The 69,122-nt window shown below is 58.6% G+C and overlaps 1 protein-coding gene across 2 annotated transcripts; it reads left to right on the top strand.

Moving 5' to 3' along the window:
• The first annotated feature begins 37,120 nt into the window (after positions 1-37,120).
• On the top strand, positions 37,121-63,581 carry PRR5 (proline rich 5). 2 transcript variants are annotated; one of them, XM_065887212.1, is made up of 9 exons: positions 37,121-37,152; positions 38,065-38,190; positions 48,024-48,104; positions 50,608-50,656; positions 52,157-52,214; positions 56,861-56,952; positions 57,354-57,494; positions 60,949-61,084; positions 62,616-63,581. In XM_065887212.1, the coding sequence occupies exons 2-9, from the start codon at positions 38,087-38,089 to the stop codon at positions 63,089-63,091; spliced, it is 1,137 nt and encodes a 378-aa protein (XP_065743284.1). In that variant the 5' UTR covers positions 37,121-37,152; positions 38,065-38,086; the 3' UTR covers positions 63,092-63,581. The 2 variants fall into 2 exon arrangements, with proteins under 2 accessions (XP_065743284.1, XP_065743283.1); XM_065887211.1 differs by lacking the exon at positions 37,121-37,152 and having other exon boundaries at positions 37,808-38,190.
• The last annotated feature ends 5,541 nt before the right edge of the window (positions 63,582-69,122 follow it).

The following is a 69,122-nucleotide window of genomic DNA, read 5'->3' as shown; positions in this document are numbered from 1 at the left end:
CGCCCAAGTTGGGGGGATTGTTACCCCATTCTACAGCTGAGAAAAGTGAGGCATCAGTTTTTCATCTTCGGCATTGAATGTTTGTCAAAGCATTTCACACCCAATAACCAGTCAGGGACCAACAACAGCTATATGGAGTCAGTAAGGAAGCAAGTGGGCGGCTTTGGGCAAGGGCTGGCTCCACAGTAGGCAGTCATTCCTGTCCCCAGGAGATCTTTTGCTCAAAACTCAGAACATCAGAATCAGACAGAGGCTATTGGGTCCAAATAATACCCCCTGGAGCTCTGGGGGTCCCAAAGGTGGAGGAAGCACTCAGGGGGTTCTTGGGTTCCTCTTATAGTAAAACAGCTCCTCTGGGCCACGTCACATGTAAGCCAGAGGCCAGCTCTTCCCAGGTCCTCCAGCTTTTGGGGGCTCACCCTATGCTCACGTCCACCTGGAAGCAGATTCTAGCCCCATCTCAGGCTCACTGCCCTCCCTTCCCCCCCACCCCAACCCACTCTGTCCACCTGCGTGCTAACACTAGTGAGGGTGAGAGCTTGACTGAGACTTGGGGGGTGCCAGCAGGGGCTTTGCATTGCCTGCCACTCAGCTACGGGGCTGCCTCCTTGGGCACCTGGCCCCCCAGGCCTTCCTGGGCAGATCTTCACAGGGGCATCCTCTCCTCCTTTTTTCTCCTCCCAGGCCTCGCCTTGCTGCATCATCTACTCTCTTCCTTGATTCTCACCGCACGATTTGCACACCCCCTTCCTCTGTATTATGCTGAGCCATTCACTCAGCTGGAAGTTCCACCCCGTCAGGAACTGGGACAGTTGGAGATTTACCCTACTTGCAAGCTGACAAGTGAGCCGCCACAGTTCCATGGAGGCTGGAAAAGACGTGAGATGCCTAGATCAGAAGCAAAGGATGGTTTGCGACTCACGGCAGCAGCCGGAGCCAGCTATCAGCATTGTCATGGGCCAGTTCCCCAAGCTCCGAACCCCACAGAGGGTCAGACGGCACCTGCGTACTCAGTGGTTGTGTTACAGGAGAGGAACCCTGACCTCAGGGACCCTGAATCTTTCCTGGGAGGCAGTAAGCATGCCTGCCCTTCGCTCTGGAGGGAGAAAGGAGCTCTATATTTCCAGGCTGCTCACTTACACTATGTTGAATAGCATCTTTCCAGAATTCATGTCCATCAGGAAACTGTGAACCTGTTCTTATTTGGAAATAGGGTCTTTGCAGATGAAATCAAGTTACCATGAGATCATACTGGACTAGGGTGGGGCCTTAATCCAATATGATTGGTGTCCTTGTAAGAAGAAGGAAGTTTGGACATAGACACAGAGAGGGAAGGCAGCCATGTGAAGACGGAGGCAGAAATTGGAGGGATGCTGCCACAAACCAAGGAGTACCAAGGACTGCTAGCCATCACCAGAAGCTGGAAGAGGCCAGGAGGATTCTTCTCTAGAGCTTTCAGAAGGAATGTGGCCTTGCTGTCACCTTGATTTGGGACTTCTGGCTTCCAGAACTCTGAAAGAATAAATTTCTGTTGTTTTTAATCCACCCAGTTTGTGGTAATTTATTACAGGAACCATGGGAACAAATACATCACTACCCAAAAGCCTTGAAAAGATGGTCAGGAACAAAGGGCAGTGGTGTCTTGATCACAACATACACAGAACCATGGGGAACCCACGGAGGGTCGTCTCTAAGGCCCGTGATGCTTTTGATCATCAGAACTGAAGACCCACCCACCTTTTCTTGCCCTTGACGGGGGTCTCACCTCTGTCCCAACTGTTCACCGTAGCATTTCCCCCCTCCTTGTAAAGGAAATTTTTTACCAGCTAATAAGAAAGATTTTAAATGCTTATATCATATCATTGCTACATATGGGATTTCCACCGAAGATTGTTTGAAGAAAAGCTTCTGTGGATTTCAAAATTTTTAAAGCTGGGAAGACTGGGCCCAGCCCTCTCAGCTGGCAGCTCAGAGAAGGGCAGGGGCTCCCCCAAGGCCAAGAGTGAGTCAGAAGCAGGGTTAGTCAGTTTGCCGAACTGCAGCCCTAGGCACGGCCTCCGGAGTTCGTCCCCAGTTTCCGCTGATCAAAGAGAGGTCAGAGCAGAAGAGAGAGATGTTGGGCAGAGCAGGAAACGTGGACGTTGCTGGGGCCCAGAGGGGTCTGGCAGGGCTCACGCCCCTGCTGCCGGGGACAAAAAGCGTGTTTTTCACAAGCAGCATCCTTCGACCATCTCCTCCCGTTGTCTCCTGTCTGACGGCGGAAAACTCAGCCACATTTGTAACACCGTCCCTCCTATCCACACCACTTCCCTCAAGATCTCCACCATCGTCTTAAGAGCTGTCGGGCCAACATGTTACCCAAAAAAATCCTGTTGAAAAGGGGCCACCTCTTCGGTGGGAAGGCAGGGATCTCATCCGTCTTGCTCCCCAGGCTGGCAGGTACAACACAGTATGTGTGTGTGACCGGCTGTGCTGGTGCCGGGGACCACCAGCTCCACTCAGCCAACCCACCCACTCGTCCCACACGCTCGGGGCCCTCACCAGGTGCCAGACACACTGCACCAAAGGCTCTGCAGCTGGGATCTGGCTTAATCCCCATGACAAGGTGACATCTGCCTGTTTTGCACGTAAGGAGCCAGAGGTTGAGAGAGGCAGATCTACAGTTCGAAAGCAGCCAAGCAGGTAAAATGGGGGTGGTATCAGGGCGGGGTGGGGGGAGTGGGAGGTGGGCAAAAAGGAAGGGAGGGAGGGAATCACTAGATGCCCTTTCAAGAGACGGCTAGGTATATTCTAAGCACACTAGCTAATCCTATAAGCGTCTGTATCTTTCATTTCTTGGAGCAAGTTCACAACTCTGTAAGTTGTAAAAAACTGATAGTAACGCCAAGATTTTTATCCATAAAGATGCAAATGAATTTCATCAGGTGGAGGGATGCTGGGTCCCCTACCCCAGGGAAGTAGCCAGTTTTGCATCTGTTAGCAAATTCAATTCCGCCTTTCTGATTTCCTACACATGTGTCTGCTCTTGGCTTTTTCCTCTGAATTGATTGTAACATCTTACTGGTCTCCTCACTAATTAATGAGCTAAATACAATCTTTGGTGCATGTTCATTTAATATTTGTATGAGAGTCGTGTGTTTACCCTTCAACCCAGGGGCCCCCTATCTAGCTCCATGCACCACCTCAAACTGAAAGTGTGCCTTGGAATCACCTGAAGGGAGGGCCCCTTACCACCCAGACTGTGGCCCTACCGGACACTTCTGATTCAGAAAGCTGGGTGGGCCTGAGAGTCTGCATTTTTTTTTTTTTTTTTTTTTTTTTTTGGCCGCACTACACGGCATGTGGAATCTTAGTTCCCTGACCAGGGGTCGAACCCGTGCCCCCTGCAGTGGAAGCACGGAGGCCTAACCACTGGACCGCCAGGAAAGGCCCAAGAGTCTGCATTTCTAACAAGGTCCCGGGACTGGGGCTGCAGACTTTGAGGACCACACCTCTCCCTTGAGCTCACCCTGCTTCCTCCATCTGACCCACCCTGTCCTGCCCTCTCCTCTGGGGTAAACCCCTCAGCCCTCTGGCAGAGAGGATTCTGAGTCCTGTCGTCCCCACCCTCCCCGCAGAGGCCCTCTGGGATAGATAGACAGAGCCCCAAGCCTGGTGTTGGTTCTCACATCCAGGGGCTCACTCTGTCTTGGGGTTGGGGTGTGGCTCAGAGGCAGGGCTCCTGTCTAGGGATGGGAGACCAGCAGAGGTGGCCCAGGAGGAGGGCCAGGCAAGCAGAGCCAGGTCGTGAAGGACAGGAGCCTCACCCGACCTCCCTGCAGCTGTTCCCATGGCCCCAGGATGGCAGCGCTAACCCTCCTGAGCTCCCTGAGCCTTCAAACCTGACTCCCAGGACTGGCTTGGAGGGGCCAGCCCCGCCCCCTGCCCATCTAGGTAGGGGTCGGGGCCCCGGAACTCAAGCTGCATTGCCCTCTTAAAATTCTCCCGATTGGCTTCTGCTGGTGGCTACGAGGATGTTCCCACCTGAGTCTACTTTTCCAGCTCCTGTGCACCAGGGAAGGACACGGGGGGCCCCAACGTCCAGCCCCTGCAGGCTGAGTCTGGGTGGCTCAGTGGGAGTCTCTGCCCGGGGTCTGGCTCTCCGCCCAGTTCTCCCAGGTTCCTCCCATCCCACAGGCAGGGAGATCCCCTCCTCGAGAGGCAAGCGACTTGCCCCTGGCCACACTGAGGAATTCTGGCAGAGGCGAAACGGGTGCCCACTAGTCCCCTGACTTCTCCTTCTGGACTTGACTACACCGCCTGGGCTTTCTTGGTAGATAACCAGGCGTGTGTGAGAGGGGTTGCCAGGAGCTGCAGTGACACATGCCAGCAGACAGATGGGCACAATGAATGTGCAAAGCCTCTGACAGCCCAGGCACAGAGCACCCCGATAAAGCTGCTGGGCTCACCCCTCCCTTCTCCAGGAGAGCTCGTGTCCATTGCTTGGGGACAGGAGCTGGGCCAGGAGGACGGTGGAGAGACTGGAGCCAGGAAAAAATGGAGGCAGAGAAGGAAGGTCCCTGGAGAGAAACGCTGCCCACATAAAGCCACATAAAGTCTTTCAAGTGCTAAATAAGAAGATGCCTGTTATTTGAATTAGAAATAGAATATGTAAACCTCTACTCAGGCGTTAAAAATACAGTAACACTAAATAAAATAACCTAAGATAAAGTGAGGAAAGCATTAGAAGTGCCGCTGGCTGGTTCTCCATACAGGCATTTTTATCCACCTTGAATAAACTCAAGCCCCTCCCCATCCACTATGGACATCTAAGAAAATGGGACTCTGAGGGTGGGCATATCAGAAAAGACCCCGGACTCCAGCTCTGGCAGCTGGCACTCACACCACACCAGGCCCACACCCGGGTGCAAAAAAAGAGACACTTCACGATGCCTCTGTGTCTCACAGATTATTTTCTGCATTTCAGGTAAGTGTATTAGGGCCCTGATATCCATCAGAAAGGGTGGAAGATTCATCTAAGGAAACGATTCTTGTCTAGGGTTTGATTTAGGGGTTTTGGTAGGTTGTTGATGTCTTTTTGGTTTTGCACTCATTTATACTTTTTACAAAAGTATTTTAACAAGTTAGAATTACCCTGATAACAAAACTTGTCAAGGACCTTATAAGAAAATTACAGACCAGTATCACTTATGAACATATATGCAAAATCCTCAGCACAAGTTTAGCAAATCGAATCTAGCAACATATACAAAGGATGATGAATGTGACAAAGTGGGCTTTTCTTCACAAATGCAAGGTTCGTTCAATATTCAAAATCAATGGGGGCTTCCCTGGTGGCGCAGTGGTTAAGAATCCGCCTGCCAGTGCAGGGGACGCGGGTTCGAGCCCTGGTCCGGGAAGATCCCACATGCCGCGGAGCAACAAAGCCCGTGCGCCACAACTACTGAGCCTGCGCTCTAGAGCCCACGAGCCACAGCTTCTGAGCCTGTGTGCCACAACTACTAAAGCTGCGTGCCTAGAGCCCGTGCTCCGCAACAAGAGAAGCCACCACAATAAGAAGCCTGCGTACTGCAACGAAGAGTAGCCCCCGCTCGCCTCAACCAGAGAAGAGCCCGCGCACAGCAACGAAGACCCAACACAGTCAAAAATAAAATAAATTAAAAAAAAAAAATCAATGGGCTTCCCTGGTGGTGCAGTGGTTAAGAATCCGCCTGCCAGTGCAGGGGACGCGGGTTCGAGCCCTGGTCCGGGAAGATCCCACATGCCGCGGAGCAACTAAGCCTGTGCGCCACAACTACTGAGCCTGTGCTCTAGAGCCTGCGAGCCCCAACTACTGAGCCCACGTCTCACAACTACTGAAGCCCATGTGCCACAACTACTGAAGCCCGCGTGCCTAGAGCCCGTGCTCCACAACGAGAGAAGCCACCTCGATGAGAAGCCCACGCACCGCAACAAAGAGTAGCCCCCGCTCGCCCCAACTAGAGGAAGCCCACGCGCAGCAACGAAGACCCAACGCAGCCACAAATAAATAAATAAATAATGATTCACATAATTAACAGAATAAAGGATTTAAAACATCATATGATTTCGATAGATGCAAAAATCACATGATCAAACTCATTCATGCTAAAAAGATGTTTTTAATTTTCATCAATACAGGAATAGGAGGGAACTTCACCAACCAGATCAAGAAACTGCAAGAAAACCTACAGCTAACATCACAGGGGAAGCGGGGGAGACTGAGGCTCTTCTCAAAAGACCAGGAGAGAGACAGGATGTCCACTGTCCCCACTTCCATCCAGCTTGGCCCATGGTCACAGCCCACCTCTGTGTGCCAGCAACATGGTAGTCCACACTGAAAACCCTGCAGAATCCACAAAAGGCCCCCAAGGCCTCTCCCCGGTGAGGGAGGTCCGGTCCTTGCATTGCGTTGGGGGAACCCAGGAAGACTGAACCTGGGGAGGGGGCTGCAGGCGCCTTTTCTGCTGAGTTATTTCAAGGCAAATTGGGCCTGTGTTTCCTGCGGAGGCCAGGCTTGCTCTCTGGGAAATCCGAAAGCAGCAGTTGAAGACAGATTCTTGGCGGGCCTGCGGGGTTGCACTAATTCTGCTCGCCAGCCCCGGGTGCTTCGGCCGAGCGCAGGGGGCTGGCTGCCAGCTTCTCAGAGTGCGCATTGGAGGAGTGGGGTTTTGGCGGCTGGCTGCGTGTGAAAGGCCTCAGCCCAGACCCTTTCATCGGCAAGTTATCCCCGCCAGGGGAGGGAGTGTCAGTTGTGTGGTCAGAGCTGTTCCCAGAGGGAGGGTGAGAGAGAGGGTCTCTGGAGGAGGAATCTGGCCCACAGGGCTGGCAGGCTGGGTCCTCCGAGCCCACCCTCTCAGGCACCCCTGGCTTGCCTCAGCACCTGGACCTGAGCCCTAGACCGTCACAGGCAGGCACCAGGCCTGTGGGGTGTTCCAGGTGGCAGCCTGCAGGATGCATATTCATCCCAGAGTCCCGAGCCGGGCTCTGCCCTTGGTGGGTGGGAAGCTTCCACTCAACTCCCAGGAGGGGGTGCGGGAGGTACCTCCAGTTCCAGCTCCCAAGACCCTTTCTGGGCTTCCAGTACTACAGTCCTCGGCCACCACCTGGCAGAATTGGTTTCTGGCTCTGGTTCCCCTGCCTCCACCTCGGAGCTCCCCAGGGCTCCCATGTACATCCAGGCCCAAACACAGGGCCTAGCACGGATGAGACACGTGGAAACACTCCTTGAACTGAACCAGACTCGGGGCACGAACCCGCGTCCCCAGTATCAGCAGGTGGACTCTCAACCACTGCTCCACCAGGGAAGCCCCGGAAGCCTCGTTTTTGATCAGCTCTGTCTGGTGTTCTGTGCAAATGTTTATGTTCCATGGGAGCACACACTGTTTGTTCTGGAGAGGGAGGGCTCCCCAGGGAAGGGGGAGGGCTGTGTGGAGCAAGGCCCCTTAAATGTTCAGGAAAATTCCTGAAGGCACCTCATGCTGGGGTGGGAGGGCTCAGGTGTAGGTGAGGCAGAGGGGCCAAGCCCTGCACTGATGTCTCCCAGGGCCCCTGGATCTCCTGTAGGGCTCGGGGGCCAGGCAAAGGGACTGCCAGGCAGTGTAGCAGCCGCCTGGAAGTCCCAGGGACCCTGGGTGGACAGGCCAAGAGGCAGGACTGGGCATTCCCAAGCTGAGAAGTTCGAGGTTCGGTCACTAGGAAATAGCCTCTTGACACAAGCTTGCCAGGGTGGGTTCCATTCGGACCATGACCCCTGGGATGCAGCTGGCACTTCCAGAGTCCAAAGGAAGAGTCTGGAACCTTCTAAGAGAGACACAGTCAAGCGTGAAGCCTGGGCTGGGGAGAAGAGTGTCAGGTCCTCAGGCCTGACTGAGTCTGGGTCCTTCCTACTTGCCAGCCTGTGCCTGGTACACAGGTGTGATGCCCAGATGTAGGGCCCAGGTGAGGTATGCATTTACCAAAACGTCTCCTGGGTGCCGACCTTGCCCCGCTCTCTGCAAGGTACGGCCATCATTTGCCATTCACTGAGCACCTATGATGGGCCAAGCCCTGCACTGCACGCTAGGGACCCAGAGTTGAAGGCCAAGCTCCCTGCTTTCCAAGACTTTCCAGTCCAGGGAAGAGGAGGAGGTAAGGAAGGGACCCCAACAGTTACTCCTGTTTATCAAGGCTGCTCGGCCACGCCAGCTCCTTAGTGAACAGGCGTCTACCTAGGGGACAGGAGGATCCACGTGCTCCCGCAGTGCCATCAAACGCAAGACCCAAGACAAAAGGTCAAGTCTGAGAAGCTAAAATGCAACGTGAGGGCTTCCCTGGTGGCGCAATGGTTGAGAGTCCGCCTGCCGATGCAGGGGATGAGGGTTCGTGCCCCGGTCCGGGAAGATCTCACAGGCCGCGGAGCGGCTGGGCCCGTGAGCCATGGCCGCTGGGCCTGGGTGTCCAGAGCCTGTGCTCCGCAGCGGGAGAGGCCACAACGGTGAGAGGCCCATGTACTGCAAAAAAAAAAAAAAAAAAAAAATTCCTTTTGCCATGAAAGGTAATATCCACAGGCTCCGGGGCTTAGGACGTGGACATCTCTGGGGAGCCATTACAAGCCTGGCACACAGGGTGACCTGAGGCAAGTCACTGCACATTGCTGGCCTCCATCTCCCTGTGGGCAGTCACTGGGTAGATGTCTCCAAGGGTCTTCCCCATGGAGCAGAGGCTCAGCAAGCCCTTGGAATCTTTGGGCTATTACCCCATCCCACAAGGGCACCAGAGCCCCTCTTGGCCAAGTGGGGTGTAGGAGATCCCAGAAGGGACCCCAGATCCACAGGGGCAGTGTTAGAAATAGGCAGACTCACCCATCAGAGAACTGAGCTTTGCCCAGGGCTTTAGCTAGATTTGCAAAGCGCTTTTCTTACATGCCGGGCAACGAGCAAAAGCTCACTAAATAATGTTCAGTGACTCAACCAATGAATAAATAAATAAACGAACAAACTTGTGAAATTGGCAGGTATGACCATCCCCACTGTACGGACAAGGAGCCTAAGGCTCAGAATGGATGGGTCACTCGACAAGCGACTCAGCCTCGGTCTGCTAGCTGCAGAGCCTGTGCCCTTCCGCGCTGGGACAGTCCTGGCACACAGTGGGGCTGGCCTCCACCAGGGCGCAGGGAAGGAAATAGGAAGTTGGCTGCCACTGCGGGGCTGGGGCCTCACCTGAACCTCCCACCGTTTCCCACAGTCTCTCGTGACCCGCAGAGCAGCTCGGAGGTGACACATGTGCGTGCTGGGGTTTCCTGCCAGGCCCGGGGACACACTCAGTTCTCACCCTTGGAGGAGGTGGATGGGGCTCTGGGGTTCAGTTGCCTCTGCATCCCCTTCATCCCCTTCACGTTTACCCCACAGTCCTGGGCCCCTCAGAGGAGAAGAGCTCAAAATCCCCCAAAAGCCAGATGTAGACTTTGAACCAGGGGTCTTGGGTTGGGACACTGGCTCTGTTGTTCCTCACTGTGTGGTCCTGGACATTTTTTTAAGACTTTATGTTTTTGGAAGAGTTTTAGGTTTCCAGCAAAATTAAGAGGGAGGTGCAGAAATTTCCCATATACACCCTCCCCCCACTACAGTGCATAGCCCCCACCCCACTATCAATATCAGATGCCTCCTCGTGGCACATTTGTTACAACTGGTGAACCTACACTGATACGTAGTTGACATTAGGGTTCACTCTTGGTGTTGGACATTCTATGGGTTTGGATTAAGGTATAACGACATGTATCTACTATTACAATATCATAGAGAAGTTTCACGACCCTAAAAATCCCGTCTCCACCTATTCATCCCTCCCTCCCCCCACCCCAACCCTTGGCAATCTCTGATCTTACTGACCCCATAGTTTTGCCTTTTCCAAAATGCCATAGAGTTGGAATCATACAATGTGTAGCCTTTTCAGACTGGCTTCTTTCACTTAGTAACCTGCATTTACTTTCCTCTGTCTTGGTGGCTTAATAGCTCACTTCTCTTTAGCACTGAATAATATTCCATTGTATGGCTATACCACAGTTTTTCCACTCACTTACTGAGGGACACCTTTGCTGCTTCCAAATTTTGGCAAATATGAATAAAGCTGCTATAAACATTTGTATGCAGGATTTGCATGGAAATAAGTTTCAACTCCCTTGGGTAAATACCAAGGAGAGTGATTGCTGGATCGTACATATGGTAAGAGTATGTTTAGTTTTGTAAGAAACTGCTAAGCTGTCTTCCGAAGTGGCGGCATCCTTCTCATTCCCGCCTGCCGTGAAGGAGAGTTCCTGTTGCTCCACATCCTCGCCAGCATTTGGTGATGTCAGTGTTCTGGATTTCGGCCATTCTAACAGGTGTATAATAGTATCGCGTTGTTGTTTTAACTTGCATTTCCCCAATAACATTAGATGCAAGGTATCTTTTCATATGCTTCTTTGCCATTTGTATATCTTCTTTGGTGAGGTGTCTATTAAGATCTCTGGCTGGGCATGTTTTATAACCTCTCCATGCCTCAGTTTCCAATTCTGTAAAGTGTCAAAAATCATATCTATCTGTTTCAGTCACGGTCCCAGCAGAAGACAGAATTTACCCCAGGTGGTCCAAATAAGGCACGTGACCAAAGGGACTGCTTACAGAGGTGTGGGCAGGTTCAGGAGCACCCAGAGACTGGCAATGGCGGGAAGATGCTACCATCCCTGGGGCTGGAGGAACAAGCAGAGGAGATGATGCTTCCAGCAGAAGCTGGTGGGAGCTAGAGTCACAGAGGGCCTCCCGGCAGAAGCTGTGGTCATAGAGAGGTGAAGCTGCATCCAACCTCTGTCCCTGGACACCGAATTAAATCTCAGAGACAGAGTTTGGGGTGAAGTAGAAAAGAACAGCTTTATTGCTTTGCCAGGCAAAGGGGGTCACAGCGGGCTAACGCCCTCAAAACTGTGTGTCCCACCTTGGAGAGGGTAGTGAGAAGTTTTATAGTAATGGTTCAAAGAGGGTGTGATCCGCCTGTGGACATTCTTCTGATTGGTTGGTGGTGAGGTAAGTAGGAGTCAGCATCATCAACCTTCAGGTTCCAACTGGTCTGGGGTCTACGTGCTTGTGGGCAGCATACCTTGGTCAATTGTTCACTTTTCCCACCTGGAAGGGGTTTCAGGATCCGCAAAACAGCTCAAAGATATTGTATGTATATGTTGATGGGGACCCAGGACCTTGCCCCAAGGCTGCCCTATTGTTTTTCTTGACCGTTTGTTTCTCCCTAGTCTCCCATCCCTTCCCTTTGGCTCCCGTCGGGAAATGGAACCAGGGTCTCTTGCACGACAGGTGGGAGCCCTCTTTGAACCATTACTATAAAACTTCTCACTACCCTCTCCAAGGTGGGACACACAGTGTTGAGGGCAGGAGCCCGCTTGGCCCCCTTTGCCTGGCAAAGCAATAAAGCTGTTCTTTTCTACTTCACCCAAAACTCGTCTCTGAGATTTAATTCGGTGTCGGGGGGCAGAGGCTGGATTCGGCTTCAGGGGCACCGACAGTGTCAGTGTACAGCACATGGCAGTGGGAGGAAATGCCCCATCCTCTCTCCCTCTGATCTCCAGCTGTTGCCCCCATTGGCCAGACCCAACCAGGCACCAGTGGGGGACGCAGCCCACCAGGGTCGGCACAGAGCCAGCAGCGGATGGATCTGGGGGGCAGGGGATGCCACAAGTGAAAAGTGACCAGCGCTGCTCACGATGGGGCCATTCATCCACGTGTTCTTTCAACAGACAAACACTGTCTTAACCACTGGGGACCCTCTGGGGGAAGAAAAGCGACAAATCACCCCCCCTCAGGGAATTTACATCCTACTATGGGCGTGGGGCATGGGGTGTGGGCTATTTCCACCAGAGCAGAACTTCTCAAACTTCACAGGAGCTTGGGAATCACCAGGAGGGCTTGTTAAAACCTAGATTCCCAGGCCCCATCCCCAGTTTCTGTAGGTCTGGGGAGGCCCGAAAATTTCCATCCTACCAAGTTCCAGGGTGCTGCCCATGGAGCAGTCGCGCCACCCTTTGACAGCCATGGCCCTGGGATATTTAGATGCTGGAAGCGTTTGTTTGTCCCATCCCTGACCCCTCGGCCTCCCTCAAGACCACAAGCCCCAGGGCAGGGACTGAATCTGAGTGTCTGATTTTTCCTCCGGGCTACCGGCGACCCCCACAGGATGGGGCTTGGGGAAGGGGCGCTCCGTGGGCGTTAGAGGGCCGCGGAGGAATGCTTACTGGCCGGAGAGCCGATCTGGGCCGCCAGGGTGGCCGGGGACACCCCCTTCCCCGGCGGGCACCGCCCACAGCCTGCGCAGCACACCCGGGTGGGGGGATCCCGGGAGGGCGCCCCCGGCCCCCGGCTCCCAGCTCGGGCGGGCCCCGGTGGGTGGGCGTACCCGCGACCCAGGTGGCTACCTGCCGCGCGTCTCCAGCAGCCCAGGAGTCCGGTGGCTCCGGCCGCGTCGGGCGCCCTACGCGGGCCCGGGGGGCGGGGCGGGGCGGGGCCTCCGCGGCCCCCTCCCCCGGGCCTGGGCTCCGGCTCTGCGCGGTGGCAGCGGCGGCGGAGGTGGCGCGGGGACCAAGGTGAGTGGCGGGGACGGGTCCCGGAGGCCCCGTCGGAGGAGGGGTCCGGGTGGGCAGGGGGCGGCACGCGTGCCCCTCGGAGGGCGGGGGCCCGGGCGGCGCCGGCGGAGTGGCGTGTGTGCGCGCGCGCGTGTCCCCGCCGAGTGCGGGGACATGGGTTGGGCGGGGGTCGGGCCTTCCCCTTGGTTGGGGGTCCAGCCCCTCCCACCCCCGTCTCCTGGGACCTCCGGAGCGCATCCTCTCTCTCAGTCTCTCTCTCGCCCACGCCCCGCCCCCCCTTCTCTTCTCTGTCTCTGAGTTTCTCTCTGTCTCCGTGGGTGGGTCTCTGCGTGTCCGTCCGGCCGCTCGTCCAGCTGCCTTGTTTCCTGATCTTCCCCTCCCCCGACACTGCCCCTCCCCATCGCAGCTCCCCCCTGTCTTTCCACTGCCCCCCCCTTAATAGAGCAAACAAAGATGGTCAGAAGGGAGACACCTCCTTTCTGAGCCCTGTCCTGGCTCGGCGTGCGGCCCCACCCCTCTGGCCTCTGGCCTGGGCCGCCCGCCACCTTCCTGCAGGGAGCTGGCCCTGCAGAGCTGTGCGGGTGCGTTTGGGGCAGCAGGCACAGCTGAGGGCAGAGGCAGAGCCTGTAGAGGTTCGTGCCCTCAACCTGGTGAGCCCCCTCCCGTCCCTTGAGAGGTGGCACACGGGGCAGGTCTGCCCGGTCCGGGGTGTGGGCCTCTGGCAAAACCTCATCATGCAGAGAGCCCGTTCACATGAGCAGCGCCTGACGCTTTCTAAGGTTTTCTCCGATGGAGCCAAGGTAGGGGAGAACTTGCTGCGCTGGGGGAGGGTCCCTGGCCCGAAGGTCACAGGGTGTGGTCTCAGCCCTGCTCGGCCAGGCCACTTCCTGAGGGCGAGCTCCATTTCCCCATCCGTGGCTCAGGGCAGCCCTGAGAGCTGTGTGCAGCTGCTGTGAGAACCCAGCGTGTCCAGGTGATTAGCGATGCTCTTGGCTAGAGCGTGGCTGTGCCTGAGTTCCCAGGGATCCCAAAGGCTGGTCCCTGGACTGCATCTGGAGGGGGAAGGCGAGCTCTCTGTCGCCTCTCAGACCTGCTGCACCAGGCCCAACCCAAGACCCTCCCTAGAGGAGTAAGCTGGGGGCTCTGGGGCAAGAGCCAGGGACCACCAGACTGTCCTCTTTAATGACAAGGCTTGATATAACGCGGATTCCTGGACTCCTATCCTGACCGCTGATGGGGCACCAGGAATATACATTTTACCACTCCTCCCCCCTCTTCTGGTGCGCGTTCAGGTGTGAGTGCCGCTGGCTGGTGGCCTTGGGTGATCGGACAAGGTCATATTAGCTCCCTCTGGCTGGCAGGCAGTGGAGCGGACCCAAGAGGAGTCCATCCTGGGGGCATGGCCTTGCTGTGTCCCTGGGCAAGCCACTTGCCCTCTCTGAGCCCACGTCCCCGTCAGTCAGAGGAGATTAGGGCCTCCCTAGGGTCTCTCCTGCCAAACGGTCTGGCATTCTGAGCCATTTGTTTAAATGGTGGTAAGGGGTGGGTGAGGGCTAGAGAATCAAGCTGACCTGGGTTAGCACCTGGGTCAGCATCCACCACTGGCTGGCTGTGTGGCCCTGGGCAAGTCACTGCTTCTCTGGGCCTCAGTTTCCTTATCTGAAAACTGGGAACCTTAAAATTACGAACTCCTTGTGGGTAGTCAGGATGCAAAGAGGCACAACGCCCGACATATCACAAGCTCACCGCAAACTGGCGGTGGGGGTGGGTACCCGTTTTGAGAGTGGCTGGCACTCCGTGTGTCTCGACTGTTTTAACTCTCTGGTGATGGGGACAGTCACATGAACTTAATTTCTCATCAGCAGGGCGAGTGGTCTGTGCAGAAACATTTGTTAGCTGATGGATTTTTTGTTTCTAATGGGTGGCTTAAAAGGCCTGAGGACGGGCACGTGGAATTGCCTCGCAGCCTCAGGCAGCATTTTTATGGCATCCGGCTGTGCGCCGGTGCCAGCTCTCTTGCTCATGGCAGGCACTGGGAGACAACACCCTTGTCCCCCGGCGACTCCCGGCAGATTCTGGAGAGGCTGGGATGGGAGAAGGAAGGCGAAAGCCCCGGGCCCTCACCAGTTTCCCCAAATTGTGGACATTCATGGACGTGAACAAAATCATCTTCTGGGACATCTGTAAGGAGAGCAGAGCTCTCGTGACACCCAGAGAGGAACAGGAAAAGTCATTCATTCATTCATTCGTTCTCGTTCGCCTGGAGGATGGCAAGCGTCCCCAGGGAGGCAGAGGGACCCATGCAGAAAGGGGGAGGCCACAGAAGCAACCTGGATGGGGAGCTGTTGGGTCACACGTGCTGTCAGTGGTCCTCTAGGTCAAAAGCGGAGTCAGGACGTCCTGCTGCGGGACTCACCCCATAGCCCAGGGTGGCCCTCAGGGGTACGGATGCTGAGGAGGACCAGAGTTAGGGTCGGGAGGTATGAATTAGGACCATGGGCTGTGATGAAGACGTGGGAGAGTGAGACAAGGAGGTGACTTCCTGGTGACAGTATAACCTTCTTTTTTTTTTTCTTTTAACCACATCCCTCTTTTATGTCTCAAAATCGAACCTCAGTGGGGGAGCACCTGGAGGCACAGGGACTTTGAAACTCTGTGTGAGCAGAGTTCTAGTGACTCAGGAATCCAGATGTCTCAGGGGAGCAGCCCGGGTGCCGCTGCGTAGAGGACTTGGCTCTAACCTCAGACCCTGGACTCTGGGTGGCCTGGAAGGGGAGCCAGCAGGGGCCAGGGAGGGGCCGCAAAGGCTGGAGACCCCAGAGTCAGGTCCACCTGCTGAGCTTCCGTGCTCTCATTTGTATAGAGTGGATTGGAAAACACACTTAGGTGATTAAGACCTGGGTTCTGGAGCCCCAGGCTATTAGGGTTCGAATTTCAGCCCCACCTCTCACCAGCTATGTGATGTTGGCAAGTCACCAAACGTCTGTGTGCACCTTGGTTTCTTCATCTATGACGTGGTGATTATCGTAGCACCTACCACATAGGGTGCTTGTGAGGACAGCATGGCTTCATGGGAGGTTTCCAGGACAGTGCCCTGTGTTGGTGTGGTAGAGTGGTCGTGCAGTGACAGCGGCTTGCGGTCAGGCTGACCTGGCACCGGCCCTGGAGTTCTTATCAGTATTAGTGTTAATGTTGTTGTTGGAAACTCACTTGTGGGGTCACGTGATGACTGGGTGAAGCCATGTACAGGGTCCCTCGGTGCACAAGGAAGCCCTCAGGTGATGCTGGCGCCCATCTGTACCCTCTAGGGAGAGCAGAGAGGACAGAGGTGACATTTGCTACTGCATTACCACGTACTACACCCAGGCGCAAGTGGGGAGGGGCCAGGGCCAGCTCCTTTCTGAAAAGATTTTCAGGAAAATCTATGTAGCTCATTGCACCTGGGAGTATTGCTCTCCTCAGTTCTGACTCCAAAGCCTGGGTTTACCTCTGGAAGGAAGCAGGGGACAGCCATTCCCTGAGCACCTACTGTGTGCCAGGCCCTGTGTGAAGTCTTCCCCAGGCACCGTCCCACTTACTCCTCCCAGCAGCCCAGAAGGTGATCATGGCCATGCCCAGTTAACAGATGGGCAAACTGAGGCCTGGAGAGGCCAAGGGCTGCCCGGAGACACAGGGCAGCAAGGAGCAGGGTTGGGGCTCAAACACCAGGGTCTCTGGCATGAGGTGTGCGTGCCCACTTTCCACAATGCTACGTGCCTTAAGGTGAGGGAATGTCACCAAGATGCCTCACTGTCAGGAGCTGCCACCGTGGGCTCCTCTGACCCCAGCAGAAGTCCTGCTCACTTTCTGGAAGGTTCTTAAGGTTTTGCTTTCTGTGCCATCAGCTGGGCTGGCTAAAGGCCTTCTTTGTGTTGCCAAAGCAGTTTCTCCAGCAAAAACAATCAGCTTGGAGTCACTTACCTCCCTTTGAGTCTGAGGGGGGTTACTCTCTGTGCTTCAGTTTTCAAATCTGTGAAATAGGAATTTTTATTTCTGTCCCACTTAGCTCCCGCAAGTAGGTAGGTAAAGCTGTGAAGTTATAATAGTCCTGGACAGGCACCTGGAAGGCATCTTACATATTTGCTCTCAGTTAACCCTCTGAGGCCTTGTGAGGTCATTGTATGATCCCATTGTACAGATGAGGAGGGCAAGGCACAGAGAGGTCAGTATCTTGTCCAGTGTCACACAGCTGGTAAGACTTTGGGTCTCATTAAGATGGACTGAAAGACAGCCATTGAGGCCACGTCTTGGTGGAGAGACATGACGCTCCTTGCTTGGTTATTCCCATGACAGGGAGCTCACTACCTCGTGAGCCCCTGTGATTGTTAGTCTAGGACCTGAGTAGGTGGTGGTGGTGGTGATCCCTGGTACAGTTGACTTAACGTGGGAGAACATCCTGAGCGTGGCTTTGGCTGTGCTGGGTTTGAGCTGCTGACAGGCCCAATCATGGAGAGATGGGGAGGGTGGCCCCAAGTTCTTTGTTACTTACAGTGGTGTCCATCTCATTCCTCCCACTGACTAAATCTGAGAGAGGAGGAAACTCTCAGCAAGGGAGGGCAAACACTAGGTGCTCAATAAATCCTTGTGGTGGACCAATCCTACTTTTTTTTTTTAATTTATTTATTTTATTTATTTTTATTTTTGGCTGTGTTGTATCTTCCTTGCTGCACGTAGGCTTTCTCTAGTTGCAGCGAGCGGGGGCGACTCTTCGTTGCGGTGTGCGGGCTTCTCCTTGCGGTGGCTTCTCTTGTTGCGGAGCACGGGCTCTAGGTGCACAGGCTTCAGTAGTTGTGGCTCACAGGCTCTAGAGTGCACAGCAGGCTCTAGCTGGGCCTCATGGCCTTAGTTGCTCCGTGGCATGTGGGATCTTCCCAGACCAGGGCTTGAACCCGTGTCCCCCGCATTGGCAGGCGGATTCTTAACCACCGCGCCACCAGGGAAGCCCCCCAATCCTATTTCTAAGGAAAATTTCAAATTATAAAACCAACATAGCCACGTTGTACAAAGTCTGGAAAATAGGCTCCGATTTTACCCGTAACCTCAGCCTCTGAACATTATCATCTTGTGTATCATTTCCAGTCTTTTTTGAATCAGTACATCTTGATGTAGAACTGTTTTCACAGGATGTCATCACACCACACGCAGTTCCGTATCCTCTTCCTTTTCACTTGCTGTAATTTCACTTGCTAGCATTTCCCCTGTTCCCTCAGTAGTCCACTAGCTCCTGAAGAGCAGTGACGATTTTTTACTGGCTGCGCCGTATCCTGAGCATCTTCATCATTTGACTTGGACCATCCCCCTCTCAGTGGAGCCCCCACGTGGACAAGGATGTGAAAAGCAGGTGTTGACCCCGAGGGCACGCCCCAGAGGTCCAGCAGGACAGCTGGTCAGCCCCCCCAAGCTGTGTGACCTCAGGCGGGGTCCTGCCCCTCTCTGAGTCTCAGGTTCCTGCCGTGCTGTGAAATGAGGGTGGGAACCTCATATCACAGGGCTGCTGGGAGGAGTAGACAAGGGGATGTGATGTCAATTATCTGGCAGTAGTGGGGGCTTGAAATGTGGTAGCTGTTATTACTGTTGCTGTTATTATTATTATTACTATTATTATTATTATTTAGGTCCTATCTCCACAGTTAAATTGTGGAGCCCTGCAAGCAGGAGCCAGGCCCTATACGTTCCTGTGTCCCACCCTATGCCCTATGATATTTATTGATTTGATTCCAAATATTCAGGTCCCTCCAAAAAGAATGAATCCATGTGGGCAAGGAGCTGGGAGATCCTTTGTTTATACAGTCTCATCTGGTCCACCATGAGTGGGGACCACCAGCCCCATTTTAGAAACAGGCTCAGAGAGTGTGATGGGCCTGCCCAAGGTCACACAGTGGGAAGAAAAAAGCCAGGAATACTTCCTGGAGGAGGTGGCAGTGCTCTGGGCCAACAGGAATGGGTGTCTGACCAGGCCAAGGTGCAGAGTGCTGGTGTTCTGGGGGCAGTGCAGAGGAGCCTGGGAGCTGTCCAGGGCAGAGTGGAACCCAGCACCCACACAGTGCAAGGCAGATTGTGGCTGAGGCTCAGGGGCGTTTGCTGGGCTGAGCTGACCTGAAGTGACAGCAGGGCAGGAATGAGCTAGCTATCTGGGCTCCTGACCCCACCGGCACCCCACCCAGCCACTTCCTTCTGTCCAGGCAGGAAGGGGTGCCCTGTGGGATCAGAGGCTGCAGGCACCTTCCTGGGGCCTGCCTGCTCTGTGAGCCGTGATAAAATATTTATCAGAGATGCCGGCAGCCGGGCTTCCCTGCACAGCGTACAGCTGGGGGCACCTCCCACCCCAGACCTGCAGCCTTGACGAGTCCCGCTGAGTCACGCGCGAGCCCGAGCCCTCCTCAGCCCCTCTGCCCTTTGGCCACGTGGATGCCTCATAATATGTAAGCCATTCGGGTGCACACAGGGCCAGGACATCCAGCTTGGTTAGTGCTGAGGGTTTCAGAGCTCATTCGGCGGCCAAGGTCATAGGCAGAGGAGGCCAGAGGGACGGGATCTCCCCTGTACCCACCCCTGCGGGGTCCCAGCTCCTTAGTCCTCACTGCACCCACCCAGCAGGGTAGGTCCTCAGCACCTCCGTTTGGTGACGGAGACACCGAGGCTCAGAGCAGGGGCGCGACGGGTCCAATCTCACGCTGTTAGTGGCCGAGTGGAGATTTGGTCCTCAGCTGTCTGACCCCTCCGCCGAGGTGCTGGACTCTGTTCTAGTCCGGGGTCAGGGGCTGGGGGTCCTGCCCGCCCCGAAGTGACACAGCTGTGAATTCAGGTTTGTGCGTTTGATTTTCAAAGTGACAGCAACAACAAAACACAGTAGCAGATGGCTCCTTCCTGCTGCTGGAGGTGTGGGTGGAAGGACAGGGCTTTTGGATTCTTTCGTTCACTCATTCATAAAATACATTCTGGGTGCACTGGCCAGGGCCAGCGTTCCAGGCCCTGGGGACCAATGGGGGACACTTAGGCCGTGGTTGGGGGCGCCCTCGGAGCCAGAGAGGGCTGGCTTCTGTGCCCGAGCCCACTTACTGCTTGCTTCCGTGCTCTGTGATCTCTGGTGGGTTGGTCTCCAGTTTGTGAATGGGGGGGTAGAATCAATCACACCTGCGTCCTTGTTCTCCGTCACATCTTCACGTTGGCCTGATGGACATCGATTGGCCTTTGGGACAGGTCTGGTTTCCAGAGAGATCCCGGCAGGCCTTGAGGTTGGCCCTCCCAGGAAATAACCCGGAACCACTGCCCCAGGAGCCTTGCAGGTCTGATGGTTGAAGGTGGAAGTTTTTGCCAAGCTTGGTTCTGAAGGGAACTGGCCTCTGGAGCCACACTCGCTGCCCACAGCTGTGAGAGGGAGCCCTGTGGGTGGCCCGGGTCATCTCCCCGCTCAATGCCTGCAGGTCATCTCATATTCCTGCTTGCTGTCCGCCTTTCCCTCCTCTGGACCCTCCTCCTGCCATTCCTCTATCTGGAATTCTTTTCTTCCCTTCTTCACTGGGGGCTTTTGTTGGTTCTTCAAGCCCCCGCTGGAAGATACCCTCCTCTTCCAGGAAGCCCTCCTGGCTGCCCTGCGTCCACCCCAGGCAGGGTGGGTAGGCGCCTCTCCCGTGCCCTTTACCCTGGAATCTTTGCTCATATCTTTGATCCAGCACTGGATCAGCTACCCGGTCTCCTCCCCTCCAGCCTGGGGCTCCAAGGGCGGAATTCTGCTCGATTCATCTCTGGGTCCCAGGGCTCAGCTCGGGGTTGGCACAGAGTGGAGCCCCAAGATTGTCTGAGGAACGAGAGAGAATGTCGGACATGAGGGCGGGGCTGGGGTTTTAGGAACGTGTGGTAAGGGGCAGCCGCAAACCTGTAAGGTATGCTCCACGTGTGAACTCCCTGTGTTTCTGTGAGGGACCCCTGTTTTCTTGGTCTTCACAGACGATGGACGTTCAGCTAGACAGCGGGAAATAAGGGCTTCTGGGGCTGAGACTCTTGTGGGGCAGCGGGCGCTGAGTCCTGGGGGTCGGGAGGGCTGGGCCCCTCCTTTTGGAACTGCATGACCCCAAGCGACTCAGCCCCTCTGTCAGGCCTCACTCCCATTCTGCAAACCCAGCATTAATTTGTGGAAGAGAAGCGGACAGGCGGCAGGCTTGCGTTCCTGGGGTGCTCACGGGGATGTCCGACAGACACTCACAACCGGCACAGAAGAAAGGCTGGAGGGAAAAATGCACCAAGATGGTAGCAAGAACTTTCTCTGGTGGTTTGTTTCCTCTTCCAACTGTTTTGTGTTTTTCCAATATTCTCAAGTTCATTCAGTGACTTTGCATGGGTGTTGAGAGCCTTGCGCTGAACCCTATGAGGCAACAGAGCCCGTGCTGCTGGAACGCTCAGTCTGATAGAGAGGTAACCCCTCTCCAACAGACTGACCCTACATGGTCTGATGGACCCATGGTGTGATGGAGCTGTCATGGTGGGAAGCCCGGAGGAGGCCCCTGGCCCAGCTTGCAGGCTTGTGAAGTTGGGACCTTGCTGGGGAGTGGGGGAGGGCGGGGAGGTGTGCAGGGGGTGGGTTGCTAGGGAGGCCGGTGTGCTGGGACTGGGGAGTGGTCTTCGGCTGGAGACCTGGATGACGGTGAGGTGAGGATGGTGAGAGACCCTGCAAGGAGAGGGTCTGGACCAGATCCTGAGGGATGGGGGGAGGGGTGCTTCTGTTAGAATCACAATGGCTGCATCCCCTGAGGGTCCACCCACCAGCCTTTGGGGGGTGGGGGGAGGCACTGTGCGCTAAGGAGCCCAGGCGACCCCTACCCCTATAGGGACCCTATGGGACTGGCACTGCTGTGTCCCCACTTTACAGAATGGGGAAACTGAGGCCAAGTACAGTGAGCGACCAAGCTGCACTTCAGATCCAGGTGTGTTTGTCCCCAGAGCCCAACCGGGACCATCTGGCCTCTCCTGCAGCCCTTGCTTGTCCCTGAGCCTTGGGGCCTCTGTTTTGTCATCCGTAGAGTGGGGATTAGAACCTGACATCTTAGACCAAATGAGCACCCTTCCTATAACTGTCAGGTCCACCCCTTGAATATTTGCTGAGTTCATGATTTCTGTCATCTATGGTTAGAGCATTGCCCAGGGTGGCAGGTTAGGGGGACGAGACACAAGCACAGGAGGCACCTTGGGGACGGGGCTCTGAGGAGAACCCACAGAAATGGGAGATGAGTTTGATTTCACAAGACCAACCGGAAAGAACTTCAGGCAGCCAAAAGGAGGTCGACGTGGACAGTCCCAGGACCAGACCCGGGGGAGTGTGGGCCGCGGGCCCCCGGGGGTGGCAGAAACAAAGCAGGCCGGTGGCTAGGGAGCCGGTTCAGAATGCTCTGGGCCGGGCCAGCTGAGGACTCAGAGGCAGGTGGGGAACACAGCTGCCCACCGAGCCACAGAGGGGGCAGCCCCCGTGCAGGTGAGGTGTCCTCTGCTTTACCTGAAGCTGCAGAGAAGAACCAGCCAACGAAGGGAAAAGGCCTCCGTGCTGATGGTCAAGGTCACCGGCCATCACCTTGGTCTGTGGGCTGCAGGCCTTGGTGCTGGGCAAGGTGTAGGGGGGATGTCGCCGAGCTCAGATGGGTTTCCTCCCTGCATGTATACTAATACAGCGGGCTCTGACGGGTGCTGTAGGCAGTAGGTGGGCGAGAGGGGAGGAGGGGGGAGGGGGAGGGAGAAGTCCGCCCAGGCCCCAGCCAGGGCCCACCATTCTCTTCCCTTTGCTTCACCAGCAGAGGGTGAGGGGCCCCTGCTCTCTGTGGCTTTCAGCTGGGTGGGCAAGGTGGGCAGAGAAGGCAATGTGCGGTGGCCCCCCCAGGGGCCTGGACGTGTGCCCAGTGTAGGCCTCTGTCCCCTGCTGGAAAAATGAGGACAGCCCCCTCCCTCCCCCACATTCTAGCTTGCTCCCAGAGCAGTTATGAGGCCAGACAGACACTGAGGCTGCCACAGGGTAGAAGATTTGGCCAAGGTCAGGTTCAAATCCAGCGCTTAGCTCAGGGCCTGGTACATATTAGATTCGCATGAAATACTTCCTGGAGAGAAAGTGCACATGGCCTTTGGCAAATTGTGTGGCCCTCTGAGTCCCTGTGTCCTCAGGGAAGGGGGCTGCCGAGGCCCACCCCACCCAGGAATGTTGTGCAGACAGGCCTGGTGCGGAGGGGAGTACTAAGCTGCTAGCCAGGTTAGGACCACAGGAGCCAGCTAAGGAAAGAGGCAGGAGCATGTCCTTAATAGTGAGGGATCTCACTCTCTGAGCTTCCTGGGGGAAAGTGCCACACTGCAGCAGGTGGCCTGGGCAGTACTGTCCTCCAAATGCACGGGTATGTGTGGTCGGGTGGGGCTTGTGGAGAAGGCTTAGGTGGGTGACGTCACCCTGAGCAGGGTTTTGCAGGATGAATAGGAGTTGGCCAAGCAGCCCAGGCTTAGGGAAAGGTTATCCCAGACAGTGGGACAAGGGCAAGCATGTGGACGTGAGCTGGGCCTGGCCTCCAAGGACTGCACCTTCCACCAAGAAGCTGACTTCTGCTTTCATTTGTTTGGGAGGCTTCAGGAAGGCTATTGGCTCCCTTTCGTCTCCCTTCAGACAACCCATGAGCTGACGGCCTCCCTGTAAGGGGCTGGGAGCTTGTGACTGACTGCTTACCCTCTATCTCATCCCTGCAGCAAAGCCCAGGAGACCCCGCTCCTGTCACCTGCCCCCGAGTCTGGGGAAATCCCGTGGGCCCGGCCAGTGCAGGAGGCACCATGCAGCTTTACAGTGGAGCTGGCGGCCTCAGCTCCCAGGCAGACTTCTCACCTCAGTCCCCCCACCGCATCTGCCACCCACACCAGGAACCACAGAGAAAGAGCCCAGGCCTCCATGACTCAAAAACAGAAACTGCTGAGCCCTGAGCCGCTTGGGGGTCAGGCCGGGGGCTGGGCAGGGCCGCACTCCCACGCCCAGCACCCCAGAGGGGGGCTCCAGGGAGAATAGGTGCCAGGACGCTGTGTCCCCATGCCAGCTCCTGGCCCTGGCCCTGTCACTTGGGTGACTTATGGGCCCGCGGGGAGTCCCTTCCCTGAGCCCATCCAGCCACGCCCCAGGACCCCTGAAGGCACAGTTTCAATACACTCACACAAAGAAAGCAAAGTCACAAGAGTCACTACTTACACATCCCAGAAATGGGGCTGGGGGAGCATAATGAGGGGGGAAGGGCAGCCCGTCCCAGGTCACCAGCAAGAAGGACACATAGAGAGCAGGGCGGCAGCCTCCGTGACTTAGAAGGCGTCTGGGGCGGAGGCCACTGGCTTTTCTCAGCCTCAACTCTAAGTGCGCCCGGGGAAAGCAGAGCCCCTGGAAAAGCAAAGCGCGGAATCCTAAGCTCACGCCCTTCCTCGTCTAACTGTCCGATCTCGGCGTGAACCGGGTGGTCACGCTGTAAAATCCCTGGGCGGCAACTCAGACTCATCACGGGGTCTTCCTGAAACCTTTCCCCCCAAACCCCCTCATGCACCCCGAGGTGGCATCGTGGCACCCACTGTCCTCCCAGCCTTTGGGGCCCCGGGCTGCATCTCCTGCCTCTGCTCTGTGTTTGCTCTGCCCTGCCTCTGTGATGCCCTCCCCTTCGGCCTGAGAGAGACCTGGCCCATCTGAGCACCAGCCATGGCCCATCCCCAGATGCCCCCCACCCAGATGCCCCGGGCAGGTCTGGGGCCTGCAGCTGCAGGGGGCTGAGGAGTGCTGAGGAGAGAAGGGGAGGCCAGAGGGCCACCTCCTGCCTTTGCCCTGACCGTCCCCTCCAGAGCCCAGAGTCTCTCCCGGGGACCGCTGAGTGCAGGGCCTGTCCTCTATTGATGGCTCAGCCCGTGTCCTCATCGATGCCGCGGTCCGTCCAATTCCTGCCACCAGGTCTGCAGCCCGCCCCGGCCCTGCTGGGCAAGGCCATCCTTCCAGGCTTGTTTGAAATGTCACTGCCTCTGGAGGCACTTTGGAGCTCCCCAGGGCAGTTGGTGTCCTCGGGGTTCTCATAACCCTCCACCCATTGCCTCCTCTGTTCCTGGCCTCCTGCGACTCCAGGGAAGAGGAAACGTGGCCTCCTCTGGGGACAGGTTCCGGCCTGCAGTAGGTGCTCACAATCACTAATGACTTGATGGGGGCAGAGGGGGTCCCCCAGAGTGACAGCGTGTAGTGCGGGCCCTCCAGGTCAGAGCTGGGCTCGATCTCAGCACTTCCACTTACCTGCCGTGCAACAGGGTAGGTCAGTTCCCTCAGAACCTCAGTTTCCTCCTGAGAAAAATGTGGGTGGAAATTCTGACCTGGCTGCCCCAGGAGGGAGGGAGTGGAGGGCCCAGCACCCAGTAGGACCTCAGTATTTGCTCTTTTCGCCATACGTTAGGACAGTCCTGCTCTGTGTGTGACCCTGAATGTCCCACCCCTGCTCCCGGCCTCCGTCTTTCTGTCTGTAAAATGGACAGCTGAGCTACATGAACTCCGGGAGCCTTTGGACCTAGCCTCCTGTGGGAGAGAGTGGGGTGCAGAGGGCCTGGGAAGCAGCGTCAGACACAGGTCATCCCCTTCTCTTACTTCCCCCTGCGTTTATTGTATTGACCGGCCTTTCTTGTAGGAAAGGAGGGCCAGGTGGATTTTGTTAAATGCTGTTTCTTAGCTGCTTGTGTCAGTTACCAAACTTAAACCACATTCACGGCCAAGAAAGTGTAGGAACTGCAGACTCAGGTGTGTGAGGAGGGGAGAGTAACAGAGGGCTGGAGGGTCCGGGACTCCAGGGTCCTGGGTCCCTTCCCTCCAGACACCTCTAGGAGTGGAATCCTCCCAGTCTCCTATTCCCCCCACCCCCCGTCCACCCCTGCCCCCAGCCCCTCCTGAGACAGCAGAGCCTCGTTGCTGCTGCTACCCTGCTATGCAGGCTGCCAGGGGAAATGCCCTGTCTGAGGCTCCACTGCTCTGATCTCACCCTCCAGGTGCCGCGGGAACATCACCGCCCCTCCTGCAGCTTCATTAGCCCTGTCTGCAGAAGCGGGAATGGCGATACCCGTGTGAGAGGGTATTGGGACTGTATGATCATATGGTACACCCTTCAGGCCTGTGCTTGGCTATTAGAAAATGCTTATAATGTAATAACTATGGTTGTGTTATTGCTATAATCATTATCAAGATGTTCCTGGATTTAAAAAAACAAAAACAAAACATGCTAGGAGATCTAGTACATGTGTGAGATATGGACTGATTTTTTTACTCTGAGCTTCCTGGCAACAAAAGCAAAGAGGGAAAGTGGATCACTCACTAGATTCATAATGCCCTTAAGATGAAAACGCAGCCTTTCCTGGGAATGAAATCCAAGGGATGATCCTCCTAGGTGCCCTCCTAAAGGGCTCCCTGTGTGATGTGAACAACACCCTGGCTTGATCCAAGGAGCTAGTATCTGGGGCAGGACCCTCAGGCTTTCCTAACTGCAGGGAAGATGGAGAGGGGCATCCTCAGGTGGTCTGCAAGGGGGACCCAGTGAGGCCCATAACCTTGAGATGACTGAAGCTTCATGTGTTATCTTCAAAATCCATGAGGATTTCACCTCAGTCTATAATTAAGGCATCTGTATTAACTCTAAAAATAACGTTTTCCCTCCTCTACTCAAAATCTTTGGGTACCACAGACATTCCCTACAGATGGGCCATGCTCATTCCTTGGCTTTGCCGTAAGGTGGGGTCCCAAGCCCTTTTAGAGAAGCCCATGAAAGCCACACTCCTCTCCCCGACAAAAGGCACACTCACATTCGGGAGTTATGCAGACAATTTCAGGGTTTCACAGATCCTGAAAAACTCCCGGGCCTCCAGGACCCTGAGTTGACGGGCTCTGATCTGGGGTGACAGGGGTAAGTGCATATCTTCTGAACCAAGCTCATGAGAATTTTTTCTCCCCGGTGGGCTTCTGTTAGACATGGAGCAGCTCCAATTGATGTTGAGGCTGTGTACTCTGTACAGAGCCAGATGTTTTTACTGTGGCCCAAACAGGAGTAGACCTGGTGCCTGACAGCCTCCTGGACACGCCAGGCACTTGAGTCAGTGAGGACTTTTACACTGACTGCAGAACACCAGGGAAGGACGGGGAAATCAACGCAGAGACCGCGTACGACGCTCCCTTGTCCTGGGTCCCATCCCCTTTTTTTTTTCTTTTTTTCTTTTTTTTTTTTTTTTTTTTGCGGTACGCGGGCCTCTCACTGTCGTGGCCTCTCCCGTTGCGGAGCACAGGCTCCGGACGCACAGGCTTAGCGGCCATGGCTCACGGGCCCAGCCGCTCCGCGGCACGTGGGATCTTCCCGGACCGGGGCACGAATCCGCGTCCCCTGCATCGGCAGGCGGACTCTCAACCACTGCGCCACCAGGGAAGCCCCCCATCCCCTTTTACACCTGGTGGGTGCCCAGTAAGCTGGTACCTGGCTTTTATAACATCTTGTTATATTCATGCTTTCTTTTCTCTTTGATTATGTTAAGCAAATTCATTTTACAGTCTCTTTCCAATAGTTTCGTGGCTGAAGTTTTAGGAATTTCATCCTGACATTTGTAGCGTTTGCTCTCCTTTCCCGCATAGCGGCTGTTTCTCCGTGTGTCGCATAATTTGAGATCATGAGTTTATTTCCAGCCAGGCTTTATCTGTGGAAACCCCAGGAGGCCTGGCTTGTGCGCTTACCCCTCCAGAGCATCTCTGTGGTCGCTCTGCTTGGCAGCCTAGGGCTGTCACAGCCTGGGGCCACATCTATGTTAATCAGTTTACGCTCTCTCCACCGTAACCCAGCAGCGTGTGAAGGTGGGCTCTTGGCTACAGATTATCAGGAGCCCTGCATGCTTTTTCCTACCTCGAGTTCAGGTGGTCAGAGACAAGTTTTCTTGTCATCTCCGTCAATGGGGAGATCTTTCTCCCGGCTACCCATTTATTAGGGGTGCAGCCCCTCGAGACCCCTGGCTTTCTGTGAAGAGCTCAGTTGCATCTCCCATCGTCCTGCTTGCTGGTGTCTTATCTCCTGACTGCTGGGTTTAACCTCTGTCTCAATATCCCTCTCCCTACCCTACAAGGCACCTTCATTTAACGTCTGGGTTTTTAGTTCACAGTATTTTCCTGTGACTTAAATGTTATGCTAATTAGAGTACAGCTAGAAGAGTGTAATAGTTAAGAATACAGACTCTGGAGCTGGACTGCCTGGGCTTGAATCCCAGCTCCACCAGCATGAGATGTGCTCAGTTTCTTCATCTGTGACATGGGAATAGCAGTAGTTGGGGTTGCTGCAAGCGCTAGAGGGCGTTGACGGAAAACAGTAAAACACCTGTTATTTTACCAGCAAAAATGGGTTTATTCAGGAACGGCAAAGAATTGCAATTCAGGATGCACAACCTATGGTGACACAGGCGAGTCCAGGGTACCATTCTTTTATAAGAGAGAAGGGGAGCTGGGAGGGGCTGTTATAAACAAAGAGTCCATTGGAGGAAACTGGGAGTTTGAAGTGTAATGGCTTTTCATTGGCTGAATTGTACCAGTCTCTCATTGGCTGGGCTGTTGCCAGGCGAGGAGAAATTCTTCCTTCCTCCTGCTGGCAAGTAAGTAGTAACCTTCCTGTTGGAGATGCAAAGGTACGTCTCTTCCTGTTGGGTCTGTGGTTGACCAGAAGTGATGGGGTGTGAGAGCTCCCCCTTCTGGCCTCCCACATCCATTTTAAATGAGGTTTCTGTTTATTAATTTTCACAAGGGCTTGATACATTAAGACACTTGAGAACATCGCTCCTTATTGAATTATTGCATATTGCAAGCATTATACTGGCCTTCAGTAAAATTAATATTAAATATGATATAAGTATACTGATAAGATTATCTTAATGATAATCCTAATATTATTCTGGCCCCTGGTGATCATCCTCATTTTCTTACTAGCTCAGTGATGCATTGAGATGTGTGTAATTTTTTTATCCAGCATTTCTAGGTGCTATGTAGGAAAGAGCTGTCAGGTTGTGTAGTTCTCTAAATTGACCTTTCAGTGGTTAATGCAAAATAATGATCATACTCTGCAGGTATTACTACTTCTGACCAAGCACTTTCAGAGCCTGTAGATACCTGTCTCTAATTCTCCTAGTAAGTTGCAGGCCACCTTTGGAGTCCGGCGGAATCCAGCTCAGCCGCATACCTGCCAGCTCTGTGACACATCTGTGACACATCTTGCGGTCTGTGCAAATCTTGCATCCTTTATCCGACTGACACCCCCAGGGCCAGATGTGACTTTGGAATTCCTACTGTTTTTGAATGATAATACAGTCTGTTGCTGCCCTCTAGAAGGGGTCAGGGAGGCATCCTGGGGAAAGTTTTGCACAGGATCTCCACTAAGTAGGGTAGACAGAGCTCTAAATAACTTCACTTCTGGTCAGGTCAGGTTTTGTGGCCGAATGAGACCTGAAAAATCTGAGTTTTCAGAGCTCTTTGCAATTCTGAATCACAGATGGAGTCTTGCAGTCGGGGCGGGTGATTGGACTTGACTCTCACTCCAACAAGGAGAAGTGGGGATTTATAGCCAAGGAGCAGGGCGGGGGGTCAGTGGATGGGAAAGTAGGAAGAGGAAACATCTGGGGAAGGAGGATTCTTGCTGACCCACTTAGCCGAATCCTTGCTCAAGGCCAGCCAGGGTGGTGAGACGGCGGGGGGGGGGGGGGGGCAGGACGAGGGGGGTCTGACAGTGGCGAGTAGAGGATTTTCCCTAAACTGACAGGATTCTCGCTCACAGTGGATCCTACAAGGACAGAGAGGGAAGCCCACGGTCAGGCCTCGTCCAGCAGAGGCTCCAAGGAGACTGGTAACAGTTAGGTCAAGAAGAAAGTTTTTGTCCGTGTCCGCTGGGCGTTTGCCCCTCACCTCAGCTTGCAGAAGTCTCGGCCTCCGAGAGCATCTGATGGAGAAGGTAGGCCCGTCCCGAGATCCTAACGCAAGACAGAGGGAGGACGACGGCCTGGGGGTTGTCGGCTGAGGGGAGAAATGTCTGCATCACTGGGGTGGGGACCCAGTGCCCAGGGGAAGCCAGAGGACTGGGAGTGGAGAGCGGGAGGCCAGCTGGTGGTAATGGCTAAGGCTGCTGAGGACCTACTGGGTGCTAGGCCCGTCCTAAGCATTGGACGTCTGTGAATACATTTACAGCCTTGAGATCTCCCAGGGAGGAAGATGTTATTCTGACTCTCATCTTACAGATGAGGAAACTGAGGCACAGTTCAACAGAAGTACTCAGCCCCAGGTGGTCAGCTGTCAACTAGCGAAGCCACGTTCCAGCCCAGGCCATCTGGCTCCAGAGCCCATGCCCCGAATCACAATTCTTTACTGCCTTTTACTATTAATATAATCCCTGAAAAAGAAACTAGTTGGAGGGAAGGGAGGAAAGGCACCCAGGCAGAGGGCAGAGGCTGGGTAAAGGCCCGGAGGTGGGAAGCAGGCAGAAGGGCTGTAGGACAGTGGTTGCTTTGTCTCCTCGGGGGCTGGGGGTGGCAGGACGGGGCCTAGAGGGGCTTCGTGGGAGACACAGCAGAGATGGGAGGATGAGTGCCACGCCCAGACTGTGGAGGTCTTGGACACCTTGCCGGAAACGTGGAGTTCATCCTGCAGGCTAGGGGCCTCGGCTGAAGCCGCTGAGCAGACGGACAGGTCACACCTGGGGGGCAGAGTGAGTGTGCCAGCAGCAGGGTGGAGTCCCGTAGGCTGTGAGGCCAGGAGGCCGTGTCTGGGGCAGGGGAGGTGGTGAAGTCTGGAGCCTTCGAGGCCCAGAGGTGGGCAGGCTCCAGGGACAGGGACGGGGCCTACGCTAGCTGGCCCTGCAGGGGCTGGGGGACAGCAAGGGGGTGCTACCCGTCCAGGCTTCGGGCGGGGATGGTCCCAGTCTCCTCCAGGAGCAGGCCTGGGTTCTGTCCACGGCCCACCATGGAAGAAGCCGGGGACTGGAATAGGGACCCCTGCATCTATGCTGGCCCTGCCTCTCTCAGCCTGTGTGACCTGGTAGGTGACACAGGATCTGTGGCCTCAACGTCCATCTGCAGTGGAGGAAGAGGCAACCCAGCTGGCAGGGTTGCCATGGGGACCGTGGGCCAGGCTGGCCGGGGTGAGCCCTCAGTAAGGGGTACCTCTCACCCCTAGGAGGAGACGCTCCCCCACCAAAACCTTACAGCAAATCTCCGCAACCGTTTCTCCTGCATTAAATGCATCCCTTCGTGGACTGTGAACTTCGGCCTTGGAGAAGCGGGAGGATGGCGAGAGGAGCACCGTCCTGGGGGGATGCCCCTCCCCTGGGAGCGAAGCCTTAGACTTGGCAGAGCCCAGCTGACCCCGCATCACCTCCCCTCTGGGCTCTTTGGGCTTTGTTTACAAAGTCAAGAACATAGCCGCCACCACCCCCACCCCCACTGGAGCTAGTCATTCCTGCCTCACGGGGCTGTTTGGAAGAATACGTGAAAAGGCGCTTCCAAAGCTCCCATGGCCACCAACCTGGTCCACGATCTCAGGCTCCTTCTCCTGGGGCTTTTCATTATCAGTGTGAGTTCTGATGTCCTGAGCGGTACTTGTTCTTTCCGATTCTTCTAAGAAAAGGCTGCTGGCCAGGAAAGTGCCTGGGGAGGATATAAAGCTGGACATCAAGCCCAGTCCGCCCAGCTCTGCCCTGTGTGCCCTCAGTCCACCTATCTGCACAGTGGGGACGGTGGCAGGGCCGCCTTGCAGGGCAGCTGCATTTATCCAGGTCAGGAATGGCAGATGCGGACCCGGCTCTGTTATCCTTCAGGGGCCACACCACGATGCCTTCGCCAGAAGTAACCTGTCACCACCCGTCTCCCGGAGTTTGTGTGCTCCTGTTAAAGAAGTCGGGAGTAGGGAGATGAGGGTGCCTCCAGTTTGCTGAGCTTTGGGGCCTGACCTTTCCACGTTTGGATGTGGGAGTTTTCTGGACATGGAGGTCAAAGCCAGAGTCTGGGGGAGTGCAGGCCCTGTCTGGGGAAAGGCAGTATACTGGTGTCTTAGGGCTGCTTTCACCAGTTGCCACAAACTGGGTGGCTTAAAACAGAAGTTGATTTTCTCACAGTTCTGGAGGCTGGAAGTCTGAAATCAAGGTGTCAGCAGGTCAAGGATCGCTCCTCGTCTCTTCCAGCCTCTGCTGGTAGCTGCCACCACATCGCTGTCTTCCCTCTGTGCCTGGATCTCTGTGTCTTCAGGTGGCCTTCTCATAAGGACAACAGTCACTGGCTGCAGGGCCCACCCGACTCCGGTATGATCTTGTCTCAGTTTGAGCACAGCTGCAGAGACCTACACCCAGATGAGTTCACAGGCACCAGGGGTTAGGACTCCAGCGTGTCTTTTGGGAGCAACAACAACGGGTGAGCAGTCTGGGTGCCCCAGGACTCAGCCCAGCGGGCAGATTGCTTCTCCTGTCTTCAAGTTGGTCGTGCAGAGCTGGACGGGGCAGGTGGGGTCCTTTTCCGAACAGGAGGCACCTGGGTGGTGGTGGCCCCCCTGCGTCAGTGTTGCCTCTTCTCGTGACATCGCTGAAAGGAAGGAAGTAGTGGCTGCTGCTTTTTCGGGGCCTGCTCCGCGCTGGGTCCCGGGCAGACATGCACATCCTCATTAGTGTAGGAGGTCACTGAGCAAACGTCCAGACGCCGAAGCCAGCTGGTTTGAATCCCTGGCCGGGCCGCGTGACCTTGGACCCATCGCTTTTTCCAGGGGCGCCCCTGGCTCACCTGTAAACTGGGTTGATGAGAGCAGCTCCCTCCCGGTGGAACTGCTATGGAAATTGAAGGGTGGGTGCCGCTCACGCTGGGAGGGACATTCTGCAGAGGAGTCCAAGGCTCAGGGGGCTGAGGAGCTTGCAGGGGAGGTGGCCGAGCAGGGAGCAGACCCGGTTCGGGGGGCCGTGGAGCCTGGCATCTCTGCTGTGCCGTGCTTCTGCTCTACTCCCCTCACTGCGCCACGGCGCACCTATTTATAGACCAGAATCAGGGTTACACAACACCCGCCCGGGAGGGGCCTTGAGGACTGATTGCTTGAGACCTCGTTTACAGATGGGAAACTGAGGCTTGGAAAGAGTCTCCCGTGGATGCCCTGTGGGCTCTAAGAACAGGGACCTCTGCTGATCCGAGCCCCCTGACCCACCCCAGGAGTGGGATCCAGAGTGAAAGGAAAGGGGAGTGTTCTGAGAGCAGAGGACGGAGACCACTGGTGTGGGGAAGGGGCTCCAGGAGGGGTCCTGGTGGCCGTGGGGTGGGAGTCGGGGCTCAGCTGGTAGAGAGAAGACTTGAGGGGACCATGAACATGTCAGGAGGTGTCGGATGACAGAGCTAGGATGGGATGGCGAGCTCACCCCATGACGGCAGAGACCCTGTCTTTCCTGTCCCCTGCTGTATTCCCAACACCAAGAACAGTGCCAGGCATGTAGTAGGTGCTCAGCGTTTATTAAAGCACTGGGGAGGTGGGCTTCGTCCCCCGGGAGCACAGTGTCCCCGCTCCCACGCTTTCTAGCTGACAGCTTGAGCAGGTAGCTTAACCCCACTCGGCTTCACTGTCCCCATCTCTGAAGTCGGGGTGATAACGGTTGGCACTGGCTCGGAAGCCACTGGAAGGGACTTTTCCTCCGGAGCACCGTGAGGGCAGGACCCACCCACCTTTGGTGTTGGTGTCCCCAACCCAGGCTTGGCACGGGGAGCATCTGTAAGTCCCCCCATTCATGAAATGCCACACATGTTGCTTCTGGTGGGCCGATGCCCATCCAGCCTTGGAGGAGGACCGGCCGTCCAGCCTTGGGACAGAACCGGCGCGTTGCAAAGCGCTCGGAGATGACCAGGCTGGAGTCACCGAGGGTGACGTGGGCTTAGCCCTGACTCAGGAATCTTCTTTCTGCAGTGCGACCGTCACAGCCGGCAGTAAGCAAGCCCTTGGCATGCACCCCACGACTACGTGAATGGTCTCGTCCCACCTCAGCCCGTCGTGGGGCAGGTGTGTCCCCATCCCCGTCCATCCCAGAGAAGGGACGGATGGGCCGAGCACTCCCCGCATGGCTCCCTGCGCCCGGCACATTGCCAAGCCCCTGCCTGGGTGTCCAGGCCCTGGGGGTCCCCAACCAGCAGGAGGGACTTTCCCAGGCAGCTGTGGGGAGCACCAGCCTTCGCCACCAGGGGGCGCACGTGCCCCTCAGAGTGGGCAGGCCTGGGGCGGGCAGGGAGCGGCCGGCTGAAGTCAGCGCCCGAGAGAGGGACAAGAGGGTGACAGAGCTGGTGGCTGTCTCTTCCCCGCTCGTGTCCTCACCCCGGTGGCCTAGAGGTTTGAAGGCCTGGATTCCAGAGCTGCACGGACTTACGGCAGTCCTGTCCCCAGGCGTCAGGCTGTCCATCCGTGACGTGAGGGGCTGAGCCAGGCTCGGGGGTTTGCAGACCCCAGGGAATCACGCAAGAGTCCCCGAGATGCTCCTGAGCGATCCCAGGTCCCACTCCCAAAGATCCTGACTGGGGTTTGAACCAGCCCCAGGGGACTTCCTGATGCAAAGAAAGTCCCAGTGCCTTGAGCCCATCCTAAAGGTCATTGCCAGTCCTAGCGCGGTGCCCATGAAGACAAAACCTCTGGCCAGCTCCCCAGCACAGTCATACCTCAGACCAAAGACACCTAGGTCACCATCTCCTGCCACATCTACGGGGAGCACATGGCCTCTGAAAGGCTTTATGGGGTCTCATTTCCCCTGTCCCTCAACTCTCTACCCCATGCATCTTACAGACGGGCAGACCGAGGCCCTAGAGGTCATTTGACTTGGTGGCAGGGCCAGTGGACCCCAGTTCTGGTCCCCCAACCGAGGGCTCCCTCTCCCAACAGAAGGAAGAGCCCTGCGGGGGGCGGTCCCCCTTAGTGACCAGGGTCCTGTACCAGCTCCTGACACCCCACTGGTCGGGGAGGGGTTGGAATGAAGTTTGGATCCTGAAGGAGAGGACATGGCTGATGCCGTCAGGCCTGGCACGGCTCTTGGAGCAGGGTTACTCTGGCAGCTTTGGGGGTGCATGATGGGTACCCCCGTCTCCCAGTCCCTTGAATGGAGGGCATTTCCCATCCCTGAGTGCCAGACACACATGGGCCCAGCGCAGCATCCCCCTCCCCCCATACGGTTGCTCAATCCCCAACCCCTTATCTGGCCTGGAAGGCTCTGTGAGTGGAGGGCCCGTGCCTGCCTGCGGGGCAGCAGCTCAGCCAGAGCTGTCACGTGGGGCCTCAGGCCCCGGAGGCCCGGTCATCTGATGCTTCCCAGGAAGCCAGAAATCAGGGTTTCTATGTCAGCCTCTCCATTGTAAAACCTTGGCTGCATGCAGTTGGGGTTTTTTGTTTTCTTTCCCCGCACTGCCAACTGTGTGGAACACGTTTAAGGGCTGGACTTGGCCATCGGCCATCCAGTTGCCCCCTGCTTTGAGGGGTGGGAGGGTTTGTCTCCTTCTGGCCTTGGCCTCAGATTCTGGCCCTGGGGGCTGGCTGCTCCTCTGGCTGTCCAGCCCCCCCCCCTCCCCGCCCCGTGCCCCTCCCTGCCTGTCGCCAGCCCAAACACAGGGCAGTGGCACTTTTGCCTGGGTCTCCACTACACCCCCAGTACTGGGCTGTTGGGTGTAGACGGATCTTACAGAAGTCTGCAGCTGGCTTCAGGGGGCAGCTAAAGCTAATTCCTTAACACTGAGTGTGCATGGCTTTTAAATCCCTCAGCCATCCCCACCTCTGGCATTTCTTGCTTGCCTCTTCTCCCAGCCCCTCCTCTTCTTGTCTTTTCCTGCCCTCCCACCGTGGGCTGCCCTTACCACGCACCTCCATTTTTCCCTTGATTCCCCATCCAGAGCAGTCCAGCCTCCCTCCGCTCTCAGCTGGCTGCTTTGGCCAGCCAGGCCCTCCCGGTGGTTGAGTGTTTCGCACCCGAGGGTGCCAAGCAAACGAAGCCAGCCCCTCCCCCGAGAGTCTGCCTCCAGTTCGGGAAACCATCCTTTATCCCGTCCACCCGGGGTCTGAGCCAATCCCGGGGGTTCTCTGCTGCATTTACACCAGCAGCAGTAACAGTGGTTCTATCTCTGTCCAGTGTGGCACCTTTTACAAAGCATTGAATCCCTTCCTGCCTGTGAGACAGATGCTTATCCATCCATTTAACCAAATATTTACTGCGTGTCTACTGCATGCTGGGCTCAGGAATGTACTGGTGAACCAGTTAGTACAGTCCCAGCCCTCCTGGCTTATGGCATCGCATGGAAAACTCACCAGATGACCAGAGGGCAACCCCTGAGCCTAACCCAGGGTGAAGGCAGTCAGATGGGGGAGCCAGGAGAGGCAGGGAAGGCCCTCCAAGCTCTGGCTCTGGACTCCAGGCTCTGGACCTGATTCTCGGGGCAGTGGGAACACACAGGAGCTCTAAGCACAGGGGCGTGTGAGTGTACCAAAGACCACTCCAGCCACCACCCAGAGGATGGGCTTGTCCGGTGACCTGTGTGGCCCCGGGGAGAGAGGTCAGGGAGTGTCTGTTGTCCTGGCCTGGGAAGGTGACAGTGGAAGTGGAAGGAGTAGACGGGGTCCACAGAAGTTTCTAAAAGGGCGAGAAACCACCAGGGGCTTCACTGAGAGTTCAGTCCTTCCTGGTCTGTCACTCACACCGAGTCACGCAGGTCTCGGCCTTGGGGATTATGGGTTCTGGGGGAGTCAAAGGTCTCTGTTCCCTCGATTTGGAGCTCAGGGTCGGGGTTTGCCAGGCATGACTCTGCCCCCCTAGGATGAGGGTAATGTCTGGCACGCAGTAGGTGCTCGGAAAATGCTGGTTGATTTCACTGGACGTCTCCTCATCAGGGTCTCATACACCTTATATGAGGTTCTCCTGGTTCCTGGAGCCACAAAAGAGGCTCATTGGCTGCTCGGCCTGGCCTTGGCAACCCACCCTGCCTGGGGCATTCAGCAGAAAGAGCCCCGGCCTGGGGGGCTGAGCCAGGCCCCCTGCACCACCTCCTCCACACCGAGGAGCAGATCTCTGTCTCCGAGTGGGGACGATAACATCGACCTATGCTGTGTCAGACTGAATTAGCAAGCCCCACAAGGCCCGGGGGGCAGGTGCTTTGATTCTGCCCTTGGGGAGGAGCATCTCATGCACACACCCTGGCATAGAGGACACCGGGAACCCAGTGGCCTCTGGGCCTCCGTTCCCTCTTCTGTACAGCATGGTTGGGGGGCCTCAGAGCACACTTCCCATGCTGAGGTTCTAGGATTGGCCCCTCCTCTCCCCCTCTGATTCACGCAGGAAGCATTTATAGGAAGACACGAGGCCCGTGCTCTGGTGACACAGGCATTGCTTCAGGAAAGAAATGAAGGAAGTAGGGGAGGGCGGCAACACTGCCTTGCTCTGTCTGATGGAGGGGGCAGGGAGCCCCACGGGGACCCCGGAGCCGGAGGGGTGTCCTGCCGTGTGCTCAGGAGGTCTGAGTTAGGTCCAGCCTTGCCATTTGTGGATTGCATGACGTTGGGCAAGTTCTTTCACCCTCTGAGCTTCAGTTTCCTCAACTGGAAAATGGGCTGAAGACCTCGACCCAGTCTTCGTGATAACCACGGAGGAGTCTGTGTCCACGTGGCGGGGTCCTGAGGGATCTGTGTGGGCACAGCCTTTGTGGGGAGGGATGGCAAGAAGGGGAAAGATAACCACTGCACTAGGGGTCTGGGAGCGGGCACGAAGCTGAGCGGCGTGTGGGTGTGGCCGCAGGAGCCGGCGCTGGGTGGGTGCTTGGGGTTGGATTGTGCGGTCGTCCGTGTTGGTTTCCTGTGGGCACTGGTGGCCCTCGGAAGGACAGAGGGGGCCAGAGTGCGACCCCAGGAGGGCGGACTCGGGTTGCCTGGGGGAGGGGCGGGGCGAGTGGGATGCGGCGGCCGAGGCCGCGGAGGCCCCGGCCCCGCCCCCAGCTCGTGGCCCCGCCCAGCTTGGTCCCGCCTCTGCGCACGCCCTCTTTCTTGAGGCCCCGCCTTGGCTCCGCCCCTCTCCTGCTCCGCCCCCGGGGCCTGCCGTGCTCCGCCTCCGGCCCTGAACCCCGCCCCCGGGCCCGTTTAGCGCCGAGTCCGCGCTACCAGCTGCGCTCTGGGAGCTCCACGCTGCGGCCGCTCCGAGCAATGATTAACCTGGCGGGGCGGCCGGCGCGGGGCCCGGGGCGGAGGTGTGGGGCCGGGGCGGGACCCTGGAGGGCCGCTCGGCTTCCTGCTTTTGCCCAAGTCTCCTCGTAGAGGGCGCCGCAACGGCCGGGGCCCGCGGCGCGGCGTGGCGCAGGGCGGGGTGCCGGGCGCGCGTGGGCGCGGAGCCTGTCGCCGGGGTCACCATGAGGACTCTCCGCAGGTTGAAGTTCATGAGTTCGCCCAGCCTCAGTGACCTGGGCAAGAGAGAGCCGGCCGCCGCGGACGAGCGGGGCACGCAGCAGCGCCGGGCCTGCGCCAACGCCACCTGGAACAGGTAAGGCCGCGCCCTCCCGGCCGGCCCGCGGGCCGCTGGCCCCGGGTGCCAGAGCCAGGGGAGGGCGAGCCCTGGAGCAGGTCCGCGGGCGAGGGCCTGCCCCCTGCGAGGAACTGTGCTGGGGGGCAGCGCGGCACTTTACAGTTAGTAGAGAACTTGCTCCGCCGGAGTTGTGCGGACGGGAAGGGAAGTTTAGTGCAACGTGTTTCTAGAACGGAGGGACGAGACCGCGGACCCGGGGCTGGTCCCAACGCGCCCAGCGGGTGGGTGGTGGGGTGGGCCTGGATCCTGCGAGCCAGCCTCCCCCGCCCTCCCCCCGGGGTCTTCCCACGTCTTCGCTCCAGTGCTCATGGCAACCTGGGAGGTAAATAGAGCAGGAAGTATTTATCCCATTTCGCAGATAAGCCTCGAGGGCGCAGTCGGTGGGTTGCCGCTGCGCTTCCTGTTCTGCGTTTAGGTCCCTTTGGTCGGCAGTGGGCGGGTGGCTTTCCCTTGAGCGGCCCCCTGCCCTCCCAGCTGTCAGCAGGGGTGCAGCAGCTGCCCGGCATTCTTTAGACGACCTTCCCCCCGCGGGCCCTTCCCAGACAAGCAGGGGCGTGGGAAGTCCCACCACCCCCTCCCACTTGGTTTGAAGAGCAAGGCTGGGATCTCCGGAAAAGAGACGATTTATTTCGTGGGATTCCCCACCGTGTTTGCTCATGAGCTCTTTTCAGCAATAGATATTTCCACCAAAAGGAAAATGGGAGGGCAGGAGAAGAGAGTAGGGCAGGCTATCCAGGGGGCTGTGGATGCTGCCCCCGTCACCGCACGCACCCGGCAGTACCCTGCCAGATGCTCCACCGTCTGTGCTCTTGGCCATCGGAAAACCAGCTGTCAGTGTGGACACTCATTTATTCTGTCCATCAGTCGTTTCATGAGCGTCATGGTGGGCACAGGGCTGCCCGCCTGAGACCCTCCTCTGTGCACTAGGCAGGACGCCGTCGTCCAGTCGCGTGCTTGTCTTCTGCCCCCTGCCAAGTTGCGAACTGCTTGAGCGCTGGGACGAGGCTGCCTCAGTTTCCCTATCGGTCAGCGGGCGTGCACATTCCTTCTTACAGGACCGGTGTGGGGACAGAGATGGAAGGACTCTCGCTGGGTAACATCAGCCCGGTGACTGCACACTGCCTTCGGAGGCGTTTCCTCCTCTCGCAGAATTGCGGAGAGAAGCGATCTCCCTCCTCATTTCTCTGCCGTGGTTTAGAGCAAGGAGCCAAACAGACTTAGTTCAAATCCCAGCTCTGCCTCTTCCCTGCTGCGTGGCCTTGAGCAAGCTGTTTAGCCTCCCTGGTCCTTAATTTCCTTTTCTGTAAAATGGGCCATTGTGGGGATTAAATGTGAAGATCTCTACTGAAGTCCTCAGCACGTGCCTGGCGGTAGGGCCTTCGTAACGTATATTTCAAGCTCAAACTCGTGCTGGGGACAAACTCGTGTCAGGGAGGGCCTGTAGGGACAGGGTTTGGGGGGGGGCCCTCAGGTGTCTGCTGGTCCCTGAGCTTTCACCACCAGCAGCTTTCTCCTGCTGAGGGGTTCTCCAGGCAGAGGTGGGGGCACCCTGGGGTAGGCTCGGAGTCTTCTGGAGCTCAGGGAGGTGCCTGTAGGGAGAGGCCACCTGGGTCCCCCCCACTGCTTCTCACTTAAAGGAACTTTCAAACTTCAGTGCCATCCTGTGCCTTGCCGGGCAGACTGCAGGGCCTTGGCCGGGCAGACTGCAGGGCAGCGGCCTGGCCCACAGCCAGCGTCTCTAAGGCTCTGAGCCGCCCAGCCCTTGGACCCACGTCAGCCCCACTTGCCATGCTGCACTCCTGTGTGCCGGGCCCCTTCACGGCCCTTGGTGCCCTTCGTAGCCCAGGGAGGGAGTTATGACTACCACGCCCCATATAGAGGTGCAGAGGGGGACGCAGAGAGGACCAGGAAGCCTGTCCGTGTGGACGCCGCAGAGCGGAGCCACCGCTCTCCCTGGGCAGAGGGGGCCCTGAGCCAGGGAGGGGCAGTGCCTTCCCTGCCAGCGTTCCGCAGGTACCATGGGGAGGTCGGGGCCTCTTCTGGTCGCTGCCTAGCTGCCCAGCCCCGATCCTCGCAGTACTCCCTGCCAGGGCCCCCCAGGACACAGCCTTGGGGGGCGGGACAGTACAGGTCCTGCCTTGCTAGGTTGTAGACTCCTTATTTTGAGTCCAAGATGAACCCCCTTTTTCCACGTGACCACGTTAGTCTCCCAGGGCAACCGTAACAAATTGCGGCAAACTTGTGGCTTCAAACCACAGAGGTTCGTCCTCCCACAGCGCTGGAGGCCGGAAGCCCCACATCAGGGCGTCGCCAGGGCCTCGCTCCCTCTGGAGGTTCCAGGGAAGGCGCCTTCCTGCCTCTTCCAGCTCCCAGTGGCTCCTTGGCCTGTGGCTGCATCACCCCGTTCTCCGATTCGCTCTTCATCTGGCCACCTTGTCTGTGTCCAAACCTCCCTCTCCTTTCTCTTAGAAAGTCATTGGGCCACCTAATGTAGGGCCCACCCCAAATCCAGGATGACTTGGTCTCAAGGTTCTTAACTAATTACATCTGCAAAGACCCTGTTTCCACATAAGCTCTGGGGTAGCAGGTGGACATGAATTTCTAGGGGACACTGTTCAACCCACTACAGTGGACCCTGGGTCCATCCCCTAAATGCCTCATTCATCTGTTCCCTCATCTGGACACAGGGCAAAACACATAGCTTGCTCCTGTGATAGTGGAATCCGCGCACTCACCTAGCCACTCGTTCATTCGTTCATTCGTTCACTCTCCGGCACTGGTCCGAGCGGGTGGTGTTGAGCGCTGAGAGGAGGATAAACCGGGGGAGCGCGGGTGCTGAGCACACACAGAGGGGGCCCGGGCTCCCTTCTGCACGTGCGCAGGGCAGGTGTGAGTGCTGGGTGCCGGGCTGCCGGCCGGCTGGGCCACGCTCACAAACCGGAAACTAGAACAGAACCGTCAGAAGCTGTTTCCTAAGCCCCTGCTGCTGCTTTACGGGGCGGGTTTGTCCCCTGTGCCCGGCCCAGTGCCGGCACTGCAGAGGGGAGGACACAGGGCTGGCTTAGAAGGCTCACCTGTCACTCCCACCTGGAGCCCCTGATCCCCTCCCTCCCGAATGGCCCAGGCATGGCATGTCGTGTCCCTGTCTGTCCCTGTGTTGGCCCCAGTTAGCTCCTCGCCGGGTGTGCACCCCACGCGTGTGCCAGGGCTCCAGCTGCACGAAGGTCATGTACTTGAGCTGAGGGGCCCGCTGGGGGGCGGGCAGGAGTCCCCTGTACCTGCGTTTGGGCCAGAGGGTGTAGACCATTATGGAGCCCTACTCCTTGCCAGGCCTGGATCTGCCCGAATGCCTGGGGCTTGGTGAGCCTGGCGCCCACCCGCCTTCTGGCTGTGAGAGCAGAGGCCCCGCGCAGGTGGAGCGCGCGCCCTCTCGTTCCCACGGGACCACCTCCGAGGCCGGGCAGATGGTCCTTAGCATCCAGATAGAGAAACTGAGGCCAGAGAAGGAGAGGGACTTGACCAAGAGCCCCTGTTCACGTTGAGCCTGAACCCTGGCCTGACTTGAAGCCGCTGCCCAGGGACACGTGTGAGTTGGTGTCTGCTGGGGCCGGGCGGGGCGGGGGTCGGTGGTGAGAGCCCGAGGTGCAGCCCTCCCTCCTCGTCTGCTCGTCCCTGGTCCTGGACGGGGCCACTGCTGGCCAAAGCCCACAGGGCGTCCTGCACCTAGATATCCTCCGGGCCTGTGATTGCTCTATCCCCTGGACGGCGGTGCCCACCGACCCTGACCTTTGCCGGGCCCTGTCCCAACCCCAGGCGTGGAGGAGCTGCTTTCATCCCCGCAACGGCCTTCAAGGTGGGACTTGCTACCCCCATCTTGCAGATGGGGATACTGAGGTCCAGAGGTGTGGGCACTGCCCAGGTCTAAGTCCAGAGCTTCTGCCACCGCCTCATGGGGTCTCAGGGGCCGGAGGAGGTTGGCTGAAGCCCTCAGGGTGACCAGTTGGTTGGGAGTTGGGGGGTGGAGGCCAGTGGGGGGCCGGTGCTTGGCTTCCCGGCCAGCCCTCACGAACAACCTGCTCTGAGTCGGGCCTGGGTCCTGAACCCCCTGCCGCTCTGAGGCGGTCTGGGAGTGGTCAGCAGAGTCACGGCCCTCAAAGATGTCTGGGGATCTGCGAATACATTCCCTTACGCGGCAAGAGAGACTTTTCAGATGTTAAGTAAATGATCCTCAGATGGGGAGATGGTCCAGGTGGGCCCAGTGTCACCACAAGGGTGCTAATGGGAGGGAGGCCCAGGGGTCAGAGTTCAAGAAGGAGACGTGAGGATGGGAACCGAGAGGTTGAGGACACCTCACTGCTGGCTCTAAGGATGGAGGGGGGAGTCCTGACCAAGCTGGAAAAGGCCAGGAAACAGACTCTCCCCCGGAGCCTTGAAGGAGCCGCACCTTGATTCTAGCCCTGTGACACTGACACAGCTTCCGGCTTCAGAGCTGTAAAAAGCCAACTTTTGGCTGCCTTGCAGCCGCTGTGTGTGGGCTTTGGTTACAGCAGCCAGAGGACACTCGTATGCTGGGCTTCCCTCCCTCCCCGCCCTGCGCCTTGGGCCTCACTTCTCCCAGCAGTCGGGGCTCAGGGCCATCCGCTCTCCACCTCCCGGCCCCCAGCCCAGCGTCCAGAACCTGCCCTCCAGCAGGACGGGTGGGACTGTGTGGCCAGGCAGCCATGGGGGCGGCGTGGGCACCCAGCTGTCCCCCTGCAGCCTGTCGGGACGGGGGGGTCAGCGCAGTCAGGCGTCTGCCTTGCTGGGCAGGTGGGGCTCTGGAGAAAAGCTCTGAGTTCTTGCCTGGAGCCCAGGGAGGAGCAAGGGTGGGAATTGGGGGGCGTGTAAGCCAGGGCCAGGGCACTGAAAGCAGGGTGAGCATGGGAACGGCCCGCAGGCCTGAGAGTGGTGCCCTCAGGTACCCACATCTGCCAGAGGGTCACCTTGAGGCCAGGCAGGGGGTCGGATTGGGTTCCGAGTCGCCTGCCTCCCCTGTGCCTTCACCTGGGCGTGAAGAGGACGCCCGTGGATGCTTCCCCCAGGGCGACCGGAGCAGAGCGAAGCAGGGCTTCATCTCTCAGGGCTGGCCGTGGGCCCCTGGGTTAATGATGAGGATGCTGGAGGCCCCGGGCCCGAGTTGCACTTCTGTCTGGGGGGATAAGTCACATGAGGGCCTCTCCTCTGCCCACCCCACCTCCTCTCTCTCCAGTGGCTCACAGCAGGGCTTTGTTATCGACCCAAGGGTTGATCACCCTTGGATGGACAGGGCAGAGGGGGGACTAGAGCCTGGGCTGTCCGGGGTGGGAGCCCAGGCGGGCACACCGGTGGAGCCCAGTGCCTCCGCCCACCCTCGCCCACCCGCGCCCACAGGCCAGCTCCTGAGAAAGAGCCAGGCCTCGACACCAGGGCGACGGGCTCGAGGAAGTGCCAGCCCCTCTCGGGGTCCGGGTCGCCCTTCTGGGGACACCAAGTAAGAGGGTGAGGAGGGCACCTGGCGGAGGCCTGCCCCCCTCTCTGATTTCTGAGGCTTCAGAGGCAGCTCCAGAGCAGGGTAGGGCCTGAGAAAGGGCAGAGCTCCACCTCTAGGCCTCTCCGCCTCTCCGAGGGTTCCTGGAGGTGTCTTGTCTGTCCCCCCAGAGGCCAGGCTTTGGGGTCCCCCACGCACTGTCTGCCGGACCTTCTTGCGTGGGCAGGTGGGCAACACTGAGACCGGCAACGGGGCCAGGGACCCGCCCCGCTGGGGTCCCACCTGCTTGCAGCGCCACACCGGCCCCAGCCGAGCCAGGGCTGCTACAGGCGGGTCCCCCCAGAGGCCTCACCATCAGCCCTTCCTCCCCAAGCCTGACCACAGGGCCCCCGGCCAGCCCTGGTGGCAGCAGGCCTTGGCACTGTCCTGCATGCCATGGATCCCCACTAAGGGTCCTGGGCATCTCCCCTCACCCCGTGCTCAGGTGACAGATGCTGAGACTTGTCGCTGCCCTCCTGTCTCCCTACATGGGGCAGAGCGACAGGCCCGGAGAGAGGAGGTGATGGGTCAGCTGCTGCTCGGCCCTCACCCAGAAGTGCCCCGGGGCGCCTGCCGTTTCCAGGGGGCCGCTCCCAGTGCCCCCGGCTGGGCCTCGGTGTGGGAGGCCCCGGGCCGGAGTTTCACTTCTGTTTGGGGGGATAAGTCACATGAGGGCCTCTCCTCTCCCCACCCCTCCTCCTCTCTCTCCCATGGCTCACAGCAGGGCTTTGTTATTGACCCAACTTGGACTTTGGAAAGAAGGCTGCAGAGAAACGGGAAGGAGCGGAGCCTTGCCTGTCCACCAATCCCAGGTTGAGCAGCTGTTGGGGGCGGGAGGACTGTGGGCCCCGGGCTCCCTTCTGGCCCTGCCAGGCATCGAGCTGTGTGACTCTGGGCCGTCCGCTGGCTTCTCTGAGCCTCAGTGTTTCCTTCTGCAGCCTGGGCTGTCACAGTCCCCACCTCATGGTGTGGTTAGAAGGAGATGGAGAAACCCCGGGGCAGATGGTTGAGCCGTGGTGGATGCTTCCGGGGGCACATATCCTGCCCCCCACCCACAGTCACTGCTGCTGATGCCATGGCACACGTAACCCCACAAGGGCTGTGATTGAGTCCCATTGTATGGAGGGGGAAGCTGAGGCACTCACGGTCCGGTCTCCAGAGGCGGGCAGCAGGGAAGCCCAGAGCTGGGATTCAACCCCAGGCCCGCACCTGAACGAGCCTCGGGGCTGGAGGTGGGAAGGGCAGGGGCAGGGTCCACCAGGGTGGAGGCCGGGCTGGGTGGGGGTGTGGATAGGAGAACTCAAGGGTGACCCTAGGGCTGGCCGGGGCGCGGCTCAGATACACGTAGGGTGGTGCGAGACCCGTGCCCTAAGTGGTAAACCAAATAGACCTCCCCTCCCCCGAAAGGAGCTGAGATCAAATGCTCTCTGCACACAGGTGTGAGCGGGGAGGGACCTGACGTCACAGTGAGCCTCAGGGAGAGGGAACAGCAAGGATGATGGCCCTGAGGCAGGAGGAGGCCAGCACTGCTCAGACCCAGGGGCAGGGCAGTTCAAGTGACACAGATGGTGATGGACGACCCCTGAGGGCCTCGGGGAAAGACTTGTCCAAAGAGCCCGTCTTCCCATCCAAAACTGTGGGTTAAGGTGCCTCTGGGCCGGGGACCAGAGTGGGCTGCCCTCCCTCTGGAAGGCTTACTGGAGGAGGAGGGAGGAGGGACTTGGAAAGGCTGGTGAGAAGAGCAGGGCCAGGCCTGGGAGGCTGATGAGGGTCCCCCACGCTGTCCGCTCGGCCTGGTGGAGGCCTGGTCCCCAGGGAGCACTTGGCAAGGCCCCTCTGAGCCTCAGCGGGGGCCGGGCCCACGGGGCCATGCTCAGGACGCCCTATTTGCCAGCTCCCAGGCTCCTGCAGGTTTGGGAGGGTCTGACCTCTGCCCCCAGCAGCCCCCAGGCTGGGCACGAGTCCCCATCTGTTAGGATTTCAGGGTGGCAGCCATTAGACTTCCCGTCAGACTGTAAATGGAGAACAGCCTTACTCTGACTGTTCGCCGGAGCCCACCAGGCACTTTTTTTTTTTTTTTTTGCGGTACGCGGGCCTCTCACTGTGTGGCCTCTCCAGTTGCGGAGCACAGGCTCCGGGCGCGCAGGTTCAGCGGCCATGGCTCACGGGCCCAGCCGCTCCGCGGCACGTGGGATCTTCCCGGACCGGGACACGAACCCGTGTCCCCTGCATCGGCAGGCGGACTCTCAACCGCTGCGCCACCAGGGAAGCCCTCACCAGGCACTTCTGACAGAGCTGAGCACAGTCCCGGCCGTGGCCACACACCAAGGCTTGGCGCTGGCCGGGCTTTCATCCTGACAGCAACCTGGGGGCGGGCGCATTGGCGGCCTCCATTTCACAGGCAGGAAACCGAAGTTAAAGGGCATGTACGCCTGGACACGCGAATAAGTAGCATTTCAACACCAGCTTCCTGGGTAGTCAGGCATCGTCGGGTCAGGGGACAAGGCCTCTGGCCTGGCCTGGTCGGGACCAGCTGGGAACCCCTGGGGCGCGTCCCTGCACTGCTCAGAGCTGCCTTCACCCACCTGGGGTGCGGGGCCCTGACCCTGCCCTGCCCCTTCCAGGGTGCGGAACTGGAAGCCCTGCCCACACCTGGCTCCGTGGGGAGAGGGGGCAGCTGTCGGGCGAGCTCTGTGGCCTCCCAGAGCTTGTTCCCTCCGAGCCTCAGTTTCCTCATCTGCAAAGTGGGCGGCCAGTCCACATGGCTGGGAAGGGTGGAGCTGGTGAGAGCAGACAGGGGCAGCAGGAGCTTGGTGGCCCCCACCTACTCCATGATGTGAACGGCAGCACGTGTCCAGCTGTCCCTGTACACCAAGAATCACACAGCTCGTCTGCAGTGGTGAGTTTAGAGCAGCAACCCAGTGCTGAGTGGAGGGCGGTGGAGCCACCCAGACCCGGTTCTCCCCCTTGGGAGCTCATGGCTGATGGTGAGGGCTAACATGAAAGTAAACCGGCAGAGTGCCAGGACCTAAGTCTGCACGGGGAAGGGAGGCGGTCAGGAGGGCTTCTGGAGGCAGTGGCCTCTGAGCCAGGGCTCCAGTATGAATAGCTACTTGCCTAGTAGATAGCATAAGCGCCCCCCCGCCCAGGTAGGAAGGGCAGTGGGTACAAAGACCCTGAGGTGTGGCTCCCCTGGCGCTCCAGTACTCTGTGAGCATTGGGTGCCCAAGAACCCAATTCCAGACGAGCCTTGAATGCCACATTCAGGCCTTGGGCTGTACCTGCAGGGCCCAGCGCAGGGGGCACTGAGTGCAGTGAGGAGGTACCTATGCGATCAGAGGTCAGGCGAGCATGGAGGAGAGAGAAGGATGCAGCAGAGATCTAGCGGGTAGAGACTGGTGGGGCTTCAGGATCTGTAGGATCTGGAGGGCCAGGGAGAGTCAGGATGAATTTCACCAGATAACTAACTACCAGGCTGCTCCTCTGAGCCAGGTGAGAGCACACAGTCATAGACGGCACGGGGCCCTGCGCGCCGAGGTTTATAGATAGCCGTGGGAACCAATCAATCAAACGAGTCACGGATAAACATGTAGGTGCACACTGACAAGTGTTGTAAACGCTGTGACCTCTTGTGACCTGAAGGAAGGATCCATGTAGACAGGAGTGGGGGGTGAGGGTGGGGACCAAGCAGAAGAAAGGACATGTGCAAAGGCCCTGTGGTGAGGGCAGCTTCCCCAGTGGGGCCAGGTGCAGGAAACACAGGTACCCAGTTCAGTGAGGCAGGCGCTGGCTCACAGGCACCTGGAAGCACAGGGTGAGAAAGCCAGTTGGACTTGGTTATGTTTGGGGGTGCGAGAGACCATCAGAGAGTGTCCCCTAGTTTCCAGCCTGGAGGCAGAGGGTTCAAGAACATGGGAAGGGAGGCAGAGTGTGTGGAAGGTAACCCAGTGACAGCCTGGAGAGGTGAGGTGACCGGTGGCAGGCCTGGGGCTCCAGGGAGGCCGCGGCTGGGAGCCCAGGATCTGGCGCTCAAGATGGGAATTGAGGCTCTGGGGCGGATGGGGTCTGATGGGGCGGCCAGTGCCTGTGCTCCAGGCCTGCCTTCGAAGAGAAAGGACTGGCGCCCTGCTTCTGACCGGGCCCCTTCTGTTCCTCAAGGAGAGCAGGAGGGGCAGTGGGAGAGGGAAGGAGGGGAGGGGTCTTAGGGCCTCTGGACAGCAGCACTCTTCTTGCGTCCCCCACGCAGCATCCACAACGGGGTGATCGCCGTCTTCCAGCGCAAGGGGCTGCCCGACCAGGAGCTTTTCAGCCTCAACGAGGGCGTCCGGTGAGTGGTCGTTTGTCCCATCCAGGCCTGGGTCTGTAAGTGGTGGGAGGGCTGTGCCAGGTGGGAGGCCTGCCCCCCCCACCCTGTGGGTCCACCAGCCTCAGGTTCTGCCTTTACAGCCCAGGTGGGCGGTGACCACCGCATGGACCTTGACCCCAGGCCCTGTCCTGTGGCCTTCACCCCCCACCTTCCTGAAGACTCCTTTTCAGGGGAAACAGGGAGAGACTGGGACAGTGGCTCAAGATAACGCCCACATGCCCCACTGGTGTTAGGCATCACAAAGGGTATTTGTTCTGTTAAAAGAGGAAGGACTGGAACTTCCCTGGTGGCGCAGTGGTTAAGAATCCGCCTGCCAACGCAGGGAACATGGGTTCGAGCCCTGGCCCGGGGAAGATCCCACGTGCCACGGAGCAACTAAGGCTGTGCGCCACAACTACTGAGCCTGTGCTCTAGAGCCCGCGAGCCACAACTACTGAGCCCGCATGCCACAACTACTGAAGCCCGCATGCCACAACTACTGAAGCCCGTGCGCCTAGAGCCCGTGCTCCTCAACAAGAGAAGCCACCGCAATGAGAAGCCCGTGCACCGCATCGAAGAGTAGCCCCCGCTTGCCACAACTAGAGGAAGCCCGCGCGCAGCAACGAAGACCCAACGCAGCCAAAATTAAATAAATAAAGTTAAAAAAAAAAAAAAGGAAGGACCCACCTGCCTAATGATGGAAGTGTTGTTCCCAGAAAAGCAATCACAGCCCCGCCGAGTACCCCTCATTTCCTGTGAATAGCTGAGAATTGAGCGCTTGTGAAGGGGCCCAGGATGGACCAGCTTTGAGGGAATCTGCGAAGCCGAGGTGTTAGTCCTGCGTTTTAGTGGAGGAGGCTGAAGCTCAGAGAGGTCGAGAGACTTGCCCGGGGTCACAGCTGCCGCAAGGAGGCATTTCCTACCTCTGTGCTCTTTCCCTCACGCCCTGGCCTGTGCCACCCTGTCCCTACAGCAGAAGAATATCTGGGACAAACAGGCAGCAAACCTCCTCATCCGCTTGGGGCAGGAGTAAAAGGGTAATTGGGGCAGGGTCCCCCCACTCCAACCCTAAATGGCTCTTACAGGCAGATAAACAGGCCCGGGGAGGGAAGGGGGCTGCCTGCGGTCACAGCAGGGGCTTGTTGCCTCTCCCAGGCCTGATGTGTGTGACCGTTGCAGGGGGTCCTGCTTTTTTTGGGCTCATGTGGCCACTCAGGGGTGGGGCCCCAGGAGCCCCATTTTCCTGATACACCTCTGCATCCCTCGGCTTTGCCCAGCCATGAGAAGGGCCGGGGATGGTGCAGGGGTACAAAGCTCTGATGTCTGGCCGTCATTCTTGTGTTCTGCCATTTTATACACGTGTGTGTGTGTGTGTGTGTGTGTGTGTGTGTGTGTGAGAGTGTGTGTGTGTGGTTTCGTGTATTCACGAAGTTGTGCAACTGTCTTTAATTCCAGGGCTTTTTCATCACCCCAAAAGGATACCCCATATTTATAGACAGGTAGTCCCCATTCTCCTCTCCCCCCAGCCCCGGGCCACCACCAAATAGCTATAGACATAGATTTTGTTTTTTTAAGATACGGTTTATCCTTTGACAACGTACAGTTCAGTGGTTTTTAGTACATTCACAAGCTGGTATAACTATCACTCTTTAATCCCACAACATTCTCCTCGCCCGCCCCAAAAAAAGCCTGTACTCCTTAACGGTCACTCCCGGTTGGTTACCCGTCCTCCCCCAGCAGCCTCTGGCCGACGCCAGTCAACTTTGTCTCCGTGGCTTTGCATATCCTGGACATTTCATATAAATGGAGTCGTACTATGTACGTGTGGCCTTTTGCATCTAGCTTCTTTCACAGCGTGATGGTCCTCCATACTCGGGGGTCATCCAGGCTGGGGCAGGTGTCAGCGCTTGGTTTCTTTTTATGGCCAGAGAAATACCCCATTGTGTGAAGAACACCACTGTGTTTATCCAGTCTCATCTGTTGATGGACATTTGGGTTGTTTCCCCCTTTTGGCTGTGGTGAACAGTGCCACTGGGAGCATCTGTGTAGGAGACCTTGTGTGGATCTGCGTATTCACTGCTCTCGGGTCTGCACCTAGGGGCGGAATGACTTGGTCATATATCGGCTCTACCTTTAATCTTACGAGGAACCGCCCAGCTGTTGTGCACAGAGACTGCACCATTTTACGTTCCCACTAGCTGTGAGCGAGGGTTCAGTTTCCCCACATTCTCACCGACACTTGTTACTGCCCGGCTTTTTTCTTTTCTGCCATCTTGGGGTTTGGGTTTGTGTCCCCCTGGTTACTCACGATGGGGCATCTTCCCACGCGCTTATTAGCCATTTGTGTATCTTTGGAGAAATATCTAGTCACGTCCTCACGTCACTGGGCTAAGGGAGTGGGTCTCCTGCTGCAGGCGGCCCCCAGCCCAGTCCCCAGCCCTCGCTGGCACCGTGGGGTCTCTGACTCCTGCCCTCCCGCCCACAGGCAGCTGCTGAAGACGGAGCTGGGGTCCTTCTTCACGGAGTACCTACAGGTGGGTGCTCTGTGCTCTCCTGAGGGGTTGCTTCCTGAGCTGGCCAGAAAGGGCGGGGGTAGGGGCCACTGGCTCCCGGTGGGTACGTGGAGCTCTGGGTTCAAGGTCTCCGCCTGGCCATGACTCAGTTTCCCCCGTCTAGCCAGTGTGGGTTGTTGGGTAGGTTACACGATGAGATGCAGGTGAGGACTCACCACTCTGCCTGGCACGTGGCGCGGCTCGAGGTCAGTTTTGTGATTGGTTGTCCACCTCCTCCTGGAGCATCGGTGTGGGTCCCCAGAGCCCACGGGTGGGTCATCTACAAACCCCAGGGCCCTGAGCCGCGTGGTGGTGATATTAGCGTGGCACCAGCGTCGCCGAGGCTGAGCTGTCCCAGGCGCTGCGGCCACAGGCTTGCAAAGTGGATGAACGCATGGAACCCTGGGGCTCGGGGAGGGGAGAGGACCCCCGAGGTCGCACCGGCAGGAAGGCGGAGGTGCTGCAGGCAGGGGCATCCTCACGCAGCCTCGGAGCATGGCGCCCACCCTCCCGGGAGAGGGGGAAGTGAGGACCAGCCTGCGGCTCCTCCCGTCCTGTGGGTTTAGGGTTGGTTTTAATTGAACAGCCTTGTTGAGGTGTAATTCACCCAACCATACCGCACACCCACGGGAAGTATGCAGTCAGCGCTGTGTAGTGTACTCGCGGAGCTGGGCAACCGTCACTGCTCATTCCAGGGCTTTTTCACCACCCCAAAAGCGAAGCGCGCGTTTATAGATAGGTGACCCCCCCTTGCCCTCTCCCCCAGCCCTAGGTCACCACTAGTCCATTTTCTGTCTCTCTGGATTCACCTGTGTGGACATTTCACGTCAGTGGGATCTCACAGCGCGTTGCTTTTTGTGTCTGGCTTCTCTCGCTGAGCACAGAGTTTTCGAGGTTCATCCATGTTGTGCCTGTATCAGAACCTCATCCCTTTTTACGGCCAAATAGTATTCCACAGTGCGGCGAGAGCACGTCTTGCTTATCCGTCCATCCGTCTGTGGTCCCCGCCTTGTTTCTACTCTCTGGCTGCTCTGACGGCTGCTGAGACCACGTGGTGTCACTCAGCCACGCCCAGGGTGAGAGTGCAGGGGGGCTGCCGTTTGAGCCTCGTGGCAGTGGGTGATGGCAGCGCTCAAGCCAGGCCTTTGGTCCCGGGGCCCCTCTTGCCCGAAAGTCCCTCCTTCCTTGTGGGATGCGGGGGCAGCTGCCTGCCCGCCTGCTGAGCCTGAAGCAGGAGGCCCAGGCCTGGCCTGTCTCTCGGGGGCGGTGAGGGTGGGGTCCCCGCACCACCTCCTATCTGGGACAGCCTGATTGGGTCAGTTGCCCGCGTGCGCCCAGGGAGCTGAGGTTCCAGCTCTGCAACAACTGGACTGGGATGTCGGTGAGTCCTTCCCCCTCTGGGCCTCGGCTGCCTGTTGGTGGAGCCTTGGGGGCCCTGGGTACCCCTGGGGCGGTGACAGCATCTCCACGTGTGCCTTGCAGAACCAGCTGCTGACAAAAGGCATGGTGATCCTGCGAGACAAGATCCGCTTCTACGAAGGTGAGTCTGGTGGCCCACTGCCGGGACCGGGTGCCAGGCCACGCTGCTCGCGGGTGTGGCCGCTGGGAACCGTGGCCTTACGTGGGCTCCACCTGGGGCTCTGGGTGGGTGGTGTGGCCCTTCTGGTCGAGAGAGTCCAGAGGGGCAGAAGCAATGCCTCGAGGGCAGCAGGGCTGAGATCTGACCCCGGGAGGGGACCCTGCTGGGAAGAGCATCTGCCCCCCATCTTGCTGGGGCCCAGGAGGGCTGAGGGATGTCTGGGAGAAGGCCCCTGCTTCACCTCACTGCCCACGAGGGCTTCTGGCCCCCGTGAACCCCGTCCCAGCAGCCTGGGAGGACCCCCGTCAGGATCTTTGAGGACTGGAGGGGAACTGGCCTAGACCCGGGGGAAGAGGTAGAGCTGGAAGCTGCCGCCTGGAGGACCAGCGGATGTGGGCTCCCTGCCAGGGTTTTTTAATGCTCATACCTACCCTGTGAGACCTTTGGGCCACTGTACCCATGTCACAGATGGGGAACAACGCAGCGATGGCCTCAACTTGTCCATAGCCACAGTGCACGTAAGGGGTGGAGGTGGGATTCGAACCCAGGGCATCCCGACTCCAGAGCACACCCCCTTTGCCCTTACAGGGGCAGGCCCACAAGTCACAGCTGGCCTCGCTGCCCAGCTTGGGCCCCAGCAAGGAGAGAGAGGGTCCTGGCCGGCCGCTGTCTCCTTCTGCCAGGCCCAGAGCCCCGGCAGGATGTGCCTGGTCCTGGAACCCTTGGGCTCCCTGTGCCCATGGGCTGGGGGTGACAGGTACTGTGTGTACACTTCCCGGCAGGAGTGAGTTGGTGTAGAGAGAAATCAAGTTATGGGGGGAACGCAGCTCACACCGGCACATCTGGCTACGGGCCCGCTGTGTGTCAGGCCCTGTGCAGGTCACGACCCTCCCTCTGTGTACCAGGCACCAGCTGCCGCACGTCCTCACCCTGTGCTGGGCTTGTCCCGAGAGTTCCCAATGCCTGACTCGTAGATCACCCCACAGCCCTGTGAAGAAGCTTCCATTGTTGTAGCCACTGAACACCTGGGAACACTGAGGCACAGGGGCTGAGTAACTCGCCTGAGCCCCACAACCCTACCTGGCAGCCTGGCTCCCGAGCCTGCATGCCTCTCTGTGCTGCTCCAGGTTCCTCCTCGAGTTCTCGGTGACCCCGGAAAGCACGGGTCTCAGCCCATTTCACAGAGGCAGAGACCGAGGCCTGGGGTGCTGAGCATAATTCGTGTCCTGTGTTCCTCCTGCACCGCCTCTGCGTGTGTCGGGGGGGAAGCAGCCAAGGCAGGAGCCTGAGAAGGGCTGTGAGGACCACAGACGTGGGGGCAGGAGGCACAGGCCGTTGGGGTTCCGGGCGGGCTTCCTGGAGGGGGCAGCACCAGGCCAGCAGGCTCAGCACATTCCGGCAGTGCCTGCCCTCCCACCAGCTCCGGCCCAGGGGAGCTGGGATCTTAGCAGAAGAGGCGCTTTGTGTGGCTTGGTGGAGTCCTGCCCGCAGTGGCCGTGTCCGCCAGGCCGCCCAGGAGGGAGCACCGACCCCATCCAACCGCCCTTGGCCTCAGGGACAGGCACAGAGCCCCAGGCTGGGGGCCAGGGGGCCCGGCCTCCAGTTCCCATCCAGCCACAGACTGTCATTTCCCTCCGTCCCCACCTTAGCACAGGGGGTTAGACAGGCTCCACCCATGTGCTCACTACAGGTCAGGCCCCAGGTAGCCTTTGGGGACCTGGAGATGGACCTAGGCCCTGCCTGGCAGGGGCTCACAGCCCAGCTGGGGACACAGACATGGACCAGACAGTGAGAGTCCACTGTGATGAATGTCAAAGTGAAGGGAAGCCCTGGGGAAGGAAGGGCTAGTTCCACCTTGGCAGTCAGGGAGGGCTGCGTGGAAGCGGCAGCCTTTGAGTCAGGCCTCGAAACATCAAGAGGACATCTGCCTGCCTTCAGCCAATGCAGTGGGGACAGTGGCTGACATCACACCCCGAGGGGCTGCCTTGGGAGCCTCCCCGTTCTGCCTACTACCGGGTCCCAGGGAGAGCTCTTCCTTAGGACTACTCCCTGCGGCCAGCCATGTCCTCAGCCCATGCCTCTGCTGGAGGTGGTGGGTAGCCCCACGAGGGGCAGCCCAGGACATGGCCGCCTGCCCCCCTCCAGCCTCCAGCAAGGCCTTGAACCCGAGCACAGTGATTCCTGGAAGTGGGAGGCCTGGAGGGGCCTTGAGGTGGAGGCCTCCCTCCCTGGGGCCACATTCAAGGTGGGCTCAGCTGCAGTGGGGGGTAGCTTCTCAGCAGCCGGACGCTCTGGGACTCCGAGGGGGAGCCCGGGGTTTCTGCAGGCTCCGGGCCCTGGGCTCTGCCTGCCCTGCGGGAATCCCAGCCTGTTAAGGTCAGGCCACCAAACTGCGCTGCGACGGCCCTCACACGCTCGCCTCCGAGCCTGGCCACCCTCCTCCAAGCCCCTGCTGTGGCCTTTCCAACTGCCCTGTGGTCACCACTGAGATCTGAGCTGAGATCAGCCTGGTGCATTCCCGTCTCCAGGGCCTGCACAGTCGGACTGAAGAGAGGAAGACAGGCTGACCCACGCCCCATCCTGGGAGATCCAGCTCAAGGGCACGGCCGCTGGGTGGCGTGGGTCCTCCTGAGCGTCGGCGCGGCCTCAGACCACGCGGGCCCGCTAGTCAGTGCCAGGCTAACAGCTGAGCACTTGCTACAGGGCAGCTTTTGGCCTTTGAGTGTGGACACGTTGATCACGCCCATTTTACAGAGGACCACACTGAGGCTCGGGCTGAGGGACCCCCTGGGGCCCCAGGGCGGGGCTTCGACGCCGTGTGCTTGACTCACCCCTGCCGACCCTGGTGTCCCCAGACCGCAGTTCCCGGGCAGCAGAGAGCCCAGCCAGGGCACGGAGCCGAGCTTCCTGGCCCCTTGGTCGGCGTGTGGCTCTGGCGGGGCCTGGACTGTACGACATCCCCTTTCCGCCCCGCGGGCTGGAGAGCAGCCTGCGCTCCGCAGTCGCCGCCTGGCCCGCGTCCAGAGCCGCCCGACGGCCGCCCGGGGAACTGAGCCGCCTTTCTTCTCGCCGGTGACGGCGGGGACCTCAAGGGACCTTTGTATGCAGGCAGAGCTCCTCGGGTGGCAGGCACCCACTGTCCTGGGTTCCATAGAGCCCGCTGTGGGGTGTGGGCCCCAGGTCGGACCAGGAGCTGGCCTCCAGCCAGGGTGCTCCAGTGCCGGCAGACGGGCTGCGTGGAAAGGTGGACCCGCCCTCTCCACGGTCACCCCCACCAGGCTCCCCTCCCAGAGCCCGGCACCCACACAGACCCGGGGGCTTTATGGGGGCGAGGGGGGTGGGGGCTCAGAGCCCAGGAAAAGGGAGCACAAGAGGCAAAAGCCCTTGACCAACCTCCTGGTTCCCATGGAAACCTTGAGGAGTCAGGCATGGGTGGTGCGCTCTGGGAGGCTGGCCAGCCCGTGGCCCGGCCCCTCCACTCCTGGGGATGCCCACCACCACGGCCGTGTTTCTCCAGCCAACCGCTAGTCTGGCTTCCAGGTGGGGTCCCGCCAAGCAGCAGAGGCCTCGGCGACACGTCCGGGAGGCCTGCTTATCCTGACCCAGCAGCCTTTCATCCCAGGTCTCCGCTCCTTCCAGGCAGAGGGGCTGAGGGTTCAGCGCTTGGCGTTTCCTAGGGGAGCGCAGAGCCGGCTGGGGGGCACCTCAGCTGTCCCCACCCCCAGGGTCTGTCCACCTTGTGACTGGCGCTGCTGCTTCCCCAGAGCCGGCAGAAAGGCCCACAGAGCTTGTCCAAACGCCTGCTTTCCACACGTGTACTTCCATGGTTCATGTACCGAGGGTTTCAGTCCACCAGGCAAAACGGTCCTCCTGAGTTAGCTCGGATACCACCTCCTCCAGGAAGCTCTCCCTGCGTGACCCCCTCGTACCTGGGCCAATTGCTGCTGTTGGATGCGGTTTCCCTGGCTCCCCAGATCCCACCCGCGGCAGCCTGGGTGGTGGGGACCCAGGCCCTTGAGGCAGAGACCCGCACCTCTCTGAGGCCCAGGCACTTCAACTGCCCGGTGGGGGTCACTCCTCCCTCGCCAGGGTGGCTGTCCACTGTCCTGCTGCCCTGTCGCGTGGTGGGACTGGGGTAGTTTTGGGCTCAGCTGGGTCCCCAGTGCCAGGCCTGGCACAGCATAGCTGCTGCGTGAATGTCTGTCGGGTGGACAGAGGGACAGACCGATGGGTGGGCGGAAGGAGCGGGAGGGCGGATGAGACAAGGGTGTGAGTGGAGCGCCTGTCAGGCTGTGCCAGTAGGGCTTGTGTGCAGAGGAAACGGACCCACCAGCACCTCTCTGCCCCAGGCCCTGCTTCATCTCCTTTCCTCCTGTCGGCTCTGAGGGGTTCGCCCTGCTACAGCCCCGTTTTATTAGTGGGGCAGCTGAGGCTCGGGGGTGAAGCTGGGCGTCCAGGCCCATCACCCTGGCAGGTGGGGGGGCCCTCCAGGGCCCGGCCCTCAGCTCCCGCGTCCTCCTGCCGGGGGAGGTGACTCGTGACCTGGGAAGGCGGGAAGCATCTGCTGGCACCCCTTGGGGTAATGGTGACGGTCCCTGTGCCCACAGGACAGAAGCTGCTGGACTCGCTGGCAGAGACCTGGGATTTCTTCTTCAGCGACGTGCTGCCCACGCTGCAGGCCGTCTTCTACCCGGTGCAGGTGAGCGGCTCCTGGGCCACAGGGACTGCCGATCCCGGCCTGGGGGTGGGCACACCTCTGCCCTTGTTGCCACCTGTGGGCCATCTGCGCCCGCGCTCGCCCCCGGACCTCCCAGAACCTGCTCCCCACCCCCAAGACGGGCATCAGGCCAGCTCCACGCTCAGAGCCTTGGGAAGCCCTTAGCAGCACACAGTAGGCCGTGCCCGACGTGCAGTAGGGGCTCTGTGACAGTCACCCTTCCCTTGCCTGAGGGAGCCGCGTGGGGCCAGGGTCATCTGGGGAGGAGGACGGGGTAGAAGGGGCCCTGAGGGTCAGTGGTCCGTCCCTGCATCTGGTCCCAGAACTGGTGGGGGTGGAGGAGCAAGGGTCTCGCGTGATAGCGGCGGCCCCCACGTCTGCAGGGCAAGGAGCCGTCGGTGCGCCAGCTGGCCCTGCTGCACTTCCGGAACATCATCACCCTCAGTGTGAAGCTGGAGGACGCGCTGGCCCGGGCCCGCGCCCGCGTGCCCCCCGCCGTCGTGCAGATGCTGTTGGTGCTGCAGGTGTGCGGGGCCCGTGGGGGCTGCGCTCAGCCCGGTGACAGGCACAGGCGGCATGTCCCAGGCTCCCCGGAGACAGAGCCTGAGATGTGGGTGTGGGGCCACGTGACTTCTCAACGGTGGGGGAGGGCGGGGGTGGGGAGGGACTCCCAGGAGAAACCTGGGAGGGAGAAGGAAGCAGCGGGGCCTGAGAAGGAGCTGGACAAGGGTGTGGGTTCGTTCACAAGAAGGCCGGCCCGGGAGCCCACAGGGAGCCCAGGAGTGTGGACGGAGTGTCCCTCGAGGGCTGCGGGGCCAGGCCTTTACTCCCCCATCGGTCAGTCACTGGGGTTGGGGGCCACCGCCTCCCGCTCCCCACAGCAGTTCCAGACATTTCTGAAGGACCTTTCTGCAAACTGCTGCGCCCCGAGCCCTGTGGCGGGCACGGCACCCTACAGTTTGCCAGCCTGTCTCACTGTCACAGCCCCAGGATGAGCACCATCAACCACCCCATTTTACAGGTGGGGAAGTAGAGTCCTCGCTTGCCCGGAACTGTGACGGCTGGGAGCCTGGCCTTCCCTGAGGCTGACAGGCTCCCAACCCTGTTCATTGTCCTGAGCCCACCCATGCACGTGGAAGTCCTTCTAAATTTATGTCTGTGAGGTTGGTCCTGGGGCCCAGGGCAGCTGGTTGAAGATTCCAGAGCAAAGATGTGGACGTTAGAAGTGTCGAGGGGCTACACTCGCTGGGAGCCGGTGGTCGTCCTGGCGGCCACGCAGGGCAGCGACTGGCGGGACATTGCCTCCCTCGGCCTATTTCCTCGAAGGATAACGAGGAGAAATCGACACAAAGTCCTCCATGGTGCACTTCCTCTTGGGGGCGGGAAGTGATGAGGCTGGGATTTCAAGCCAAGGAATAAGGTCTCATCTCATCCCATGAACAGCACCTGGGTGGCGGCCAGGCCGGGGTGGTGCTGCCCCCTGGTGGTCTCTGTGCCTCATGCAGCTTCTGGGCTTGGCCCCATTTTCCCCCAGAGTGTCCTTCTACCCCTCCTGGGTGCGACCCCTACCCCCAACCACAACCCTTTGCTCTCGCCTTGGCCTCCACTTTGAATGGCCTTGTCCCAGCCCTGCGGTGAACTTGTCCCCACTGTTTTCAAGTCCCAGATGGACCTGAGGTCACAGCTACTGGTCAGCACATCTTCTGAGGGCCTACTATGTGCCCCGTGCTTCACGTGCAGAACCAAAGCTCCTTCTCACCGGGGTCCCAGAAGCTGAGTATCAGCCCTGCATCTGAGCGTGGTACACAAATAATGCAACCCCCGGGGCCCGCATTTCCTCACTGGGCAATGGGGAGCAGAGACCAGACACCAGAAACAAATTCTGGGAATGAAGGGACACAAAGTTTGCGAAACGCCCAGCACAGCTCAGCAGTAATGTCATCCTCATCCATGGCGCTGTTGCTGGGGGCGGGGGCGGCTCCTCCAGGTTCATCTGGATGACTTCCGGGGGCACCCCCTCCTTGTCCAAGCACAGCTGGATCTGTGGAGTCTGTAGTGATGTCCCCGCTTTCGTTTCTCACGTTAGTCGTTTGGGTCTCCTCTCTCTTGTCCGTAGCTGGTCTGGCTAGAGGCTTATGGATTTTATTGATCTTTTCAAAGCTTTTGGTCTTGTTGATTTTCTCCATCCATTTTTCTGTTTTCAATTCCGTTGATTTCTGCTGATTCTTATTTTTTTGCTTCTGCTTACTTTGGGCTTAATTTGCTCTTCTTTGTCTAGTTTCCTAAGGTGGAAGTTTACAAGACTGCTTGTAGACTTTTTATATTCTAACGTATCCATTCAGTGCTATAAATTTCCCTGTAAGCACTGCTTCGATGCATCCTGATAATTTGGACGTTGGCGTTTTCATTTTCATTTAATTCAAATTATTTAAAAATTCTTCTTTGACCCCTGTGTCATTTAGAAGGGAGTTGTTTAATCTCCATGTGTTTGGGGGTTTTCAGTTATCACTGTGTTACGGATTCCTGGTTTAATTTCTTTGTGGTCTGAGGGCAGACATTGTACGATTTCTGTTCTTTTAAATGTGTCGAGCTGTGTTTTATGGCCCAGAATGTGGTCTGTCTTGGAGGATGTCCCATGTGAGCTTGAGAAGAATATGGATTCTGCCATTGGACAAGTTGTCTATAGATGTCAGTTATATCCAGTTGATTGATGGTGGTGTTGGGTTCATCTGTGTCCTTCCTGATTTTCTGCCTGCTGGATCTGTTTCTGAGAGGGGTGTTGAAGCCTCCAGCTAGGAGGATGGATTTCTCTGTCCTCGCAGCCCCGTCAGTTTTTGCCTCCGTAGTTTCCTGCTCTGTGTTAGGTCCGTACACATTAGGGATTGTTATGTCACCTCGGAGAAGTGATCTCTTTAGCGTTAGGTGATGACCTTCCTTATCCCTGATAAATGGCTTTGGTCTGAAGTCTGTCCTATCTGAAATTGACACGGCTGCTTGTGCTGTGATCCGTGTCATCACATACAGTCCCGCACTCCCTTACTTCTCGTCTGTGTGTGTCTTTAGTAGTTTAAGTGGGTTTCTTCTAGGCAGTGCAGAGTTGGGTTCTCGCTGTCTTCAATTGTCGTTCAGCGTTAACCTGGGTGTATCTTGCTTCTTAACTGCTGGCAGCCCCTTGGGGATGATTCATGCGTTCAGAGACATCATTCGTTCAGCAAGCACTCACTAAAAACCTGCTGTGTGCCCAGCCCTCTGCCGGTGTCGCTGGGGACCCAGAGCTTGCCTCCTGGTCAGCTCACAGCTGAGTGGGCAAGGCCACGGCTGTCCCGTGGGCAGCCTCATTTTCCAGGCTTTGGCTCCAGTGAAATGGGAGGGGTGGAAAACCCTTCAAAGCTATGAATGAGGGGAGGTGTTGGGAGGGGCTGGACGGTGCCTGGCCGGGGAAGCAGTGTGGGAGGGGGAGGGGCGGCTCTATCAGATGGACGGGCCTTGACCGCTCAGCTTGGATATAGACCTGGACCTGGGCCTGGCCCAGGGGGGCAGCCTGTCCTGCCTACAGTGCTCCTTGGGGCGAGGGAGTGAGGGTGCGGGTCCAGGTGAATGAGCTTGGCCCCCCAGGACTGCCCAGAGCCTCTGGGAAGCCAGCTCACGGAAGGGGACACACAACTGTCCCGAGGGGGAGGTGCAGGTGCCCAGCCTAATTTGGCCACAGACCCCTTTCCCGCAGGCATCATGGTCTCCCAGCCACGCCAGCTCCTGTGTGCAGCGGGCAGCCACGAGGGTGTTAAAGCAGGAGGGTGGCTCAGAGGCCCCAACCCGAGAGACGGCTGGGAAGGGAGGGTGCTGGGCCACCGCCACGGGGGCCAGGACTCCGGGGGAAGGGAGGGCGCCGTTTGTGGTGGCCTTTGAGCTAAGCATGGCTGGGCTAGGGAGGCAGGGAACAGGCCGACCGGCGGACCCCCGCACCCCTCCCTCTTGCAGGGGGTGCACGAGTCCCGGGGAGTGACCAAGGACTACCTGCGCCTGGAGACGCTGATCCAGAAGGTGGTGTCGCCCTACCTGGGCACCTACGGCCTCTACTCCAGCGAGGGTGCCTTCACACACTCCTGCATCCTGGGTAGGCGTCGCCTGGGCGTGGGTGGGAGCAGGGTGTCCCCTGGCCCCATCCACCTCTGCACGGTCGGGGGCCCAGGCCTCCCAGGGGAGTCATGCAGAACCAGATGTGCAGCCACGGCAAACCTGTCCTGAGCATCCACCGGCCGTGCTGTGTGCGGGGCACTGGGCACAGGGTGGGTCACGTGGGGTCCCTCCTTCAAGGGCTGACGTCACAAGTGGTGCTGCAGTGACTCCCCTGAGAGCCCGGCAGAGACCCCCGCACCCGCCACAGAGGTCACATCCGAGCTCAGTCCCGAAAGTCAGGAGTTGACGAGGGAGAGGACCCAGCACGTGCAAAGGCCCGGAGCCCAAGAAGTCCTGGCTTATTTGGGGACTCACGGGGGGTGTGGAGGGGTTGTCAAGTGGGCATGGCTGGGCGTCCTGGGGCTGCCTGGCCCCGTCGGTTCGATCAGCAGTGTAAACTGAGCGTCTGCTGTGCGCCAGCCCCTGTTCTTGGTCCTGAGGGTTTAGCAGAGACCAAGCCCCACCCTCGTTTGCTCTTGTCCACCAGGGGAGGCAGGCCAATGAGTAAACCATCCCCAGATGAGTGCCCAAGGGGACCAGTGCCCAGGTGACATGAGGGCCACGGCGGGGAGCTCAGGGAAGGCCAGACTGGGAGCTGAAGGGCAGGGAGGATCCAGGCCTGGGAAGAAATGCATGAAGGGAACCAAGGGGACAGCGGTACGAGAGCTCATCAAGAGTGTCCCCTCGTCCAGAGGGCCCACCCGCCTGCAGTTATAAAACCTGCCCAGCTAGCATGTCCCGGCTCCGGCGGGGCTCCAGCAGCTGGAGGGACTTTGAGGTCTGTGTGGCCCTGGACACCGAGACCCCTGCCAGGCAACGAGGGAGCCTGTGTCCTGTGGTCCAGGACAGCCTCTGGTTCATCCCGCTCAGCCCTGCCACCTGGTGGTCAACTCTGGAACTGCAGGGTCCTGAGTGGGAGCCTGAGACCTGCCCCTATATCCGTCCTCTCCCACCCCCGGGGTCACCCCCCACACTCAGAATAAACCCCAGCCCTGACCTCATGTGCTGCCCCATCCGGGCACTTGCCACCGCCCGACCTGTGGCCCACCCACACACACACAGTAGGACTCCAGCTCTGAGGACAGGGGCTGTGTCTGCCTTAGCAAGTGCTTGGGTTTGTTGACTTTCCGCAGGTGAGGAAACGGAGGCACGCGCACAGGTCACTGGCAAGGTGCATGTTTGAACCCAGGCGGTTGACTTGAGGCCCCCCGCCCCCATTCCGGGCTGAGAGGCCAGACCGAGGAGAGAAGGAGGTCACGTAGGGATGGACCTAGTATCAGCTGGGGTGGAAACCCCAACTTCCCTCCAGGCTGCCCCAGCAGGATCTACACCGGTCGGGCTTTTCCCTGTAGCGGTCCCTTCCTGCAGAGCTGGGCGCAAAGTAGGTGCTTGCAGTGGGTGTTCCCTAGCATCTGGCCAGCCCCACCCTGGCCCCCTGCCTGATGCCCTGTCTGTCTGTCTGTATGCAGAGAAGCACTTCCTGCGCCGCTCCCGATCGGGGGACATCCTGGCCAAGAACCCGGTGGTGCGGTCCAAGAGCTACAACACGCCACTGCTGAACCCCGTGGCGGAGCACGAGGCCGAGGGTGCGGTGGCCGGCGCCACGGGCATCCGCAGGCACTCGGTCTCCGAGATGACGTCCTGCCCCGAGCCCCAGGGCTTTGCTGACACACCCGGCCAGGACCCTGCCGGGACCTTCAGACCCTCCCCAGCGCCCCCGTCGGGGCCCTGCCCCAGCAGACTGTACCCCCCGGCGCAGCCCCGTGAGCCTGGCCCAGGCCCGGCCCGCAGCTCACCAGCCTCCTCCAGCCCCGAGAACCTGGTGGACCGGATCCTGGAGTCAGTCGACTCGGGTTCGGAAGGGATCTTCATTGACTTTGGGCGGGGCGGTGGCTGTGGCACGTCTGAGTCTGAGGGGGCAGGGGGCCGGCAGAGCGTCGTGTGACCCAGGCCTTGTGTTTTTACTGACCCCGCGTGTACGCCTGTGCGGTGCGTGAGTGCGAGAGTTTTCTACTCTGTCCCGTCCAGTCCCCCCTCGGCCTCAGCCACTTTGGCATTCCTGAGTCTTTGTCGAAAAGACCGTCGCCGCCCGAGACCCCGAGACCCCGGCACCTTTGTTCTGGGGCGTCAGGGGCTCAGCAGGTGCAGGGCAGCCTCCTGTGCGTGGAGCAGACCTGGCCGTTCCCTGCGCCCCAGGCTGCTCAGCCCTCCAGTGTCCACACCATGCAGACTGTGAACCCCTCAGCTCGGCCAGGACCCCAGAGAGACCCCCAGGGTCAGTGGCAGAACTGCCTCCCCGCCCCCCACTCGCCTCGGGCCACAGCGTGACCTCCTGTGTGCACCTCTGTCCCAGACCCTCCACGCAGCCCGTCCTCGCTCGGCCTGGCGTGGCCGTGGGCGGGAAGCGGGTGGAATAAAACTTGTCTGCCCGGCTCTCGAGCTGTGTCTGCGATGCCAGGCCCTGAGGACGTTCTTCCAGGGTCGTCACCCTCGGGCTGCACCCGGCCTCACTGGGGTCTCCCCTTCCCGCTCCCAGAGGGCTCAGGTTCCCAGGGCCGGCTCTGGGCCTCTGGAAGGGGCCTTGCGGGCTAGGCGGGGAGACCCCCGACCCCGTTCCCAGGGCTCCCCTCTCGTGGAGTTAACCTTTGGTTGGAGGTGGGATGTGGGTGCCCTACGAGCAGATAACAGGACAGACCCAGGGCGCGTGAGCCGGTGATTGGGGGTTGCTGGGAGTCGGGTGATCGGAGAAGGGAGGTGGGCGCCTGGTGAGAAGTGTCAGCCCACGGGGCTCTGCGGGGGGGAGCCACCTGGGGGGACAAGTTTCTCCTGTCGAGTGGGAAAAGCGAGCCAGGAGCCCCTGCTCCAGCCCAGGGAGGGGTGCGCAGGGGATGGCAGGATAGGAGCGAAGCTTCGTGGTCTGATCTGGGGACGTACTGAGTGCACGGGGCCTCGTGTCTCCTCAGCACTGGGAAGGTGCCCAGGGGCCGTGGCCGGGAGAGCGGGAGTGGGCCAGCCTCAGAGGAGCCAGGTGTGGGGGATGGGGCCGGAAGCCCGTCCCGGGTCTGAGGACCAAGGAGAATGTGACCACTCAGCTCCGCTGATGGGGCCGAGACCCCTGAACCGCCCTGCTTGGCTCCCGGCTCCCTAACGGAACCCGAGATAGGCCTGGGACCGGCTGAGCCTGGGGTGGGGTGGGGAGTATTATGGGCAGGGTTCCCTCGAGACGGAAGGACCAGGCAAAGGGCAGAGGCTGTAGCAGGGGGCTGTCTGCCTGGGCTCTATTCCCTCCCCACCGCCCCGGCACTGGGCCCTGTCCTGCCCTCACCTCCCAAGTGTCGGGGGCTCTGTCGTGGAGGTCTGAGCACTGCCACCTCGTGGGCTTCTGGGCCTGCTCTGATACCTGGGGACTCTGCTGGCACAGGGCCCCACGCCCAGGCATGACCTTTGTCTGTGGGGGGCCCTGAGCTCTTTGACCAATCCCTCCACCTCAGGCGGAAGGGGAGCCCCAGACACCGGCCAGCCGTGCCTTCCCAGCAGTGGGGAGACAGAACCCGGGGAGGGGGTGGCTGCTGAGCCTGGGTCCCGCAGCAGCTCCAGACACCCAGGCGGGGCCTCCAGCTGGGGCTGCCCCCGCTCCCCCCATAAAGGGGTATCCCATCAAGGTGGGCTTTGAATGTGTCCATGTGTTGAACCCACTCTTGTTCGAAAAATGTTTGAGGTACTCTACATCAAAACATCTTGCTATAAATTGGTAACTTATAAATGAAAAATCAGGACCAGGGAGCACATAAATTCAGATAGAAAACCAGCTACTGCTGGTCCCCCCAAATCTACAGAACCTTCACGTACAGACGTATGGGTCTCGGTTTAAGATGAAACCCAGGTGTCCCATCCAAGAACCAGACCTCACGATGAAGGTCACATCACCGACCGTGTCTCACTTTGGCCACCAGGGAGCTCAGGCCAAGCCCCAAGCTAGCAGTGGCCAAGGCCGGCCTATGGCCCTGTGTCCGCCCCACCGACCTACCCGCCTCCCACCCCCGAGTCCTCTCCCCACCTCCTGTTTCCCCACCCATTCACGGCACTTGTCACTCTGTAATTAAGGGTGGAAACAGGGACTGTGCGGTCAGAAGCTTATGTGGTGCGGTTTTCTTTCAGAGCAGAGCGGAAAGAGACAGTGGATAAACTACCTCTGCCTTGGAGGGACCAGAGCCCAAGAGAGGCTCGGAGGTTTTAGCTCCTGGGAGACCCCTCTGGAAGAAATGAATTTGTTACTAGCTTTTCTCCCCACTAGAAGGCAGCCCCATGTGGCCAGGAGGCCCCCCTGCCCTGTTCCCACCGAGCCCTCAGCCCCAGGTCAGTGCCCAGCACACGCTTGCTGCTCAGTTAATTGAAGGTTGATCCGGCCTCACCACGAGCAGAGGAGCCTTCAGAGGATGGTCCGTCTGCATCTCCAGGGCTGGGGTGCAAGAGACCAGCTCACTGTTTTTGTCTTTTTCTGGTTTATTTGTTGTAGGTCTTCCAGGGGACCCTGGTGACCACGCTCGCCTTTGCCTCCCAGATGCAGAGTCTCAGGCCAGTCCACGCCTGCTGAGGCTGGATCTGCATTGCAGCCAGATGCTGGGGGTCCGCGTGCTATGAGCTATGCTGGCTGTGCTCGGGGTCTGAGGCGGGTGTTCCGAAGGCATCTGGAATGGAAGGTCCCGCTAAATAATGAAAGTCAACAGCACTTCAGGCGGAACGGCCAAAAAGCAGATGGCGGAACATCCCTTGTAGTCAGAGTAGGACGTCTGTCCCCGTCCGTCCGGCAAGCTGCAGCAGGGGTGCTCGCTGTGGAGAGGATGTGCTCACGGTGAAGGGGGTACGAGGGGCCACGGAGAGCTGCACGTCCAGGAGATCTAGGGAAGTGAAAAAATGTTATTTAAAAAACACACTTGGGGACTCCCCATCAGCATTGAGTGGGGGCCATTCTCCACCTCGGGGGGGTCTTGACCTGCCCTGTGTATCTCCTTCGGGCGTCCCGGGAAGCCCAGGGACGCAGTCTTTGAATAGTGTTTTCACAATAAAATACAGAGGATGACGAGGAAACCAGCTATGCTGACGTACAACCTTGAAGGTCTCTTTAAAATGTGTGACTGGTGGTGCCTTATTAACTCAGTAGACAGATCTCCTGCAGGTCACCTGCTGACCGGGGTCGGGGTGGCGATGAGTGGAACCAGCAACCGCTGGGTGTGACGTCAGCACAGTCCCCACCTCTGCTGGTGACAAGCCGATTTGTCGCAGAGAGGCTGACCGCCACTCCGAGGTCAGTTAGCCAGCACAAAGCCATCGCTTTTGCCAAGTTTTGTCCCCAGGCAGCGGGGAGTCTGAGAGCTGCACTCCAGACCCTGCCGCCCACCTCCACACTCCCCTCCGCTGGGGTCTTGTAAGCCGTCCAGTGTCTGCTGGCCTCCTTTCCCCACCAGAGGAGCTGGACTCAGACCTTCAGGGAGTAAAGGGCACACGGGATACAGGCTCCCTGCCCACTACCCTAGAGGCCCACAGTCTCAAGGGATAGCTGGTTCCAGGAACATTGCTGGTAGAGTCCAGAACTCCTGCCGGGCTGTGAGGGAGGGAGGAAGGGAAATTGGCTGTTGGTGTGTGTGTGTGTGTGTGTGTGTCCTCAGGACCTATATTCTTGGGAACACAGTCCTTGATGTGATGGGACAGCAATGAAAACTATGTACAGCTGCAGGAGGGGAGGGTGTCCATCCGTGGATGGTGGATAAGCAAAGTGTGGTCCATCCATTCAATGAAATATGACTCAGCCTAAAAAAGGAAGGAAATTCTGACATGTGCTACACCGGGGATGAACCTTTCTAAGTGAAACAAGCTAGTCACAAGGACAAATATTGTAGGATTCCACTTATATGAGGCACCTAGAGGAGTCAAGTTCATCAAGACAGAAAGTAGATGGTGGGGGCCAGGGGCAGGGGGAGGGGACGTGGAGTCAGTGTTTATGGGGACAGAGTTTCAGTGTCCTTTTTTTAAAACTTTTTTTGGCGGGGGGTGCGGGGGGCACACCACACGGCATGTGGGACCCTAGTTCCCTGACCAGGGATCGGACCCGCATGCCCCGCATCCCCCGCATTGGCAGTGCGGAGCCTCAACCGCTGGTCCGCCAGGGGAGTCCCGAGTTTCGGTTTTGCAACGTCGGTGTGCTTAACAATACTGTAGACTTAGATGTGGTTGCGACAGTGAATGTTATGTTACGTGTGTTTTACCACATTCAAACACGCACGCGTGCGCACGCGAAGAACGGAAGGAGGAAGGGGGGAGGGGGGACGAAGAATTCCCTTTCTCCTTGCAGTTCCGCAGCACTTGCCTTGGGGAGTGTGGGCGGCCCGTGTGGGCCCCTCTGCAAGGGCCCGAGTGGAGGGGAGCAGCCTTCCAGCAGGGAATCGTGTTCCCAAAGCTCAGGCGTGTCCAGCCGTGAAGTGGGCAGTACTCTTGGGGAGGCTGGGAGAAGTGGGGAGGCTGCTGGACAGAGGAGCATGGGCCAGGGGTGCAACGGGCACAGACTCAAGATAAGTCCCTAAAATCACGATGGTCTCCTGCTCCCTGCTTCCCGAGCACACAGAAGGGCCACACTTCCTGGTCCCCTTGGGGCTGGGTGGGGTGCTGTGACCAGCTCTGGCCAGCGACTTCTGAGCAGAGGGCCCCTTTGGCGCTGGATCTTTTCATTGCCAGGCAGAGACCCTCCAGAGCTCTCCTTTTCTCTGTGTGGTGATTGGCACTCTCCAGACGGGGCTGCTCCGGCAGGCCGGGTCTCAGGGGGCTGTGGACGGGTGGCGTGCGTGAGAAGTAGACCTAATCTGATGTAAGCCCATGAGACTGGGGATATTTGTTGCTGCAGCATAACCTGGCATGACTAACTGATACACTCCTCTTTCCCAAACACTCTAGAGGAAGGTCATCTGTGGATGGGGAGAAGGCTGATACTGGCATATGGCATTTTATTTATTTATGTGTGCTGCATACCCCTTGTGGGCAGAGCCAGGACCCGGGGTTCTGGTCCTGAATTGGTCACTACCTTGCTGTGTAATATTGGGCCAGTCGCACATTCTCAGATTCCTCATCCATAGTGAGGATCTCTCCAGATGTAATATTCTGTGACCGATGATATTTCTCTGCTAGTCTGTACACTATGGACACACGCAGAGCAGGGGCTGTAAGATCACAAACCCTGAGATACCAAGCATCCTTGATTAAGAAACTCTGGGGCTTCCCTGGTGGCGCAGTGGTTGAGAGTCCGCCTGCCGATGCAGGGGACACGGGTTCGTGCCCCGGTCTGGGAGGATCCCACATGCTGCGGAGCGGCTGGGCCCGTGAGCCATGGCCGCTTGGCCTGAGCGTCCGGAGCCTGTGCTCCGCAACGGGAGAGGCCACAGCAGTGAGAGGCCCGTGTACAGCAAAAAAAAAAAAAAAAAAAAAAAAAAAAAAAAAAAGAAACTCTGCAGGGCTTCCCTGATGGCGCAGTGGTTGAGAGTCCGCCTGCTGATGCAGGGGACGCGGGTTCGTGCCCCTGTCCGGGAAGATCCCACACGCCGCGGAGCAGCCGCACCCGTGAGGCATGGCCGCTGAGCCTGCGCGTCCGGAGCCTGGGCTCCACAACGGGAGAGGCCACAACAGTGAGAGGCCCGTGTACCGCAAAAAAAAAAAAAAAGAAAGTAAGAAACTCTGTGCAGATGACAATGTATGGGCCCCAAGCACTTAATGGATTTTGACCTGAAGGTGATAATGGCTTAATAAACTGATGGTTTCACCCAAGAACGCTTCTCCTCATTGACAGACATGTTTGCAGAAAACTCAGAACTGCTTTAACAGACTGTAAACAGCTATAAAAATGTAAAGCATCATCGACATCGTCACGAGAAGAATTTCTCATGTTGGCATTTCTCTTTTCACTGTGGGGATTTATGTCAGCCTGTGTTTGG

This window comes from Phocoena phocoena, chromosome 11 (assembly GCF_963924675.1).
Source record: "Phocoena phocoena chromosome 11, mPhoPho1.1, whole genome shotgun sequence".
NCBI classification, from domain to species: domain Eukaryota; kingdom Metazoa; phylum Chordata; class Mammalia; order Artiodactyla; family Phocoenidae; genus Phocoena; species Phocoena phocoena.
This window is presented reverse-complemented; position numbering and strand designations above follow the sequence as displayed.

Coding starts and splice junctions, on each gene's coding strand:
- PRR5 (XM_065887211.1), top strand. CDS start 38,060: ATGAGGACTCTCCGCAGGTTGAAGTTCATGAGTTCGCCCAGCCTCAGT. Junction 50,657..52,156: donor TCTTCACGGAGTACCTACAG/GTGGGTGCTCTG, acceptor TGTGCCTTGCAG/AACCAGCTGCTGACAAAAGG. Junction 57,495..60,948: donor AGATGCTGTTGGTGCTGCAG/GTGTGCGGGGCC, acceptor TCCCTCTTGCAG/GGGGTGCACGAGTCCCGGGG.